Raw genomic sequence first — 71,822 nt, forward strand, 5'->3', positions numbered from 1 at the left:
GCCTAAAGGTGTACCTTTCATCAGTCCAGTTGCAATGGATGGACTGTGATGAACTGCCCTACTTGTGATTGTTTAGATATTTTAAAGGTTTTATAACAATGCTACAAATTTTTTGGCAAGTGCTACAAATCTATTCACCTTTGCAGCGCCAGTAGGCCACTTTGTGTGCGGCCCGCAAACACACATTCCAAACAAGCATACACAAAAGTTTCAAGAGTGGGGGATGGAAGATGGAGACAAATTCATTTATATGATTTATTTTCGCGGAATGGATGTACAGGACTGAGCGGCGGTCATATTTTGTTATAAAAGTATTATGGTTAGTAATAACTTCAGTGTATTACTTGATTATGATTAAGGTTATATGAATACATGCTTTAGTTTCAAACTCGTTCTCTCATCATGATGCCTACAACCCATAGGATAATTTTATACAACAAATGTAGATGAGTTGGGGTTGAGTGTAGCTAGCTGGTACATAGTTGTGCAGTAGACCTACAGTATGTGTGTTAGGTAGACCTCCCTCCTGATACCTTAAAGGAAAACTCTGGCCATTATTCACAGATCTCTGTTTCTCAAAGTCACATGAGTACCGTCAGTACGAGAAAAAAACAAAAACAAAAAACAATCAGTGCTACCTAGTTGCTCGAGTTGCAGTTTCTTGATAACTAACAGGTCATTCTTACCAAGAAAAAAAGGGGGATTTTAAGTGTTTGTGGTTGAGGAGTGTGAAGTCCGTCTACTTAAAGAAACATGCCACTGTTTTATGAAATTATTCACCGTCTCTCCCTAGAGTTAGAGATCAGCAAGAAGCTTCAAAGATTAGTCACACAGCATGTCATGTAAATGAGTTTGGATAATGAATGGATTTTTTAAATGGATATACACCGATTTCTGAAGCGTCATTCTGATCTTCTGAAGTTAACAATGAACTTATATTACAGTAATAGGAATTGAATAGTGATCGTGTGGTCTATGAGGGAACACCCAGTGATATCCTTGGTACCACCAAATGGTAGCCTAAAGTGATGTGGTCAGGATACACAGCGTGATCACAGAATATAGTATACCCACCTCTTTTTTTACCACTACACCCCTGAAGGGAATGAAATGAATTCCCATGTTACAGTATGCAAAATGTTAATGACATTCCAGCAGGATCTGATCGCATGTCATGACTAATTATTATAGAAAATTAGGTAATTCCAAAGGGCTCAGATATTTTACTTGCCATTGTATATGCCTTGCAGCATGCAAGAGAGAGAGAGATGGAGATGGAGAGAAAGAAAAAAGAGGGTCTTCCACCAATCCCGTCAGCCACAGACGCCCATTCAGAGTTTCATTCTGTAGTTACCGTTCTCCATGGCAACTGAGACCCAGTTGTCCATGTGCTCTACCCGGTGACTCGTATAAAAAGCTGTGCAAAGGGGGAGGAAGACAGCCGACCACAGATGCCTCGTTAAGCCCTACAAGTTGGATCTGACGCCTCGCCGCGCCATCTTCTGAACTTGGCATTCAAAACCATGCCCCTGCACACCAATGCTTTTGGACACAACACTGTTTCTCAACAAACAAACATACATAGAGAATAGAGTGATATAGACAAACAGACAACAATTCTTCTGCAAGAACAGACAACAGAAAGTAACAGACCCAGAACATGATGTTCAGAAGGTCCTCATCACTATGAGCAGTGGTTAACTGCAGCCCGAGCCGCAGAAATCCAAAGTGTGTTGTAGAACAATCGTAGAGGTTATGGACCACACAGAAGCATGTTTGGAGGCTGACACTGTCTAGAATCGGCTCACAGTAATCACAGAGAGCTAGCTGGGGACGGTGAGGGCCCTTGACACAGAGAGTGTTTACAAGGGCTTTACACAGATCCACAGACACCATCACACCCTCTCACCTCACCTGAAGTATCTGCAGTCGGGCCAGCAGCCGGGGAAAACACACACACACAAACACGCACAAGTCTCTCGATTATTATTTATACATTTCTCTAGTTTCCACTCAGTTCTGTACATCCTCTCTGCGAATATAAATCACGTTTGTCAATTTGTCTCCATCTCCTACTCTTCTCTACTCTTGCAACTTTTGTGTATGCTTGTATGCGCGTGTCTGTGTGTGCGTGCGTGTGAGTGTGTGTGTGTTAATTTGTGTGTGAGTGTGTGTGTATGTCAATTTGTCTCCTATAGAGCCTGACCGATATGGGATTTTGAAGTCCGATACCGATTTTTTAAAAACCGATAACTGATATATCGGCCGATAGCATTTTTAATAAACACAGTGTAAAAATCTCCCATAACAAAGTTCTAATCAAGCTCACCGGGGCATTATGTATTTGAATAGGGCTCTTCATATACACCTTGCATTTTAACACCTTTGTTAAAATACAAGAAATTGAAGACTGAAAACTAGGGAATAGTCTAGTGTGTTAGCTCAGATGCTCACATTTATTTTGTGTAGACTTTTTGTGGTCTTAATGCAACATTTCACAAAGCACTGACAGGGCCACCAAGGACTGGGAGCCTATCTATGCCCTGCTGACACATTAGCAAACGTTAGCATTGTGGCTAACTAACCTAGCTCCTGTTAAATATGGTCAGAAAATAATGGGATGACAGTCGAAAAAGACAATTACAGCACTGTTATCAATTTGCTGGGTATAACCGCGTTTATGTATCACAAATGCATCAACAATCAAACTAGCCTCTATCACTCAACCAATGCTAACGTTAACAGTAACATTATTTTTCCTATGGACATAATTAAGCTGGTGTAAGATTAACGTTTTCCTGCAGTAAAATCCAAGCATGTCTGATAGACCAATTTCACAGTGTCCAGGTGTCCGGCCTCATTGATGTTATTGATACCTTAAAGAGGCCCTATGCAACAATTTTAGCAAAAATGACCTTAATTATGCAGGTTGAGAGTCGTTCTGATGGTTCTACAACACTTTTTGGGTCGTTTGGTGGGTGCTTCGTCTCCCCCTAGTGCTTCTCCGTGGAAAAACCGAATATGCAACTTTCTGGTCTCGGACCGAAGAAATCCGGATGTGACTCGGCGGAAGGCCTCGGAAATGTAGTAAGATTGTAGTTTCTAAGAAGACTGCAAAACGGACTCCGACTTGGCTTTGTTGCTGCTGAAATTATAAGTAGCCTACCCTTGGGTGAACTTCGTTTTTGTAATGTGGTTTGATAGACTCTTGAACAATGTGTTTGCTCGACCGTTATTGTGAGCCCTGTATGTGTTTAGCTTGGTTTCTTGATGGCTAGCTCGCTAGCTAGTGGGGGTTTAGTGTAGCAGTCACTTGCTACCAAAGCTGCAGGGGGAGCTATGTCGTGAAAAATGCGAGCCAAAATCAGCGAAAACCCAGAAACAGCGAAGGAATAACCAGACTTACACAAGCCACAAAGCAGTGAAATTGTAAGCTACTGTTGCGTTGTAGGAAGTCACATTGAAGTGGAACCAAGTCAAGTAATGCATGTTCGTCTTGCAGCAAGACGCTGTGCCATCTGGTGGACAAACTGCATAATGCCAATACTTGAAGCCTAAATGAAGAATCAATATTCGGTTTTCCTTTACTGAATTTAAAATTATTTATCGGCTGTTATAATTGCCGATACTGATAGTTTGGAAAATGCCTAACATCGGCCAATAATATTGGAGTGGCCCCCGGGGACCAAACAAAAAATTTCTGTTGGGTCTAGTGGGGCTACATGTCCGCCAAGTTTCATGTGCCCTGGTGTCCCAGGAATCGTTAACCAAAAATGTGGAAGTTGATGACCGCTACGCTAGGTACACTAACAGCGGTCATAATAATAATAATAATAATCTTCTTCTTCTTCTTCTTCTTCTTTTTCTTCTCCTTCTTTTTCTTCTTCTTCTTCTTCATATCCATGTCTGTGTGTAGCCTAATATCAGCAAAGAAATCAAAATTGTATTGATAGACCTTAATTTGATGTCATGCCAAATGGCATTTCATATGTGCTATTCATGCCATGTCCATTAAGCCTTGTGGTCCTGTTTGTGAGACATTGTTCAGATAGAATAGCACAAGCTGCACAAATAATTTGGTTGCTACTTTACAGTAGTGAATAGGAGTGCATGTGAGGGTGCCGACCACATTAAGATGCAGAGTGCATGTTTCAGTGTGTGTGTGTGTGTGTGTGTGTGTGTGTGTGTGTGTGTTGGCTTTAGCTATTCTGCCCAGAATCCCTGGATGTTTGGCACATCTCTGCAAATTGACATTATTTTGAAAGTCAGCCTTGTGTGTTGCTCTGCTGTATTTTTTCTCCCTGTTGTCAAAGGGAGAAAGCTTCAGAAAGCTCTTGAAGAGGCCTCCACTTTTTCATTAAATTTGTCAATAAACGATTTTGGGTGAAATTCAAACCCCCTCCACACACACACACACACACACACACACACAAACACAAACATCCTTTTGTATTGTCAACTGTTCTCTCTCTTTCTCTCGCTCTCTCTGTCATTTCCATTCCTTCCCTGTGAATCTTTGCTACCTTTCCCCCCACTATATATGTGACAAGCAGCAGGAGAGAAGACCCTTCTTAACATTTTCACAGATGATTTTTATTTTGATGTGTAATGTATCCAGATACACTTGGTTTCAGTTAGGGTACTGAGTGAATATGTTGTCTGTTCAGGGTGGAATATTTGTTGTGTCGTCACTGTCGTGACACGCATGAAACAGAAAGCCTTAGGGCCCAAATTTAATTTTTAAGTCTATCAACAAGCAAAGTTCTCATACATGAACTATAGCTATCATGTGGTATGTTGGAACATTGAGCTGACTCATCAATGTTTTCACGTCAGTATCTTGCCCATGCTATTGAATGAGCAAATTGATTTGGTCTAGATGTCAAATTAGCTTTAGTTACACTTAAGACGTTGCACTTGGCTCATCATAATTTAAATTAGGGCCATTATAGGGTTTGTTCAAGGAATCAAGAAAATTATTGGAATGATTTTAACCAAATGAACAACAACACAACACATATGTCCTGTCCAAACTGTCAACAATATAGCCCTACTACAATTGCACATAACGTTACATCACACTACCCTACTCAGAAAGTACAGTTACAAGCAAGTAGTTATACATACTGTGAAATATTTAAAGTATATTTTATTTACATCACATTTATTTGGACCTACAAGGTGAAAACAAAAATGATGCCACAGGGTTACTTATCCTGGTACATCTGGAGACATTTTTATTTAGGGCAATTATTTAGAACAATAAAATGTAATCTTAATGAAAAGAGTTTTTAAAAGTCAAGCAGTGACTTTCTCCCTCTCTGCTTGCTGCCCTCTACTCCCTCTCTCTCTCTCTCCCCTCTGCCCTCTTCTCTCTTCTCTCACTCCTCCCTGGCCTCTCTTCACTCCTCTCTGCTTCCTGTCTCTTCATCTGACACCCCAGCTGGTGGAGACGCTGTGATGGATGTCAGATAGAGAGTACATGGGCACAGAGGAGAAACAACACAGAGAGTGAGAGAGAGATATGGATATGAATATAGATATGAATTTTCAACCTGGGACAAACACCCAATTGAAGCCCTGCATGCAGAGTTCTGCAAAAGTATCCTCTGGGTACAGAGGAAGACGCCGAACAATGCATAAGAGAGAGAGAGACTTTTGACTTTTAAAATTCCTTTTATTGAACCATACTATGGATCAATTACTCAATCCCCATTAATACACACGGCAAACCAGAGAAAGAGAGAGAGAGAGAGAGAGAAGAGTATGGAGAGGAAGGGGGTGGCAGAGAAACTGGAGGGAGAGAAAAGGAGAGAGAGAAGTGAAAGAGATGTGGAGTAGACAGAAAAAGTAAAGAAAGACAGAGAGACAGAGTACAGGTGGAGGGTGGAAGAAGGTAAAGAGGGAGAGAGGGAATGAAACAGAGGAACAAGAAAGACAGGTGGGCTGAGAGACAGGGCAGAGGTGGAGGGTGCAAAAAAGAAAAAAACAGAGATGGAGTGTGTGAAGCAGGAGAGAGAGAGAGGGAGAATGAGAGAGGAGAGGAAGAGAGAGAGGAAAGGGTAGGAGAGAAAGAGAGAGGAGAGGGTGGGAGGGACACAGGCAGATGAATAAAAGATCAGAGACTTGGTATGCAAGTCTCTCAGTCTGCCCTCTAATGAAGCGATTCCTACCTAAGAGACGCGTGAAGTGCTGCAGCACACTATCAGCGCTGCTGAGCACTGAGGCCCTGATGAATCTATTCTATTCAATTCAATTCAGCTCAATTCAATTCAATTCAATTCAATAAGCTTTATTGGCATGACCATTCAAGTAAACATTTCTAGAACACACTAGTGTGTTCTACTGATTTCTGATTAACTGAGTGGCAGCCACTACAACGGTGTCACTACACCGTGTCATGACGTCGACAGGAAAACAAATAAATAAATAAATTATTCTAGCCCAAATGCTAAAGAGATGTATCTGAAATCATGTGACAGCCTCTACAGCTGCTAGAAAGTGACAGTTAAAAGCTTAGGCAGCACCCAGGGCTCTACCACTATATTTTATCTCTCCTGCTGCCACAGAAGGTTTTAAGGTTGCAATTAGCCAGGTTAATCTCTCTACAATTTCTCAATTAAATCTTTTAACTCCACTTTGGCTGGCATGAGCGGTGCACCTGTTACCGCAAATTAACCATTCAGGCTGTAAGCTAGGCGAAACATGACATGAGTGTGTGAGAAGGAGGCGATGGTGAGGTATGCATGTGTGTGTGCATGTGTGTGTGTGTGTGTGTGTGTGTGTGTGCGTGTGTGTGTGTGTGTGTGTGTGTTGGGACTATTGTGGAATGGATTTCATGGTTGAACACTCCTGTAAAATACTGTTTGTACAGGAAAATACAGTAGATGGCCCTTTCTCTGTATGTTTCTAGTTGTTTCATGGACATGGTTAAAATGCCTCATCATAAATCTCCCCAGTTCACGTGTACCTACAAATATCTGTCTGTTTCTAGTAGGCCTACTCTCAAAAGCAAAACACGCAAGCCAGAGGACTCTCTCTCTCTCTCTCTCTCTCTCTCTCTCTCTCTCTCTCTCTCTGTGTGTGCGTGTGTGTGTGAGTGTGTGTGTATATTTACAGTATACATTCAAGCATGTGCTCAGGCCAATTAGTGTGGCACCAAGGGATTGTTGTGAGTCTCGGAATGGAGTCCCGGCAAGTCTCAGGAGACATCAGAAGGAATCCAACATGTGCGGCAGTTGACCTTAACTTCTGTTAAATATTACATTTCTCTTTTGCCCAGAGTTTTAACAAGTCATCAATATTGAAATGAGCTATAGGGTAGTAAACATTTACATAAGTGACTCTTGGAATAATTTAATTTAAATGTAAAAACAATCAATCAAACAATTTTTTTTACATTTATATAGCCTACTACAAAAATCATGTTTTTTCTTCTGCAAGGAGTGAAAAGTCAACTTCATGTGTATCTCAAATCACTGTCATCACTGACGTCCAATTATCTTTTGTGACATACTGCCAAGCTGTGGTTCGCTGCCATTCTCTTCTTCATGTCACAGCTGAATGAATGAATGACTACCGTCATGCTGATCATGCCTCAAACAAACCCTTAGGTGCAGGCAGCGGGGTAAGATAATGAGGACTGCTTCATCTAGAATGAATAGTAAAGATCCATAATGTAACAATAACAAACAATGCTTTGCTAGCACACATAAGTTAGGACCCATAGTCATCCATTTGACTGATATCTCTAAGTAAGCACCATTGGGTGTCCAGGTAACAGTTCCTTAAATTCTTATGTGTGTTTGTGTGTGTGTGTGTATGTGTGTGTGTCCATGTAAATACACACAGAAGCAAGGCAGTCACTCGTGGGGACCCACTCTGAATTATACTACACTCTAGTGGACAAACAGTACACTGGACTACTTCATCTCTCTGCGTCCTCGCACGGAGCAGGAGGATAGCACACACAGTGGGATGCTGTACCTTAAGTACTGTTTCTCTTTTTGTCACACTTTAGAAGTTTCCATCACTCTTGGACTTCCCTAGATGGTGTATGTTCTGAGTGACAGGATGGTGTCATTTCAAGACTCGGGTGTCATTCCTGCCCCACCCCACTTCAACAGTTATTAAGAGGATTAGTTCAACATCTTTCAAGTCCAAAGCCTGATGGTTCCTCAAAAATGAAAAGTAATGTATTTCAAAGGGGTCATTTCAAAATGAATCTCATTTTCTCATGAATCTCGTGCTGAAGTCACGATGAGCCAAGTTGCTGAAGAGAAGTCTAAGCCTCCCTACTATAATCTGGTTAATGCCCCTCCTCGCTAGTGTCTAAGAGAACATGCTGCCTAATGGAAGTCTACAGTGGGAGTTATAGTGTGCGTGTGTGTGTGTGTGTGTGTGTGTGTGGGGGGGGGGGGGGGGTGAGAGACCTAGGCCGAGTATCCATGGAAACCGGTATTGGTGAGCATGTCCGTTGCAGGAAGCTGTGTGTTGTAATTGCACAGCCATTTATGCTGACATCAGAAAACACACAAATCACAGTAATCAGGAGGCAAGAGTGAACACCTCCTCCGCTCCCAGAAAGGAGACATCTGCCTGAGCGGCGACACATGACATCCGTGTCAATGCATGCAGAACACAACACAGCTTTTTACAAACGTTTCAGGCAGGTCAGTTACTGGCCTGCCAGATGTTTTGCGCTTTTGCAGGCAAGGCACTCTTAGTGTGCTTCACATTCAGTCCTGCATATACTCTTCAGGGCATTTATAAGCACGTCGAAACGTAAACCAGTCACATAGTCACTACAAAGACCCTACTGCACATCTCCGCTCAATGAGAAATCCATTTCAGAGGCTCTTCTCAAGAGGTAGAGGATAGAGGGAGAGATATGGACGACTTTATAGGTGATTTACCGCCATCTCCGCTCCCCCCTATTCCTCCCTCTTCGCCTTCCAATCAGATGCAGCACATCACTATCCAGTGGCTGAGGAGGGGAGGGGGGCAAGATCACATGTCTGAGCTGGTTGATTAGAGAGGGATAGAGATTTACGGACTCTTTATTACAATATTTCATTAGATCTTTAAATCTACAACCAACAAAAAATAACCTCTTAAGATAAACGAAGAAAGGTGTAAGGACTAGTTCTCCATTAATGACTAAACACAATTTCCTTTTTTCCCATTATATCACCAAACATGAGCACCAAGGTTACTTCTAGACTTGGAGAAATTCAACTTAACCCACACAATAACTCCCATGTCTCTGCTGAATTCCATCCAGGCATCAGAATAAACCCTTTGGCAGTGATGTGGTTGTGTTATTATTCATACAGGGATGTGTGTGTGTGTGTGTGTGTGTGTGTGGGAGAGGTTGGGGGTTAGCATAGGAGATTTAAAAAAAAATCCTTGGTGGGCTTTGAATGTGTTGCCTTGGCATCTTTCTTCATCACTTCTGGTCTACCCACCTCATTCCTCTCCCTTCCCAGAAGCGTCCACGATGAATCCACTTGCCTCGCAAACATTGCTGATGTTTTGAAATTGTATAGCAGAGCTAGGTTGTAAGACTGCAGGTTGCCATGGAAACAACAGATATAATACAGCACTAGCGAAGTGGTAGGAACTAAATGAAGTGGTTTTCTTTCTATCTGATTTTAAGGCCAGAAACGGACCTGGTTTGACAAACAACCAGCCAAAGAGATTCGCTGCTTAAGACCATTTTTTTTATCAGGTACAGGATGTGGAGTGTGGTAGCCTGAATTGGGTCTAAGGGTAAATAGAAAAGGTAAATACAAAAGAATATGGAATACAGTATGTGAGATGAAATTTACATAAAAGCTATACCAATATGTCAATCATTGTACTGCAGAATATTTGACAGTCCATTAATGTGTGTAAAAGCCGTGGCCCACTGGTTAGCACTCTGAACTTGTAACCGGAGGGTTTCCGGTTCGAGCCCCGACCAGTGGGCCGCGGCTGAAGTGCCCTTGAGCAAGGCACCTAACCCCTCACTGCTCCCCGAGCGCCGCCATTGTAGCAGGCAGCTCACTGCGCCGGGATTAGTGTGTGCTTCACCTCACTGTGTTCACTGTGTGCTGTTTGTGTTTCACTAATTCACCGATTGGGTTAAATGCAGAGACCAAATTTCCCTCACGGGATCAAAAAAGTATATATACTTATACTTATATTCTTAAAATAAAAGAAGGCATCTATGTGTATTATCTTCATTGAAATGATTGAGAGAATACAGTAGAGAACCCCCCCCCCAGCTGTGTGCATGTGTATGCCACAGAAGAATGTATCCAGCATAGATATAGCACAGAAGCCATCACATCCCCAGCAGCAGAATAATTTAAAGAACCCCCCCCCCCCTTTTTCTCCCCCCTCTCTCTGTCTCTCTCTCTTCTGTGTGATGGGTAGCAGAAATCTCCAAGCATAGCAGTGCCTACCCTCTCACTCATTCATCATCAGAGCTCTTAGAGAGAAGCCAACTCCTGACTGAACTGAGCGCTCCGGGAAGGTACCGGGCCTCACTGAGCAGACAAATTAAACTCTACAAGAAAGTGAGAGAGAGAGACACACAGAGACAGAGCTAGAGAGAGAAAAATGTGATCCACTCTGATGGATCAGAGGAAGTGGAAGGTGCCTCATGGGTCAAGCAAGGAAAATAAAAAGGTAAAAAGTCCTGGATGGCTTTGGGATCCCCTGAGGTCAACAGTCTTTGTGTTATGGCTGTCATTTCCTCTGTGCTCCTCCAATGTGTAGCATCCAAAGAGACAGAGAGAGAGAGAGCGAAAGAGAGAGAGAGAGTTAAATAAAGCTCATTGAATTGAATTGAATTGAATTGAATTGAGAGTTGCTTTGGTGATATGGTCAAGCGGCATGATTGGGTCTATTATGAGACAGCAGGTTGTGATTGGATAAAGAAACAACTATGAGAAAAGCAGAGACAACAGCAGCAATAATATGCACGTGAAGAGGATGGGAACATGGAGAGACACTGTGAAACAGCAAAGGGAATAAGAAGGAGGAAGAGCGACAGATGAAAATAATGAGAGAGAAAGAGGGAAAGCAAGACGGCAGGGTGCCTCTCGTCTTGTCATCTGCAGGGCCTGTACTGTAGTTTGTGTGAGGGGGTTAACAAAACACACAACTCTCCACAGACTCCAGGAGAAACACTGGTAAAGAAATTGTGTTTGACACAGACAAACTCTGCATTCATTAACCAACCTGGTAACACACACACACACACACACACACACTTAGAAGAAGCCACAGAGGATTACAGAAGCACCCCCCCACACACACACACTGGGATATGAATGATACAACAAGAGAGGCTTGCAAACTCATGCATTTGTGTGTGTGTGTGTAATGAGTCAGAGTGTAAAACTGGGACCAGCCACACTCTTTTCTCCCAGGCAGGGGTGTGCAATGACACTGTTTTATTCAATTATGGTAATAAAAAACAGCCTCAGGGAAGCAAACAGGTTTCAGGGGAAATGCTTTAAAGCCCAGCCGCACTCCATATTATTCCCAATAATGAATGTAGCATGAACTGTATGTATTATTCACGCCAGAGCCCAATTAGCAGTAGGGGGCTCACATGTGGCTCCATAAAACATAGCTAGAGGGAAGGTTTCATGTTTAAGTCTGTTCTCTGGTCAAGTGGGAGTCCTCTGATAACGTTTCAGCCCTCATGAATTACTTTGATTTTTTCAAGTAATGACCATACAATTTGAGTTATATATTGTAAACGTACTAATTACCAACCATTTCCTTCGAAAATTCTAAAACAACAACTTTTTTTTAATACTTCAAAATAACATTTGATAAATTAACCTTATATTCTTTAGTAGCCATAGGTGTGTAGTGTATGTAGATTTGAACAAAATCTAGTTTGGTTCTTACCAGGGCTTTTACTGCCTGAAATATCCGATTTTGTGTACCAGATGTGACATATATATTGCGACCTGATTGTTTCTTTGTTTCTAAGCAGAGGAAGACGAATGAGGAACTGCTATGATGGGAAAGTGTCAGTTACAGAAAATCTCACAGCACCTGCGGGTTTGCCACACTGGTGTTTAAGATCGCCACCCAGTGGTCTCAGCTTGCAAACGCCCACACCCAAACCATTCATGCATTTCTTTCTGTCTTTATTCATGTTTGTCTTCTGTAAATATAACTGTGGTCACCAGAGACGTGTGTGACTCCAATCCATTTGACAGTGACATGGCTGTCACTTACAGAGGAGCATATCTTAAGCTTTTAATATGGTATCACTGCACCTACTTAATGAGAGTAAGGAGGTGAGGTTGTTTTTTGAAATGCAAACACAAAGGCCACGGCTGTCGTCTGTCCGCATGGCTCTCGAGGCGGACTGGCTGGCTAAAGTGCACTAGCCCTGATAAAAGAGGTGCAGGGAAGAATGAGTGGTTCCTCAGAGCCAGCCACAGATGAATCATACCCAGCTCATCCCCTCAGCCTTTCATTCACCCAGCCCCTCCCCCCCCACACACACACACACATACACACACTCCCAATCTTGATTTCTCTCTTCCTGCATCAGCCACGCAACACACCACGCCATGCCCAGTGCAGAGGTGGACAGTGGGTAGAGAGACATGGTAAACAGAGGAGGATGCCATGGGTCCTGTTTGCTGCAGTATTCTGATGCACCGGATGCCTGCTTCCTGAGGGCAATACATTTGAAGGAGGATGCTATCAATGCTGAGTAGTGTGATTTTTGAACTACTATATCTGTGTCCCCTAAAAGAAACAGCAGTGCTTGGCCTGCAGCTGAAAGACAGTGTTCAGACAGTGTGTAAAATTAGTTATAGTCTGAAATGTGAACACCACACGCTTGACAATGTACAGTCAACCTTGTGTGCTAGTGTGTTTGTGTGAGTGTGTGTGTTGGGAGGCTGGTGTGTATTCCCATAGTGACGGATGGCCTGGAGTGTGTGACGGGCAGGAAAGTTCCGGTAGTAAAACAAAACGTCAGTGTACTGTTTTATGGGCTGAGTCACGACCAACTCTCCAGTCGGAGATCATTAAGAACAAGAAAAAGGGAAAAGGCATACACACACACACACACACACACACACACACACACACACACGTACACACACACACATACACACACACACACGTACACACACACACATACACACACACACACATACACACACACACATACACACACACACGTACACAGATACTGAGATACACACACAAAAACACACTCAGACACTCTCATCTGTTTCCTTACAGGGATCCTTACAAAGCGTCTGTCTCTCTCTCTCTGTGTGCTGGGGGGAGTGCACACTGCTGCTTCTCTGAGACACCCTCATCTATTTCCATTACTGCTACTTGAACAGTGGAAATTGCTTTTAGCATTGTGTGCAAATGTGTGTTTGTGTGTGTGTGTGTAGAGACACAAAACCATGGGCTGTGTGTGTTTAACTAATAATGCATCTCTGTGCCATGGTGTGTGTGCTTGTGTCTGTGCAGAGAGACAAAAGTGTTGGCTGTGTGAATGTGTAACCATTATATGCTTTCTTGTACTGTCTGTGTGTTTGTGTGAGTGCATTAGAGAGAGTGTGTGTTAGAGAGAGAAAGTGTGCATTAGAGAGAGAGTGCATTAGAGAGAGAGAGAGAGAGAGAGAGAGAGAGAGAGAGAGTTAGTGCATGTGCTTATGTGTGTATCAGTTTGTGTACATATGCATTAGTGTACTGTATGTGTCCCTGTATATGTGCATATGTGTAAGTGTGTGTATGTGTGTGTGTGTGTGCCTCCACCTCCCTGTGATATGACGGGGTATCTCTCTCTCTCCCTGGCTGTTGGCCACAGGACAGCGTTGGCATGCGCTGCACGTCGCCTTCTCCTCCACAAGCAAGCACCCCCCACAATCACCCCCCCCCCCCCTCCTCCTCCTGCCACTGCCCCCACCCCCAGCTCAGCCTGAGTATAAATCAGTGAGCCGTGGGGGCATGCCGTCTTGGCCAGCCAGGGGTGGATGTGATGGGATTTACAATGAGATCATTAACCTTGGGAAATAGCCGGGCCCGGCTACCATATAAACACAGAGCCTTCAGATGGACTCCACCCCCTAACACACACACACACACACACACACAGCATGTGGACAGCCATCTACAACAGAGGGGAGGTGGGTGGTGATGAGGGGGTTGCTGTTACCACGGGCAACCACAGATCCCGAACTAGCATTATGGAGTAAAACAGAGCCATGGCCAACATCTTTCGGACGAAAATGTCTCGTGGAGAGAGCACTGAGGTCAGATGAACGTGTGATGGTGACATTTAAAAGAGCAGTCCATGATTCTATTCCAATACACTACGTTTGTCAAATTAAACAATTTTCTCCTCGTGTTCCTATGGCTGTCTGTTCTGTGTGTGAGCTCAAATTAAACTCTGGTGTTTGAACTGTCCTGACCCTGTAAATGTGAATCAAACCGCGATCTCAGCCAATCAACATATTGCTTCAGTACAGAGGGGAGGGTACATTGACTCAACCAATCAACCACCTTTTTTGTCAACATTTCTTTGGTGGTAATGTGTGAAGCAGAGAGCACAGAGCTTACATGTAGGTGAATGTGTGAACATGACATTTAGAGATAAAAAAAGACACTGGAGGAAGAGTGGTACATACAGGACAGTCCATTCATTGAAGATTCACACAGTACGTCACAGTACAGTACATTCAGTTCTCACAGCAAAAAAAGTCAAATGAAAAATGAAAACAGAAAAAAAAGAAAAAAGTACCACACCATACTACTGATGTAATCAGTCCATTCATTGAAGATTCACACCGTACGTCACAGTACAGTACATTCAGTTCTCACAGCAAAAAAAGTCAAATGAAAAATGAAAACAGAAAAAAAAGAAAAAAGTACCACACCATACTACTGATGTAATCACATTCACAAGGTTCACTTGAAATCTTCCAGAGTAGTGGCTGACAGATAGGGTTCTTCTTGTTTTGAAGTTTACATCGAAACAGCCATAGGCAACAATCTGGAGCAATCAACTCAGTGCAGCTGATGGTAATGCCTGCGGTCAGTTTGGAAAAATGGACATTCAAAAAGTGCATGATTACTAAAGGCTCCAGGACTCTTTCTCTTCTACAGAAAAAAAAGTCATAATAAAAGACATTCATCATTTGCACTGAGATGAATCTGCACTGAGAATTTCAGCAGCTGAGAGAAATAAAAGTTGTTGTATTTCAATGGAATACAAAAAATGTGTTCAATGTAAAAATGATATTAGAGGTCTGGAAAACCACCTGCATTTGATTATGGAGAACCAGCCAGCAATGCCACGGCCAAGTCTGTGAGTGTTTCCTATTGGCCAACAATGTATCTCCAAAGAGCACTGTGCAATGGCCATCTGTAAGCGACAAAGTGCTATTCCTGTGAACACTCTCTCTTTTAGTTAGGATGGTCATGTTTCAAGGGAGTACGGAACACAGCCATCAGTCTCCATCAGCTACGTGAGAGCCACCAGAACGGAGATGTGTGGTCACCTGGCGCAGGTCTGGCGGAGTCCAGTCCAATCTGAGAGAAGGCTTCTGTCAGCTCTCTGAGAGGGTAATAAGGGTACTGATACATACACTCACTCTTCTAACCTTGCTTAGCCTATTAAAATGATTTATCAGTACAGAATAATTTACCTTTAACTGACCTTTATGTTATTACACAATACCGTTTGAGAGATGACAGCCACAATGCATACATGCATTATTTCCAGTCACCACAAGGAATAGCTTATCTTGTTTACATAGTTTTGACATGCTATGCAATTCAAGCGTTCAGTTGAAACAGTCCTTCACATTGGTTTCCTAAACTTTCGCCATCAAGTATGAAAGTTAAGAGTTGGCATTTCATAAGTCAGTATAAATATTTGACAGTCAAGGCTGACTTGGTAAGAATCAATCTTGAAACATTCCTACAATAAGACAAAAATTGTGTTCTCTGCAAAAGGCTTCAAGCTGTCAGTGGAAATTAAAAAAAAAATTCAACTTTTTTGTTTTTAGAAAAACAGTTTTGTGCAATATCATATCATAGATAAGTTTATCTATTATGTTGTGTACTTCAGTTCCTTTATATATCTTTTGACACAACCTGACCTTTAAAAACAAACTATTTCACCAAAAATACAAACTATGTAACACATCATTCCAAACTTAGCAGATTTCCTATGAAACAGACTCTCGAAAAGAGATAAATATAGGAGAGCTTTCTATAGTAATAATGATCATCTGTCAAGACTACACCTTTTCCCCCAAGTACCGTATGCACATGTGGCTTTGGGTTACTGCTCTATTCTTTGGGTTCTAGACAGGGAGGTTCCACAGGAGAACATTCTGCTGTTCTGGAGAGTTCTACCCTGAAAGCCATCCTCTGGCCACTACTGAATTCGCTACAGTAACACACATTCTTCTTCTTCTTTGTCTTGGCAGGTGCCACACAAACCCGAAGGCAGCAGCTCCCAGACCCGCTGCCATCTGTCTGTCTGTATGACTGTCGTACACGCACAAACATGCATACGGACACATCTGGAGGTTGAGGGTTCTGTGTGCGTGTTTAAGGACAGTCGCTGCCGTCGTACACCACTGGTTTCTCCACAGACAGGCGATAAAGCACTTTCTTTGAGATGAACCTGTCAGATCATTACACCAGCACAAAAGAGAGAGAGAGAGAGAGACAGATACAGAGACAGAGAGAGAAAGAGAGAGAGGGGGAGAGAGGAAAAGAGGGAGAGTCACAGGTGAGCTGTGTCAAGGGGAGAATTGCACATGAGAGGTGTGGGGCAGCGGGGAGCCTCTTACCTAGAGAAGGAGTTGTCAAAGATCAGGGTGTACTCGCCAGGACTTCGCACCTTCAGCTGCCCCTGGATGGTCTCCTTGTGAGAGTTGCATCTCGTCAAAGGGATCATCACCTTTCATGTAAAAAAATAAAATAAAATAATTATTTGTGGCTCTGAAATGTGCAAAATTGAGCTTTGGATGTATACAGTATCATCCACAAAATGTGTATGGACTCCACAGTATTACACAGTAGTGAAATTAATATACTTTTTTGGTATATTGATACTGTCAATGTAATAAACATATCTCTCTGTGTGTGTGTGTGTGTGTGTGTTACCTTGCCCTGCTCCAGGGGGATGTCAGTGTTGTCTCTGTACACCATGCTGAAAGAGATTCTCTTGGGCTCGGAGGAGAACACCCAGCTGATAGTGGGACCGGCACTACCCACAGCAATGGGGATGATACTGTAGCAGCTGGACTTCACGAACAGCTCCCGAAACTCGTCTCCAAACTGGGCGATCTCATCCACACCAAAGGGCACTGACAGTCTGGGAAACAACAAACATCAAACAAACATCAGATGTTTTTGTCTTATTTTCAAACCATCACAAGAAACACAAAAAACAGATTCCACATGAGGTATTCGTCATCCATCCCTCCCACCCAGCCAGAACACTTTCTGAACTGTAGGTCATATTGCACATACACATTTAGCAAAGGGAGAGAGCAGGCACCCCACCCAGCCTCGAACCCAGGTCTCTGGGGCACTAAACCTGCAGCTGCAGCTTGACCTCAATGCCAGAGGGCAAGCCTGGTTGGTATGGCAGTCAGAGTGCATACTCAACCGTAATGGCGGCATTCTGTCTCTTTCACACACACACACGCACACACACACACGGTGTGAGTGGTGGTGAGTACTTACGTGAGCTCTCCAGACTTGAGCAGGCACAGCTCAGCGTCCTGCACAGTGGCGATAATCTCTTCTGGTTCCTCAGTTGTGGCGTCATCGGCACTGGTGCTGCTGTTCCTGAGACATACACACACACACACACACACACACACACACACACACAGAAAAGGAGAGAGACACACAGGCGATCAACTCTGCTGAAGATGTGCTTAAACAACCCCCACACACAGTACCAGCTGGCCCAAAGGAAATAAAGCTCCTTGGCGCCAATGCGGCCATAAAGATGTGTGGAGGGCGGCTTAATAAATGCTTTTTGGAGAGTGTGTGTGTGTGTGTGTGTGTGTGTGTGTGTGTGTGTGTGTGTGTGTTTAAGTGTGTACAGAATGGAATTGTTTATGCTTGAGAAAACAGAGGGACCCAAACAGAGTGTGTGTGTGTGAGAGAGAGAGAGCAAAACCTGGCACAGACATTGAGGTGAAGGAGAGATAAACAGAGGGGGTTGAGAAAAAGGAATGTGAGAGAGAGCGGAAGAGAGAGAGTGAGAGAGAGAGGAAGAGAGAGAGGAAGAGAGAGAGGAAGAGAGAGAGTGAGAAGGGAAAATAGAAGAGAAAATGCAGACAGGGTAAGGGACTGAGAAAAGGTGATGTGATAGAGGTAGAGAAGGAGGGATATAGAAGGGACAGAAATAGATAGAAAGACCGAAGGAGGCAAGACGATGATCTAAATAGTGCTCGGGCTGTGTGTGTGTGTGTGCGTATATGTGCGTATGTGTATGTGTGCGTACGTGTGTGTAAACGTTTGAGTGGGTGTGTGATGACTCACAACTTTTCTGCCTCCTGTCGTCCAGTCCCGGGAGAGCAGGCAGTGGTGTAGGAGAGTGAGTCGCCATCATAGATGCAGTTCACCTCCTCCTCCGTGATAATGTCAAACACACCGTCATCGGGTGCCCTGGGGGGCGGCTCGGCCACTGCAGGAGGGGGGAGAGGGGCCAACGTGACACAATATCAGGGCCCTGGGCACCTCACAGGCGCCTCCTGCAGCACCAGGGATGGCTCACAGCACTTAGAGCCGTCACAGCACTACACTATAACACTACGCAGGCTAAATGGGCTGCACACGATGCTATCACAGAGACGCAGTCTACTGTCTCAGAAACTTAATCATTTATGAAAAATACAAACTCAAGCATGAAGCAATATATGGGGTAAATATGAACCCTAACATAAAGAAGATATACATATATATATATATATACTGTATATAACATGCTGAGGTACCTAAGGTAATTTCCAAGCTGTTCCCAAAGTAAGTGATATGTTCTTCCAAAATGTACTTTCTGTAGTATTTGAAATGTTTGTTTTGACACAAGGTGAACAAAGTGAGATAGATAGATAGAAGTGCAGCCTCATCATATCTGTCTCATTCTCTCCCCATCTCGACTACCAAAGTTGGCAAGGATGCCAGTGTGTGAAATGGGACGAGGGTGCTAGCACCAATCACACAAGGAGTGTGGTCAGGCAGTGGAAGTGGCCACTCCTCCTGCGCCTACCTCTGACACTGGGCCCGGCGGAGCTGGGGGGCGTGAGGGGGTTGAAGGGCGGGTAGGGCGGCGTGCCCAGCTCCTCCTGCGGGTGGCGCTCCACCACGGCGCTGTGCTGCGTGTAGCAGTCCTTGCAGCAGCGCTCGCGCGTCCCTCCCTGCTGCGTGCTCACCGTGTTGCTGCAGCAGTAGTAGCAGAAGGCCCGTCCACACAGCCTGCCAAACAGGAAGTCACTCGTTAACCCTTCCTAGTCTCGTCGTCACGGGGTTGGTCAGGAGGTTGGGCGGATGTGGGCAAGCTTATCAGATCACATTGCACATTGTGGGCGGATGCGGGTCCCGTTCACGTGTCCTTACTGTCAATCATCTGCATTACCAAACTATAACACCCGCACTACACTCAATAAGCTTTTGCAATAGCCTTTAGGCTAATTCATTTGGTTTATACCGTATTTTCCGGACTATAAGTCGCACCTGAGTATAAGTCGCACCAGTGAAAAAATGTGTCATGAAGAGGAAAAAAACATATATATAAATATATATATGTTGCACCTGAGTCGCAGGACCAGCCAAACTATGAAAAAAAAGTGCGACTTATAGTCCGGAAAATACGGTAATTACATCCTAGTCTAACATTTTACAGCCATATCAGCAGTCTTCTTGTCAATTTGTGATTCATGAGTGTTTCCCTTAAGTAGTAGGCCATAGGCCATATACATCCTCTTGTTTAGATTGCAACACCTAGACTTTTTGATGGTCATCAAGAGGCGGTTATCAGTACTATACCAGTTGGGATACTATTGGTCAATACTTTGTTCTCTGTCAAAAGAAGTAAAAGATGTAAAGGATATGCATGTTTGTGTGCATATCATGTGCATACATGTGTGTGCACATGTGTGTGAGGGAGGGATAGAGTCTGGATGAAAGGTTGCTTATTTTTCTTGGTAGGGTGGGTCTACAACACTTTCTAGAATAACTACTAGTTACGCCCCTGCTGGAAGTCATAAGTCAATTAACCTTTTCCAGACCCACTCTCAATTACTTCTAATTCTCATAATGGAGAAGGTCTGTGTGCTAAAAAGACTAGGTTATCTGGTCTGGATGCATTTATATAGAGAATATTAAGAGATGCTAATGATACTATGAAACCTTTTTGCAAACCGGTTGCTGGTCTCTGTGTCTGACCCCATCTCACCTGCAGTTGTGCTTGCGGAGCCACCAGCTGAACTGGCTGTGGCAGCCCAGGCAGTGGCTCTGCTCACGGTCCGTCTGCTCCTCCTCACGCAGCTTCTGCTCAAACTCCAACGCATCCGACTTCTGCCACAGTGCATCTTTATCCCTGCAGGGGGCGCCCAAGAGTTTCAGAATAAGGGTTACTTATAAGGGTTACAAAATGTTGTTCATGGCTGTTTTGTTTGCTTTGTCGTATGACTATAATGATTATAGACAGAGGCATATCATCTTTAGCATTCTCTTTTTTAGCTACAATAATGTTGTCCCACTTTGAAATATTATGTATAACAAATACTCATTTACCTCATACTGACTGAATTTATGGCAAGAAAGTGTATGCAAATGGAGGCATTTGCACAAGTGATAAAACAATCACGAGTAGAGCCTGCGCCATGAGAAGGCGTTGTGATCACCTGATGAGCTCGATGAGCCTCTCCTCCAGGTTCCTCTTGGTGCGGTACAGGTCGTCGATCTCGGCCGACGTCTTCAGATCGCTCGTCTGCTTCTCCACGGTAGTGCGGCGCAGGCTCTCACTCAGGTCCTGACAGGCCTTCTGGGCCAACGCCAGCTGCTCCTCCGCTCTGATAGAGGGAGGGAGGGGGAGAGAGAGCAAAGGAGAGATGGAGAGGGAAAGATGGGGTGGGAGGAGAAAGAGGTGAAAAGAGAAGCACACTGAAAACACCAACTGAAAGAGGAATCATGTGGTGTCAGACGTCATGACCCAGCCATGGCAGGCCGACAGTTCTGAGAACAGTAGTGATTTCCATTGTGGAGTCATAGATGCGTAAAAAAGCTAAATACACAGAATTTTCAGTCCCAGTTGTGTGGGCACTTCTCCACTTACTTGGATACATCTCCTTTCAGTTTCCTCACTTCTTCCTCTTTCTGAAGAACAACACTGTTGGCAACGTGGGTGTTTGCGACCTCAAATGACTGGCCGCTGTTCAGAGATACGGTCTGCGATCCAAAAAAAACAAACATTTATTGCATGTTGTTTAGTGATAGTAAGTTATTTGTTTTAAAGCATTGTGTATGAGGTAACAATGACAGTCCAGAGACATCTTGTGTACAGTATGCGTGCTCTGAACTTGCTGCTGTAGTGCCTTGTGTACTTCCAATGTAGTGTAAAAAATAACCTACTACTACTGTACATAACAAAGCGGAAACAATCCAAACCGAGCAGTGGCAAAGACAAAAAACTCTAGGTTTATTAATCCGGGAGTTGATATCTCCACTTTGTTATGTAGTTGGTTATTTTTTACACTACACCAACATCCAGTGTGCACACCTCCACTTCCTTCAGCTTAGTTTGGAGAACTGAAATCTGCTGTTGCGCGGCCACCAGTTGTGTCCTCACACCCTCAAGCTCCTCTGTGGCGCACTGCAAATGGCAAAACATGATCAGCCACAAATAATGCTCCAGACACCTCATCTCACTGACACTATTATCACCTTTATTATGGAAACTGAAATTTGATATTTTGATGGCATGTGGTATGGGAATTCTGAGGCAGTTCTGACAAAATGAGGCTTCCATGTATACCAGTACACCGTGTATTCTAAAGCATGTATCAGAGTTTGTTTGTCTTTGGTTATTATTAAATGGATATAATTATTATTAGCTATGGATATGTTTCCTAATGCATTTCTCACATTCTAGACCATATTCAATAACTATTGAACACAAGACAAGTGAGAATCTTACACCTATCCCAGTGCATTTCCATGCATATTTTGATCTATGACATGCCTTCTGGAAACTGCTTGAGAGCATTTGTCGTCTGGAAACGGCCTTTGACAATTTCTATGCATGCTTTAGCTTTAGGTATCTCTGAGGCCTTTGTTTTGACATCTCTAATGTTCTTCCTCTGAGTGGGTGTGTGCAGCAGGTTCAGGTCAGGCAGGCGTGTCTCACCTGGAGCCTGGCTTCGTGCTGCACGCCGCTGCTGCTCAGTTGGAGCTTGAGGTCCTGGATCTCCCGCTGACTCTCCTCCTGCAGACTCCGGAGCCTCCCCCGCGTCTCCTCCAGGCTGCCCTGCGCCTCCTGCAGACTGGCGGGGAGCGGCTGAGCCTGCCTGAGCTCCTCCTGCAGCCTGCTGTTCTCCTCCCGGAGGGTCTTCAGGCTCGTGTTGAGTCTGCACGCCTCTGCGGCCGCCTCCTCCTCCATCTGCCGGAGACGTTCGGAGAGCGCCTCCCAGCGCCGGCGCGCCTCCTCGTTCTGTCCAGTCAGCGCGCACACGTGCACGCCCAGCTCGGCCGTCTCGGTGTTGGCGCGGTGCAGGGCCTCGCGCGCCTCCGCGTTCTCCACGGCCAGCGCGTCGAGTCGCCGTTTGAGCACGCCGTGCTCCTCGCGCAGCGCCGCCGCCTCCGAAGTTGCCGCTGCCCGTTCGCGCGCCTCGCGGTCCCTCTCGCCGGCCAGGGCCTCCTCGCGCTCGCGGCCCCGCAGCAGCTCGTCCACGTGCCGGCGGTTCATCTCCTCCACCTGCGCCTTGAGCTGCTGGGCCTGGGCACGCAGGTCCTCGCGCGAGGCCTCGGTCACCTCCTGCAGCGCCTGCGTCTTGAGCCGCTCCTCGGTGCTCTGCTGCAGCTGGGCGCGCAGCCCCGAGGCCTCCTCCTGCAGACGCAGCACCTCCCGCGACTGCAGCTCCCGCTGGGCCTCCGCCAGGGCCAGCCTGGACACCACCGCATGGCCGGACGCTCCTAGCTCTCCCTCCCCCTCCTCGCCGCTCCTGCTCCTGCTCTCGGCCTCCTCCAGCTGCCTCCGCAGCTCCTCCTGCTTCTCCTCGGAGGTGGCCCGTCTCTCCTCCAGCTTGGCGGTCCGAGCTGTGAGCGCGCTCAGCTCCTCTCGCGCCGACGCCAGCCGCTCCCTAGCCTCGGCATGCTCCTCCCTCCGCTCCTCCCGCTCCCTCTCCAGCTTCCGCGCCTCCTCCTCGGCCTCCTCCGCCCGGGCCAGGGCCTGCTGGGCGCTCTCCTCCAGCCGCCGGTTCTCCTCCAGCAGCCTCCTCTCGCACTCCTCCAGGGGCAGCTGGGCCTCCTCCAGCCGAGTGCGGAGCTGCGCCTCGGAGACGCGCAGCGCGGCCAGCTCGCGCTCTGCCGCCTGCCGGGCCTGGGCCAGCTCGCGCGTGCTCTCCTCGTTCCGCTTGACCGTCTGCAGCAGCTTGGCGTTGAGCTCCATCAGCGTGGTGCACTGGGCCTTGTAGTCCTCCACTTTCTTAGCCGTCGGGTCCTTTTTGGGCCCCGCGCTGGCCGTCTCCGTCTGGGCATCGCGACTTTTGACCTGCTCCTCCTTCAGGCTCTGGTTCCTCTGCTGCAGTGCCTCGCGGTCCTCGGCCTGCCGCTCGCGCGTCTCCAGCGCCCCCTGCAGGTCCTGCAGCTGCGTGCGCAGGTTCCCTGTCTCGCGCTCCTTCAGCGACAGCGCCCCCTGGAGGCGGCCCACTGCCGCCCGCAGCTCCTCGGCCTGCCGCAGCAAGCCGGCGCGCTCCTCCTCAGCCGCCGCCAGCCGCTCGCCGCTCTCGCGCAGGCTCTGCTCGCGCAGGCGCAGCTCCTGGGCCAGGAGCTCGGCACGCTGCCCCAGCTCCTCGTGCCGCTGGCGGGCCTCCAGCCGCTCGGCCTCGGCCTCCTTCAGCTTGGCCAGCAGCTCCTGGATCTTCCAGGCCGAGTCGCAGTAGCTGGCCGCCTGCTGGCTCTTCTCGGTCAGCGCCCCGTCCAGTTTGGCCAGGAGTTCCATGTTTCTCTTCTCGGCGACGCTCAGCTTGGCCTGCAAGTCGCTCTCGGACGCCTCCCTGACGCCGAGGACCTCTGGTGGCGCGTCGGCCTGGACGACGTGGTTCACAAACTCCCCGTTGGCCTTCGTCTCCTCCGCTTGCTGGTTGTGTGCGACCTCCTGCCGACCGCTGACCACGCCTGCTGCACACTGCTGCTGCTTCTTCTTCTGCCCGGCGCTCTCTGTGGAAGACAACTGGCCCTCGAGGTTGCAGATGACCAATCGCAGGTCGCCGGCCTCCTTGGTGAGCAGGCGCACACGCTCGAGGAGCTCCTGCTGCCGCAGCTCCGACTGGTCGAGCTCCACGCGCAGGTCGTCGGCTGCGCTGCAACTGGAGAGGTTACCCAGCTCGCTAAGCTCACCCAGCAGACACGGACTGAAGTCGGGCCCAGGGAGGAACTCAGCAGGCTGCTGTAGGGACTGAACAAGACACCGGCAATCACTCAATATCAGTTAATATGGTATACATTTCATATATACTGTATACTGACCACATCTTTTCATTTACTTTCATTTATGTTGATATGTTTTATCTATGCAATTGAGATAATTATGGTCCATTTCAAGTCATGAAAGTATATACACGGGAAGGACCAGTTACTATTGCAGTAAACTACTGGAGGTTGTTTACACTTGTATTTAGAACTGACCACTTGTAATTTCATCGTCTCAGTGAGCGTACAGATAGTGAGACACACCTGTGAGTAGTTGCTGACCAGGCTGTTGACACTGGAGCAGCGACTGGGTGGTCTCCACAGGTGAGAAGTGGAGACACCTGTCCCGAGTGTCCTCCTGGAACAGTGCAGAAACACACACCTGCAGTTAGAACTAGCAGACCAATTAACAAAGGCTATGCTCACACTACCTGGCTGAGGTGACTCAAATCAGATTGTTTCTCGAAGTGACACATATCTGATTTTTTCAGTGCTCTAAGAACGTCACATTTTTTACAATGAGATTTGAGTCACTCCCGTATGTGGTTCTTGATCAGATATACATCTGATTTGTGGCCATGGGACATAAATGAAAATGCACAGATTCATAAATTCATGCGTCTTTTTTGCATATATATATATATGGATGCTTCTTTACCAAAGGCTACCGACATCTCCTGCAGCAACAACAAATTGCAAAAATGGCAAAAGTTCTTTGCTTGTGTCAGTTGTAGATTACATGATCACACCAGTTTCTCATCCTCCAGAGTGAAAAGTGATACATAGATTAGCTACTTTTTAAAGATGTTTTCTTGTCGGTTTTAATGATGTATTTTAGACAACCTCAGAGGTTGAGATTTCCCCAGAAAAGTTATAGAGTAGCATCACTCAAAGTCGCAGTTCCTTTGTCACTTAGAGAAAACATTAAGATTGGAACTTAGGTTCTCATTTCCCTGTTGACTCATGCCAAAACAAATCAATGTGCACATGCGTGGCGTTTTGGAAGATAGATGCATTCTCATTTAACTAGAGTTATAATACAAGGACTCTTTTAAGGTAATTCCAAATGTGAATCGTCAAGATAGGCAAATCTGATCTGAGCATTAGGCTTGTGATGTGAATGTAGCCAAAGTGATTTAAAATGCTTTTCATGGTGGTTGTTAGGTAATAGGGGCTCAAGGCCATGACCCCCCGCCCCCCGCACCGCCCCGCCCCAGTGGCTTGAATAGAATAAATTGTAAAATACATAAATTAATGAAACTAAACAAGCAAAGATCCTTCAAGAAAACACGCTTCGTGACATTCCTACTGGGCTTGTACACAACCAGACATTCCAAAGAAATCTTGAAGGAAGTCATGATGTTCTTGCTACATGCCAAGGTTCAGTGGACAGTTAATATAGAACAGATATGGTAACATGAAACTGCTCACAGTGAATACAGTTTAGGAAAAACATCACATGGTTACTGGTGCTATGTGTCTTGGTATTGTGAAAACAAATACAAATCTGAGTGGAATACCCATACTGTGAAGATGTTCCCAAACTTTTCTGGCTCACGGCACCCCTAAGCATATCTCTCTCCATCCACGACACCCCTATTTTTTTACTTCCTCCTTTGTGCATTATTTGTACTTCATGCCATTTTATTTAACCTTCTGATATGTTGGATAAGCCATAACTGATTTTATTATAAGCATTACTACGAGAAGGTGAGGTTTATATAATTTTTGTTTTATTCAAATGAACCACTTTCTTTAATTCAACTCATTTCACTCAACTCAATTCATTTTGAAAAATTGTGAACAGAATATGAGCAGAAATATCAGGAACAGGCCTTCTATCACAACTGTAATTTGAAATTGATATTATGGCTAATTTCTTCGGGGGGAAAAAATGTACCACTGCAGATTAAGTTAGTTGGTTCAAATTGAATATGTTTTGTATGATCAGGCTTGAAAAACAAGGCATATGGTCAGATTCTGTCATAGTAAGGATTTATCAAGTTCACCATTGGCAGGAGTACATGAACAGGGATTTCAAAGGGTTACCTGGCAAATGTGGGCCAATCAGAGTCTAGATCGTGACCTCTGGAAGCCACATCAAACTGGATCTCATTCAGCTCGTACAGGTGGTTGATGATGTCAATGCTTAGGTGAGATTTCAGGAACGGGCTGCGGGCATAGTACCACTCACTGTGCAGAATTACAGACACAAAGACAGACAGACAGACAGAGAGAGAGAGAGAGAGACACAGACAGACAGAGAGAGAGAGAGAGAGAGAGAGAGAGAGAGAGAGAGAGAGATGCACAAACAGAGGTGGGGTAGAGAGAGAGAGAGAATGACTGATCAAATCAATAACTGGGACAAATCTGGACAGGACACTGCAGGTGGTCTGTGTGATCCCAGACTGTAGATCTGATGGCACGCTGTCTGCTGCATGCCAAGTATGCCAATAAACACACTCGCCAAGCACTACTTTTCTATATCCTCACAGGGAATGTAGTCTGGACATCCATTTGGCCCTGCTCATACAACACTTGCTATCTGTGCACCCAAGTGTACATCAACCACAGGCTGGCATGTTTTGTTTAACACCTAAAAAAAATGTGCTGACATTTGTAAAATGAAATGCTTATTTCAAACAAAACAGAAATGGTTAAACTACGAATGCGGAACCAAGAGTAAATTAAGGAAGAGACATCACTTTCAGACACAGATCTTAGTTTACAGCTCACAGGTTTAGGGAAGGCTCAAAGTGAAGCTTCAAGAAATCTTTAAACTTCAGTCCAGACATAGCATCTATTTTAGCTCATGTCACAACAAACACAAGACCACACATAACTACCTCTCTATTAGCAGTCTAAAGTAGGCTAATCTAGGTCAAAAGTGGGGTTTCGGAGATGAATGGCTTCTCTTTATCGACTCTAAGGCTGACCTAAGTGATGGTCAGGCTAACTGTCTCAGTTCCTCTCTCATAGTGCGTCTCCATCCCACTCCAGGTACCGAGGAGGTGAGGAAATGAGAAAACTGTTTCCTGTTCATGTGAGGATAATGTTATGCTCCTGTGCGAGTCTGTATGAAACTGGAGATATTTGGTACATGTCTAGATGTACTTGGAGAGTGGCACTAACTGTGGACACAGGTTTGGATGCATATGTGGCTGGACACACTGTGCTGTAAGCAGGAATAGCCAGAAAGCCACACCTTTGCATTTGTGTATCTATGTGACCACATGGTACTGCATGTCTATCTCAATGTATCTGGGGCCATATCTGGTAATTGTTTGTGTGCATGTTGTATGCGTGCGTTCTCCTTTGGCTGCATACCTGGTGACTTTGTGGTTCATCAGACATTGCTGCAGGGTATCAGCCAACCTCTGGTGCACCAACGAGTAGCGGATGAAGGCTCGACCCTTTCCCAGCGAAGTTTTGAGCTACAACACAGACGGACACAGAGGTCAAAGGTCAAATATGTCATGTATACAGTATGTGCATCCAGGATGTGACTTGATGTGACCCCATGAACCTTAAGCGCTGACAGTACAACCACTGTCGCTCACCAAGAGAGAGAACCATTAGAGTGTGGTCTCGGTGTCAGCAGATATGTGTGACATGCGAGGCCTGAAAAGTGTCCTCCTGAGGAGAAAACACCATGTCTCATCTTCACAGGTCTGTGCATCAGCTAAGCTGTCTCACAGGCCACTACAGCTGACTACAGCCGAAAGGTTACTCTCTGTGGTTTGGCTTTGCATCTCATACACTTGAAGACGGAAACACAAACACACCACAGAAACACACACACACACACACACACACACGCAACATATTTGTCAGGAAGGGCTTTTTGCTCAGAACTGTACATTTCTAAGTGACCAAATATGTCAAATCCTGTTAGCCCCACAACTCCCATTGCCCACTGATGTGATGTGTTCTGATGTGTCCCTTTGGTTCTGAGGTTCAAAAGCTGACCTGATGTTATCCCGTAGATTATCGGTCAGGAATACCTTGTGTCCCCTGACTGGGACAAACCGCCACAGAAGCACAGATGGACAGGATTAAAGGCATGGGTCCAAATTCAACACAACACCAGATGGGGACTTTTCACTCCAAAATAAACAACTAATGACATGTCTTTAAGGTCCTGTGGCATATACTTCAAAGGGCTCAAATTAGCATCAATTAACACAATGCAACAATCTGTCACTTTCTGAGGCATGCTTTTTTTCTACAGGCAACTACTTCTGTTACCATCTTGAAATTCATGTTGATGGAATATGGTCATGTGAAGGTCAGATAAATCCACTGTATGCACCAACCATCCAAGCCATGCTGTATGTGGCCAGCGATGGAACATCACACCAAAATGTAAGACAAGCATATATCCAACCATGTTAGCAAGCTTATAACCACCTTGACTGTCAGTGGTGTTTCCAACATGTTTGCATGCTGTTAAGGTAGCTTTAAACCATAATTCCGAAATGTTGATTTATTGTCAGTTGCTGATCAGTCACACTTGGTCACTTACAGACGACCCTGACAGACAGTTCAATTGCAATGTTCAATGTTGTTTATTTCTTCCTGTCAATGTCATTTCCTTATAATAAGCATCATTCTCAACTCCCATTCAGCTGTTTCTGCAGCCGTACTGGAGATAGCGGTCTCAAATAATAACCTCAATGACTCAAACAACATCAGCAGTCACATATCACCTGACCCAGAGATTTCCAGAGAGTTCCTGTGCATTGCTATTGGTTTCTTGCTTAAAAGACAATAAAATCTTTCTTTTTCTAAATTATAGCCAAGAGTGACTGTGTGGAAAACACACTACGTGCATGCTTCTATGTACTATAGAGCATCATTCAAGCATCTTTGGCATACAAAAAATATATCTTTCATACACTACATACAACTTCAAATAAACTAATACTTTTGTGAAAGATCAGCACAAAACTAACATACAGCATATGTCTAGACTCATATCATTCCAAACACAGGCAGAGTTTCAAGCAGCACCCTACAATAAGCTCTTTAAGCAACAGTTCAACACCAACCTCATCTCACAGTCCTCTTTATGTCTGTTCCTCCATGACTCACCTCCAATGGATGACAGCCCAACAGACCTCAATGCATTGGCATACTCAAGTCATTGGTCACTAATAATAAAGTAACTTCATTACATGCAAGGCAGTAAAAAAAAAACATGGTTAGACTACAGCCTGAGACGTTATAGTCCTGTAGATCTCAGGGATGGGTGTTCCAGTGACCCGGTAGCTCAGACTGCGAGTTTAATTGTTTGTCACACTTGTGCACTTGTGCAGGATTACCTCAGGGATAGACTTGACAAAGCGAATGCCGTCATTAGCTCCTTTTAACTTTGCCAAACAGTCACAGAAATAATCCCAGTAGTCTTTCCTGATGCCGAGAAAAGTTGTCTTCTCTTTCTGGTCAAACTAACAAAAGACAAAGAGCACACATAAATCAAAATTATTTTACACACCGTATGTTTACATACAATCAACCATTAATATACTGCATATCTGAACCACCACTGATCCATCACCACCAGACGTGCACAAAAAACAAAAATATTTTTTTTTGGAAGAATACATTGTAGCTCTATCTTTTTGATTGACTTGTAATTTAATATATACTGTGTGTGTGTATATATATATATATATATATATATATATATATATATATATATATATATATATATATATATATATATATATATATATATATATACACACACACACATTATTTGAATTAACTATTATGCCACTGTGCAATGGAGGGAATAAGGGCATTTACCGGTAAGTACTTTGAACAGTATCAGTTTGAGAGGCTCTTGCGTCTATTTCTAACACATTTAGTACAGCGTCAGGAGGGATGTTTACGCACTTCATGCACAACTATGGTACCAGCTGGCTACTAGAGGTGTAACGGATAGAAAAATCACGGATCAGTGTATACCTCGGTTTTGAAGTCACGGTTTCGGTAAGCCTGTAGGTAATGCTAGCCTAAAATTCACTGACATTTGGTCCACCACAATTTGAAACATGGTCCATACCCAAAAAAAGCCTAGTGTTGATTACTGCATTCGGTACACATATCTATATGGAACCTAATGTCCTATACCTAAACAGTTCGGTACAAATATGTGTACCTTTACCCACATACTGGCTACAGTAAGTACAATAGAGTTTCAGAGGGTGAAGAAGCCTTAGTATCTGCAATCAAACACGTAAAAGCTTTGGACTACTCACCTACTGTACCACCAACAAAACTAGAACTAAGGCGTGAGAACAGCATCACGATAGCCTATATACTCTTTATAGGTCTATAATGGTGACAATATAATAGCACTGCATTTTAAACACAACTGCAAGTGCCTTGCACAAAACATAAGATGTACACCAAATTCATAAAGATATCCTAACTGGTAAGTAACTGTCATCTGTCTAAGTTTGCTCATTTGTAAACTTCACTGAATTCACCATGTTGGTTTCATTACCTAACCCGATTAGACTTGCTGCAGGTATAGTTGACAGGTTGTTGAGCTACATTTTACCACAAAGTTAAAGTTTTAACCCAAAACTGAACATTTGTGGTGCTTCCTTACCGATATGACAGCCTTATTGGTCAGAACCTGCATTAACACCACTATTTTTTTTAAACTGAAGTGAAATTGTGTTTCACACACATTATGATTGAAAATGTCTTCAGAATAAGGTAGGGGTTCCCTGATCTTATTAGCTTATTAACCAGCCATTTTATCACTGTGTGTAATTAAGAGTTGACTCAAATAATCACTTCCAAGTCAAACAAAATAGACATAGGTACAATGTATGGACCCAAAGCATCCATAACATCTTATTTGTCGATGTCTGGTTGTGGTGGTGGGTGGGAGTATAAAGGGTATCAGACTGGGACACTTGGGAGGCATTCATTCATAAAAAGTTGAGAACCACTGTTCGGTCTATGATATATAATTGGTTAATTCTTAGGTATTCACTGAAAGACATGTCATCGGGATAAAGTAAATATAAGAAGAAATATATAACATGATGATGATTAAACAAACTTAGGGCTTGATGAAACATTGCGGTGGGTTTTCGTGCAGTATACCTCTGGGATATATTCAAGTTTGTGTGTGTTTGTTTGTATACCTGCAGCAGGTACTCCAGTTTGTAGGAGAACTTGTGTAGGCTGGAGTTGTCGTCTGTGACGGGCTCTCCTGTCTCCCTGTGCTCCTTACTAAGCTCAGCCACAGCATCTGCATGCCAGATATAACACACACACACACACACACACACACACACACACACACACACACACACACACAGTGGAAGATGTACACACCAGCCCTGGGTCATGTCTGTCTCTGAGTGAGAGAACACTACCCTGTTGTTCATAGTCTGACCTTCATTTACCCAACTAATTTCTGCATTTTTAACTAATATGTGTTAATACACACACTTTCAATATTACATATTATGACAATGACACTTTTTAAAATACTTTACACATCTGGGAGGGTTACCAATGCAAAAACACAGAAATAACAAAACCCTGTTGTTTGTTTATCGGCTGCCTAGGTCTGGAAATGTGATTCAGTCAGATTCAATCTCAATAATAGCCAACCTATGTGGACATTACGATAGTTTGCTTTTATCCAGTAATCTTGGGACCTGTCACCAAAACGTTGAAACAAAGCCATTGTGCAATATGTGTTTGTAAGAACAGGCACAAAAAAGGGCCACTTTGAACAGGGCTCTTCAGACAGGGTTGAAAGTGGTTTTGTAGTGCTTCTTCTAGTATTTTTCTGGCGTTTTGGTATTTTTGACCAAAGTATGACACAGATGTTTTATTAAGACCACATCTTATTTAAATTGTGAGAAAAGGGGTAAAACATGTGACCTTTAATACCACTTCAAATACTTCCACTTTCTTTTGGCAAAATTAAGTTCCAAGCTGTCAAATTGAGTGTTGTCAGTCAATGAGCTACATCCTTTCCTACTTTATTTTTCACATCATCAGAAACATTGGTAAGCTACAGTGACTATCTCCCTCCGGTAGGCCTACCATGAAGATCTCTGATGATCCTCTGCAGCTGATTTTCCCCAACGGAAACAGATGCCATGGCGGATTGATGGGGAATAGTAGGGCTTCAAACAGTCAGCATGGTATCTGAGAAGTCACAAGTAGACAAAATGTGAGGTGTTACATTACAACTATGGATTTCATGGAGCTAACCAACAGAAAAGGTTAGCTAAAAAAAAAATCAGTCTTAACATAAGGACATGTCAAAATATGTATGTACAATCAACGTAATCAACATGTGGAAATGCTTTTCGATGTCCATGACATCATCTCTTCCCTCAGCTCTTCTAATCACTAGAACATCCTAAGCAAATGTGTCCGACACCACCAGTTACGTGTCTCAAAACCATGAAGTCCACTGACGTTAAGTAGCCTAGGCCTAGCATATATCATTGTCCTTCACAACTGACTCAAATATTGTCGAACATAGCCTGCATCATTGCACAACACCACTGGGCTCTCCAATAGCTTACTCATATGACTACTTTAATAACGTTTACAACAAACAGGCCACACAGCAATGAAGACAGATTTCAGACTAGGCATCATCATAACAACGTGAAAACAGGCAAGCATACGTTTGACTTTTTTAAGCTTTCCCCACCACGTCTAACCATTTTCACTTCAGAGTCCTACTTTCTTCTTACAGGAAACAAACAGATTTAAATAATCAGACAGATCGTATGCGACATGGTATCGTGAATTACACCTGCTGTTCCACCACTCACTTTCATTCGTGAGAAGTGACAGAGAACTCAACAGTCATAGACATTATACACTGGCTAATAAATCCACGTATTTCCCATCATTTGAAGCACACACATCTCGAAATATACCATACTTTGGTTAAGGGATAGATGATCCAGCAGATCGATAGGTTTACAGTGAATTCCTGCTAGTAGGCAGTAAGGAGGGGATTGGCTATGATTGACATCGCCGTGAATCAATGGAAACGCCTCTTGTTTGCCAGAGCGCAGGCTCTTGCGTGACAAAAGCCTAGTGCGGTTGCACTGTATAAGCAAGGTAAATAAACCGCAGGGCACGTGACGCACCATGAGGTGATGAGTGGACACCATGTGGACTGGCCTTTTTGGATGGAGCACCAGCAGTCTGTTGACTGATGCCTTTGGCGCACCATTGGCTACAGTGTTAGAAATATCAATTCACCATTCATTTACTTTTGCCCTATAGCTCATTGCAACTATAAATAACACAAATATGGCTAATAATACCGGTAATTATATTATACATAGGCTTATGCTCAGATTGAAATTGAATTAAAATGAGCAGTTTCACAAGATTTTCTAGCTAGTACTTGCCGGTTGTTTGCTGTCAACAAATTGATTGAATAAGGCGTTTTTTCCCGCTTCAAATTTTCTTTGTCAAGTTTGCTGAGGTTTGGTTTAGAAGATGTAGCCTAAACTGAGTCATAGAGCCACAAGATGTTTTAACCTGCCAATTAAGGTATCATTAACCTGAGCGAGGCCGGACACCTAGACACTTATATTTGTTATTTCATGAACTAGTGCAGTGCCCATTCAAACATGCCATTCCTGTAGAAAACCTGTAGCCCAATAACATCCCCGCAGGTAGGCTGTGTTGGGTCAGATTACTTTGAAATGTAATCCATTACTGAGTACAGACTACACACCATTTTTTTGTAATCCGTACGTAATCCATTGGATTACAAAAATAATGTAATGTAATCTGAATGCCTTGTGGTGATTTGCACGCTCAGTCATGCACTCGCCCCACAAACAGCAACACCTTGGATTCGGGAGTCGAGCGTGCTAACAATCGAGCTAAAAGCCCAGGCTGCTGCAACTAGCACATCTCTTAAGGTGTTGGGAAGGAAGCTAACGTACACAACATAGGCCTACATGCACATATGTACCAGCTAGCTACAGTTACACAACTAATAAGCCTATAAGCAGACATTAGGGGGTGTCCTCATTTTGACATCACGCTGCCACTCTTTGTCTGTAGCTGATCGAAATAGCATAACCCTAAAGCTTTGATGTAAGGCTATATGTTTGGCCTATTGAATAATAAGTGACATGTCGCTCGGTCACTGCCACTCGTTGTCTAGCTGTGTGGCATTCTGAAACATTGTTAAATTCGGGACCATTATGGCTCGTTTCAATTTGGGATTTTGCAGTCGGAATTGTCGTTTGTTTATTCAAAGTCTCAAGTCCAAAGTAGCCTTTGCTCCTCAAACTGTCAGTTTATTGCACATCATTTTTACGTCATTTTGAATAGCCACATACCCTTATTTGTTGGGGTGTTGTAGCAAAATCATTTTATGCAAGCAAACTGCATACAGGGAATCTTTATCAGTGTTCCCCCTAGAAATTGAAATGGACAAATTGAGTTACAAATTATGACATAACCATCAACACAAGCATTTACAAAGCATGATTATTCCAGAACTTGAACAGGATTATTCATGTTTTTCTTTCACCTTTTTCATTTACATTATTAGTAATTAGCCACTGTACAACTGTACACTGTAGGCCACTGTACAAACTATTACTATTTAGAATATACAGTGCTGTGCATAAGTTAAGACATTTATTTATATAATAACATTTATTATTTACGATACATGATACATTAAAAAATAATTGATGTCCTATTTTTTTAAATTAAGGCATTAAGACAAAAGGAAAAATATGTTTTTTATTCCTCCCTTTAGTCAATTTCAGCATGGGTGTCTTAACTTTTAGCCATTACAGTGTAATGACATGAAAGAGAAGTCTATATAGTTTATACAGTGCTGTGCAAATCGTATTGAGTGCCTGTCACTTTAATGCCGTGACGACCCGTGAGGCTTGCTTGATTCTCACGGTTTTAAGCTAATTTAGCGTTGTTGTGCATTGTGCATAAGAATATGTGAATGAAATTAATTATGTTTCCCATGTCATTTGGTAAAATAAATTCTCAAAGACTCGAAGAAAATCTATCTTGGATTATAGCAGATAAGTGTCTTGTATCATATCTATAATTTTGGTGAGCTCTACAGGAATTAGAAAACTATCTCAGATACAAGGATACAAGGAAGTTTATTGTCACATGCATATAGTTACTGGAAGTAAGAAATGCAGTGAAATTATGTCTGGTGTCAGCCTATTTGTGCATTTATTGGGGGGGGGGGGGGGGGGGGGTGCCTCGAGTGTCCTTTGGAGTAGGTAAGACTGTTTTTAGTGGCAGGCTAGCACATACCGTTGACTTGCGCTAGCCTAGCACCTGCGAACTCTGCAATTAGAACGACTGGATGAAACGTGTTGAAAACGGTCTCCACTGATAAATATCACACTTGCTTACTTGGAAATGAGGTCCTATGTCCAAAATCCTGAACCACCCCTTTAAGTGGCAAGGGCTGCATAAGAAAGGTGGGGGAGGATTGGGATTGGGGGGGCACCAACAAGGAGCACCCAAGAGCAACAGGGGTAAGGAAAAACTCCCTTACCAAGGAAGAAACCTTGGGCAGATCCACGGCTCAAGGGGCTAACCCAACTGCTAGGGGTCTTGGTGTGTGTGTTGGGTGGATGACAAGGGAGATGGGATAGTGTGCTGTAGGCTATATGTGGGGAGAGGGCAGTGTGCAATATGTGTGTTGGAGAAGCTTCCTCATGAGACAATGTGCTGTGTATTGGGGGGGGGGCAGTGTGCTGTAAGTATGTTGGGGATGTGTGTTGGAGAAGCTTCCTGATGAAATAATGTGCTGTGTATGTAGGGGAAAAGGGGGGGCAGTGTACTGCAAGTATGGTGAAGGGACTTACTATTGCAAGCAGAGTAGTGTATGTATGATGTATGTGAGTGATGACAGTGAAGATGTGTGTGTGGGTGGGAGGGGAGTGGAGCAGTGACTGTGTGTGTCTGTGTGATGTGTGTGTGGGTAGGTGGGGGCAGTGTGCTGTAAGTATGTAGAGGATGTGTGTTGGAGAAGATCCTGAAGACAATGTGCTGTGTATGTAGGGGGGGAGGGGGTGCAGTGTGCTGCAAGTATGTAGAGGAGGCTTATTGTAGCAAGCAGTGTGCTGTATGTATGTTAGGTGATGACAGTGATGATGTAAGTATGTGTGTGTTTTGTGTGTGTGTAGGGGATGGGGGTGGGGGTGGGGCTTGTATCCTTGTATCCTTGTATCATATCTATAATTTTGGTGAGCTCTACAGGAATTAGAAAACTATCTCAGATGTAAATGATTGCATATCCTATTACTCAAATTCAATTAAACCCACCAATAGGCTAGCTAGACCTTAGTTTCACAGCCTAGGTATGTTAGCAACACAGGGCTTGAAAGCATTGCCTGTATCACAAACAAAAACGAAACAATGTGTGGAATTTATCTGGGAATAGGCTACTGAAGGTAGGGGCGAGCTATCTCACTGGAGTGTTTAATTTGGTTCCAACATAATGTAGGCTATGTTATTTTGCACAAAATTGCGTCTGCTAATAAACTTAAACATAAACACAAACAAGCGTGATCTCCTGTGGAATCCCTGACTGCGCCTTCATTCAAAGTTAGCCTACTATTATTTGTTGACATGAAACCTGAACGAACGGTAGCTGTTCCTGAAGTTCACTTGCGTCTATTTTTTTTTTTAATTAGGCAACTTTTTTCAAGCATTTCTCATTCAAGCATTGCAACATACAAAAGTTGTAAAAATGTTGTAGGCCTGCAGGAGCGCCTATAGGTACAGTATGTGGCACATCATGTGGCTGTTTTTGGTTGTATCAGTTGTGTTATATTGATTAAGCTAAGTTGTTGATTGGTTATGGACAAGGTACATAGTCTGAGATGAAGGGCCTTTCTGAATTCCAGGTACAGCATGTGTGCAGCACGTGTTGCGACTGTCTCTTTGAGCATTGCTGTTCTGTGTCATGTTATAGAATATATATTTGGCTTAGTTGTTCATTGGTCAACACAAAAAGTAATATAAAACATACACACACACACCAACAAAAAACATCTGGTTGCAGTTCCTTGTTCCTTGTTAAAAACCACATACAATTTCGGTACCTGCACGTAAATTTCAGTACTAGTAAAGGTCACTTTCACTACAGAACCCACCCATATGATGAGATTCACTTAAATAATCCTTTGGTCTTTGAGGGCATCAGTCTTACTGTACAGTAAGACATCACCTGTAGTCACGTTGCATCTGTATTTGCACCAGAGAAGGTCAGTAAACAGGTGACATCAGTTAAAATTCAAATGCTTTTCCATCCTTCCATGTATTTTCACAAAGTTGCGGTGGAGATTTTTGTATATGCTAGTTATACATGAATTTCTTGTTGGTTTCGATGGGATGTGTACTTTGATATGCGATATGAAGAGGTAGAGGTAGTAAGGGAAGAGTTTAAGTTTGAGTATTCTAGACAGGTCATCTATTAGAAAAAATATGCTTTTTTCCCCTATCAAATTTTTCTCTTCGAATTCCTTGCTAGAAAGCATATTAGAACAGATTGACTTGGGGGACATGTTGAACATGTCATGGGTCATTCAGTTCAACCTCTGATATTCATAGTCCCCTTGATATAGCATGTGCAGCTTTGAAACATGGTGTTTAGGGCACATTTCAAGAAATGATTCTGACATTCTTATTACAGTAAAACAGTTTAACCTACTGCATACGTTCGGCATGTCAATTAATAGGACCGAAATTGGTGCTTTGTCTATCACACTGTTTGCAAAGCTCTCAGGGGAGCATCATTGTCAAGTTTAAAAGCAGCACATGCCATATCAAATGAGCTATGAATGGTGGAAGTTGGAATGACAAAATGGAAAATTACATTTTCAACATGCCACAAGTCTTCATCTGTTCATGCTTTCTAGAAAGGAATCTAAAGAGAAAACATTGACATTGACTAAGTTTGCTATTTGGCGCTAGTGACCAGACTAGTGACTTATCTATTCGGCAGAGACTTCCAAAGGAATTTACAAAACATTTGATAAAAAACAAGCAATAATATATATTTTTTAATTGATTTATTTGTCCTACTTTTAACAGAGATGAGTGATCTGATAGCTACATCTGATCTGGTAACTGCAGATTATGAGCAGAATTCCTCAGATTACTACAATGAAGATTATGAAGATGAAATGTGCGTAAAGACAGAGGTTCGGAAGTTTGGAGCGATAGTCACAACGGTGTTCTTCTCTGTGGTGATCGTTTTCAGCGTGGTTGGGAACCTATTGGTCCTTGTGATCCTGGGGAAGTATGAGAACCTGAAGTCTATGACCAATGCCTTCCTGCTGAACCTAGCCTTGTCCGACCTCATATTCACCTTGGGGTTGCCGTTTTGGGCCTCTTATGACATCCACAACTGGATTTTCGGCAAAACCGCCTGCAAAGCTGTGAGCTTCATCTTTGATGTGGGCTACTACAGCAGCATCATCTTCTTGACCACCATGACCATCCACCGCTATATGGCTGTGGTCCACCCTATGTCCGTGGTCATTTCCAGAAAGAGCTTCTATTGTGTGGTGACATCTTCCATCGTGTGGGTGGCCAGCTGCTTGGCCGCCACCCCGGCCCTTCTCTTCAAGACCAGCTATGTCAATAATAATGACAACTCCTTGCATTGCGAGTACGAAAGCACCAGATGGAAACTGGTGGGCACTTATCAGCGAAATGTTTTTTTCCTCATTTCTTTTGCTGTTATCATTTTTTGCTACACTCAGATCCTTCTACGCCTTTTTCGGCCCAATTCCCATACCAGGCACAAGACTGTGCGGCTCATCCTCATTATTGTTGTGGTCTTCTTCCTGGGCTGGGCGCCCTATAATGTGACCCTGTTCCTGCAGTCTCTGGCTTACTGGCAGCTGAAGCCTTTCGACAGCTGTAAGATCAACATCACAGTGGACTATGTGTTTTATGTGGGTCGCCTGCTGGCTTTCTCCCACTGCTGCCTCAACCCCATCTTTTACATGTTTATGGGCATCAAGTTCCGCAACCATCTGAAGCAGCTGCTGTGGTACTGCGGGGATACGACCAACATCCACCGACGCCACAGTCGCCTCATATACTCAAATGGTGAGGAGTGCTCAATGTACTGAGCAGGGCTTGATTGCAGGTTGTTTGGCTCTGGGGCCCTCTATATTCTTCCCTCATACTACTCACAAAGCATTATACTCTTTTTTTTATATTCTATTTTATATTATATATATATATATATATATATATATATACATACACACACAATTACTGCATTTACATGGAATTATCCCAGTTATTATTGGGTGTTGAATTTTTCTGACTTTGTGTTTGCGCATACAAACATCTCGAGTAGGAGTAAGAATAAAGGGCTGTTCACATCAATAACCATAATGATAACGATTATGACAAAAAGGTATAGTCCTAGCTAATATAAATGACTATGTCCACACATAAACTATAACAATAATGACATAAAGAACGATATCATTGGGGATCACTTTCAGGAGTGATTCTGAGAACGATAAAAAGCTGACAGCCAATCAGAATCCATCAAATTTTAGCCATCATGTTCATCAACATGAGGAGAAACTTTTCTTACCGTTAGTCAGTGTGGATTGGATGCTTTTATCATTATAGTTATCTTTATAGCTATTGTTCCTGATGTGAATGGCCCTTAAACCCTTATCCTGGTTTATATAGGGTTATGCTAACTGGAATACTGGACACTGTGTACACCCTACAAGTGGCCCTAATAACCAAGTGTCTCTGTGTTCATGTAAACACCATATCATGAATATGATCAAAATCAGGATTAACCATATGACTGGAATTCTGAAAAACATGTAAAGGCAGTCAATGAGACTTTCAGTAATGTTACTACTGGCTGTTCAATAATTCTGATGTGAGCTGGTGAGCTTTTGCAGTGATGTCTCCTTTGCTAAAGACACAGTGTTAAATGAAACCTTCAAAACATGTATTTTACATAGTTCAAAATTGATAAAATGTTTTTTTTTTTTTTTTCATTTCAGCAAGTATGCCAACTGTTACCTCCTTCCAAGACCAGTTTTGAAAAAGCCTCTAAGACGAAGTGAGTGACAGATTAGGACCTTACTCATTTTAATCAGAACTCTCATTTTGATTAAGAGGCACGGGAGAGTAGATGTGACTTTGAGGCTTTCCTATTTTTTTTCCCTTTCATTTCCAGTTCTTTCTCCACTTGAATTTGGTAATCTTTAATAAAACATTCACATATAGAGTAGAGTATGTCTTGCATGGTATGGTTCACACTGTATGCTATGTCTGTCTGATGTGTACTTGTATTTGTGTCTGAGTAAATTTTGTCATGAGATAAAAGTTAAATGAAACCTTCAAAACATGTATTTTACATAGTTCAAAATTGATAAAATGTTTTTTTTTTTTTTTTCATTTCAGCAAGTATGCCAACTGTTACCTCCTTCCAAGACCAGTTTTGAAAAAGCCTCTAAGACGAAGTGAGTGACAGATTAGGACCTTACTCATTTTAATCAGAACTCTCATTTTGATTAAGAGGCACGGGAGAGTAGATGTGACTTTGAGGCTTTCCTATTTTTTTTCCCTTTCATTTCCAGCTCTTTCTCCACTTGAATTTGGTAATCTTTAATAAAACATTCACATATAGAGTAGAGTATGTCTTGCATGGTATGGTTCACACTGTATGCTATGTCTGTCTGATGTGTACTTGTATTTGTGTCTGAGTAAATTTTGTCATGAGATAAAAGTTCAAAAACGTTTTTGTCTTTTACAGTGTTTTACCATTTTGCTAACATGGACCCTCCTCTTGCCGTTTTAGGAATGGATCTCATTCTGACATTCTGTAAAACCCCCAAAATGTGTCAGCTGCAGTTACTCAAAGCACAAGTCTATGCTATATTTGCTAACATGGACCTTCTTTTTGCCATCCAGGAGTGCATCTCATTCTAGTAGTAGTAGTATAACTTTATTTAATTCTCGGAAAGTTCAGTTACAATGAAGCTGAGATTACATGGCCATAAATAAAGTTATACTACATAGTTAGGAAGAGGAGTTCTGAATCATGACATTGCATGTAAAACCCCTGAAATGAGTCAGCTGTTATCCAAAGCACAAGGGTACTATAAGGCACAGGAAAGTTAGGATGATTCAAGGGCCACACACCCACAGGGGGCCCTCAGTATGTAAGGAATAATGTATAGAATGCCGCTGGCGCGTCGGGGTCCGGTTCGCCCTGTCGGGACTGATTTTCCCATAATGACCGGCCCGCTTATTATACGGCTACTTGCCAAAACGAAAAAATAAACTCCACGATATGTCTCGTTATTTGTTACCGTTTCGTCATGGCTTTTGCTGAGAAACAAATAGTTCGCAACACACACTGAACTTGAATCAAACATTCTTTAGAACACAGCTGATCAACCGTCTGCTTTCACTTTTGAACAAAGTTCCAATGCAAGAAGTGACCGGAATACTTGCGGAGTGATATGATCAGCAGCACAAAACCCAATGCCATTGACAGCGGTAATTACATGTTTGAAGAGCCGTGTAATAAAACCTAATATATATTACTAACATATAATGACCACCATGTGTATTATTTATGTTGTTTGTATGTGTGGCTGGGGGATTATATTATTTTATTGGGCCCAAAATGTCTTGTGGCACATCTGACAAAGTGACTTGAAAGTGAGTAACAACATTTAAGGCCTACATACGGTACTGTACATGGCTGGTGATGCGACACTGATTTATGGCAGGTGAGTGGCAAAATTGAATAGAATCTATTGAAGCAAATGGTGCAATGCACAAAGCAAGTGGAACGACGGGGTGACCATTGCCATCACATCGCTCTAATCAACCCCTTTCTATTTTTTGAGGTGATATTTGATACATCATAATATAAACCAGCTGTCTGGTCAGTGTCTTCACTGAATAAATGGATGGCCACCTGTTCATGAGCTGGCAATTCTTATATATTCCAATATTTTCTTCGCAGCACGCTACCATTATTTGCAATGAGCTAGTTCACTGCTTTCATAATGTATTTAATATAAATCGTAAAAATACAATCGGTCAAGTAGTGTGTGTAATAAAACAAACAGAATTCCACCGTTGTGTTCTACTGTCGTATCGCAGGCTGTGTGTCATCCAGGTGCACACTTTTCATCCCCCTCTCCACATTACACATAGGGAGAACGAGAGATGACAAGCCTATTACTGGTGCTATGAGTGATGCATGCAGGCAGACTCTCCTCTCCTTTAGTCCGACTCAGGGGCTCCTCAGCCTGGATTTCAATTATGTGCACTTGTGGCCAGAATAAATATGTAAGTACAACAAATAATGTGTATTGTTATAGTATTAACTATACTGAGTACATTTCCAATACGGCTTTGTTGTATTTGGGTTTTGATGCAGAAAAGGTGTTACAGAGGTGTTAGAAATGGTTAAGTGAGCAGAAAAGTGTGGGACTGCAGTGGCTTAGTGGGAGAGAGTAATGTAGTGCTGGAGAAGTCAACTGTTTCAGGTCCCAAATTTGTTTGACTTTGATGTTGTGAACTCATCGACTTCACTACATTGTTAGCCCCTCCCAAGAATCTGCTGCTTGACTAAGGGAAGATTTTAAAGGAAAACTCCAATCTAAAAACAACCTAGGGTCTATTTTATAGATAGATGATAATGGGTGTACACTTTTGTTGGGGGACCAAAACGACATCCCTCTGAGTAGTTCTGAGTAAGACTGCAATATGATTTTACAACGAAATAACATACAGCTTGCTGTAAGTGCAGGGGGCCCTGGTTGGCCTGGCTCCTGGGATCGCGAGACGGGATGGGATCTGGAAATGAACCCGGTCAGACTCGAACCCAGGTCCCTGTGGGCACGCAGACCCAAATGTGACACGGGTGATGCAGCCAGCCCCACCACAGCGCCCCCCAAGAACATGTAGTCTTTGTCTCAACAAGATCATATATCTTTGGCCAGTCTAATTAGCATCCAAGAGATAGTGTGAAAGCCAGACATCTTGGGTGCACCATGAAACTGCTGCACATGCTGACTGCAGACACCTTGCTCTAGTGAGATTTTTGTTTCCTGACTGCTAATTCGGTTCATTATGTAAAGGATAATGTATAGAACGCCGGTCATTATTGGGAAAACTAGATGTACCGCATAGCGGTACAAATATGACCGCCGCTCAGTCCTGTACATCCGTTCGGACATAAATCACACTAATCAATTTGTATCCATCTTCTACTCAGCCCCCACTCTTGAAACTTTTGTGTATGCTTGTTTGGCATGCCTGTGTGTGTGTGCGTGTGTGTGTGTGTGCGGACCGCACAGCAAGTAGCCTACTGGCGCTGCGAAGGTGAATAGATTTGTAGCACTAGCCAAAAAAATTTGTAGCATTGTTATAAAAACTTTAAAATCTCTAAACAATCACAAGTAGGGCAGTTAATCACAGTTCATCCATTGCAACTGGACTGATGAAAGGTCATGTACACCTGTAGGCTACATTGTATTTGGGGAAAGCAGAAGGTATCAGTTTTACATTTATGTATTTATTTATTTATTAACAAACAAAACAATACCTGTCATTCCCATGCAGTTTTCAACTGCTATCAAGAAGAGAGGTCATGCCATGGATTTTTGTGAATGTTTCTTCTTCTACATATGCACAATTTTAGTCATCTTTAGTTCATATGATATTCAACTTTATTGTCAATGCACAAATTAAATACCAATAGTCTAAAACGAAATGCAGTTTTACATCTAACCAGTGGTACAAATAACTGACATGTTAAGGGCCTTCATGAAATGCGTTGCTAGATTGTTCACATTTTAACGGGCCAAGTTCAGAGCTGCGTCTGTTATTGTTTGTGGGAAAAATACTGATTTCCACATTGCAACTACTGAATCCATGGTCAGGGACCAGCAGCAATGTCCTCACGGACCACGAGTGTGCCGCGGACCACTGGTTAAAAACACTTGGCTTACAGTATCAAGCGGACTTAAGCTGCCACCTCTTGGCGAAAAGTTGTAATACATTTCACCCAGCTGCGTGAATCACAGAAAGCGCGAATGAAGTGGCCACTTCTAAATGGGACCCGCTGTACAGTAGCTGAAGGTCTGTGGCTAAAGCAGCCATAATGAAAGTATTATCATTGTTTGGATACTTCCCACACACACGTGCTTTTTAATCGCATAGACACGCAACTACCAAGCTGGAATCAAAGCACATCGATTCACCTCTCACAGTCACACCCTAAACAAGCACTTCAAACAAACAAACAAGCGTCTCAGTCTCACACATGTATAGCCATAGGCAAAACTGTATCAGACGTAACGTTAGTAAATCATCCATCGCACAGAATGATTTTTGTAGCACGTGCAATAGGTAGGCTACAGCCCTGCCCTGGATACATCTCTCAAAGTGCGCTCTAAAACATTACAACTTTTCGCCAAGAGGTGGCAGCTTAAGTCCGCTTGATACTGTAAGCCAAGTGAAACTTGGCATACCCCCAGAGAATGTCAGGTTAATCATACACATACAATTTGGTGCAGTTCTGAACATCTTAACTGAAGAGAGGGGCGATTAAAGGTCTCATCTCATCGTTTTTTCATTAATTTTGCCGTGGTCTCTAGTATTAATGAATGCCCTGTGAGTCAGTTTTGGTGAAAAAATGCTCTCCTGCGTCTATTTCATGCTCTTCTAGTTTGGTGGGGAAGGTGGGAGGGGAGGAACGTCAGGATTTGCCTCTTGCTCATGAATATTCATGACATGTTAATGACCTCACCTCTTATTGGTTTACAGTACTGTGACGCTCCTTCCAGTGCGTCCTCATCCGATTCTGCCTGTGCTATGCTCCATATTCAACTTTACAGTGCTAAAACCTGGCTAAAACTCGAGTCAAAACTGTCGGTGAACGTTGGTTTAATAGAATGGTAACAATTGCATGTCAGCTTAAAATTTCTCCTAGGTAAACGTTTGTGGCAATCGTCATCTTGCATTCAAGTAATAAACAGTTGGAAACGTTTTAAAATAAAGACCTATTTCTTTACACAGTCAAAAGTCTTTGCAATCTTCCTAGTAGATATTTTACTTCACAACACAGGTTATAAGCACCCTAAATGCAGTTCAGCCACTGACCTAGCCTGCTAGTTGTATGCTATCGGAATAGATAGTTATGGTTTAAATTCCATGATACTATCATTGAAAGACCACTTGGTCATAGCCCAATATAGATCTAAATGCAAACACACTTACCTACTCCTAGCTATATTTCGCTGGAATTGCACCAGAATGCCAACAGAAGCAGAGAACGTGTGCTGCAAGACTTCTCTGGTAATGAGAACTATGGCTTTGATAGCCTTGGCAGAGGTTAGCCTACTCAAGTTGTTTTCTGTCACGTATGACCCTTAGGAAAATGTACTATAGGAATCTTATAGTATAAGACTACTATAGAAAAACTATAGCAGTTATAGGATATCATGGAGTTATTAGTAGTACTTCTACAGTATGTCCCAAAATACGTATTCCTATAAGATTATTATAATATTTTGTCCCAAAATTCCTATACTACTTTTTCGTAAGGGGACTGCTCATGTGGTTAGAAAAATTGGCAACACCAGTACCCCTGTTGTCTGTATGACCCTGTACCCAGGATTAGAACCAGTCTGCCTTAACATAACTCCCTTCAAAATGCACTAAACATTCGACTATGACGACTATGGCCCCCTGTGAGACAGAAGATATGAAAGGTAAGATAAACCTTTAGCCTAAAAGGGACAAAAACTGATGCAACTCCTAAAACGAATATACAAAACAGGTCAATTTTCAATAAATAGCTTTATTATATTTACATACAGCAGTGGTACTCAAAGCGTTCCACAAGTAGATGTGGTAAAATATAATAGATGAGTTGTTTGCAATATTGAGCCAACTTGTATGTAAATCCAAACAGTTCTGCAACACTGATGTAACCTACAGTATGCCAGTTTAAATCATATGAATCCTCTGACACCATAAGCAAGGTGCAAAGACAATAAGCAAGGTGGTTCAGTGAGAAGGCTTATTGTGTAATATACTGTTGAAGTAGGTCTACTGGTTTTTTTTTTGCAGTCTATTAAAATAATGCAAACACAAAACAAGAACATCCAAACTATGCACAGAATTAACAATGTCCTCTTTTTGCCAGACAATGCAGACATCTGGCCTACAGATCCTTTGTAAGATGGTGCTGAGATTATTTAGAGAAAAAGGTCTGAGTTGTTGTTTCGGCTTGTGTTGTCCTGAATATCCGAAGGGAGTACACACAAAACACATTCGTTGGCTGTGATGATTCTATTACATTGCTCATTGATTCATGCTAACTGTGTGTGTGTGTGTGTGTGTGTGTGTGTGTGTGTCATACTACAGAGAGGACAAGGGTACTCTGAGGCAAACGTGAAGAATATGAACATGCTATTTTGTAACAGTCGTTAGGGGGAAAAGTTTGTTTGTACTTACAGCCTGTGAGCTGGTGGTCGATCGTCGTGACGGTACAGGTCCAGGTTTTCAGAACATCGATGCAAAACCACTTTCTAACTGTAGGCAGGCACAGTGAGTGTGGTCGAAATGATTGGAACACAGAACTAATGTTGCACTATACTTCGGTGGTGGTGTTCCAACGATAAATTCCAATCATTTCTTCCTCAACTCTTCTTTCTAAGACAAGACATGCAACATTGATGTGTTATTGCCACAAATAACACAGGCACGAATTTGCTCCGCCATGTTAGCAACTTGCTGTTAGCTCCAGCTAGCTGCAGAGAGACAATCTCCTGGCCAAAATCTTCCTGTGGGCGGTCACAAGCCAAGGTGGGCGAGGCCATGAATAATTGTTTTCCCTGCGGCGTCACAGGGAAGGGCTTTTTTTGATTCGCTTGTTTTTCCGTGTATTTTCTTTCATTGGCTAATGCGGGCAATGGGGGTAGAAGATCATTTTCACGTGCAGCATGCATATGCAACTTGGAGTGAGCTATAGTATTTCGAAAGGAACAAGTACAGTATTAAACGGTTTCTCGGTGAATGAGATCAAGCCCTGATTTCTTTAGCAATGGGCTCAAACTTGCAGTTTTAAAGTAATCAGGGACAATAAGTAAATGACAGGGAAAAAAAAAACTTTGACAATCCCTATATGACCGCTTCGCTAGTTTCGCTAGCGACGGTCATAATAAGTCCCGACAGGGCCTTATTTGGTCATTATTGGGACTTATATTCCCAATAATGACCAGCGTTCTATACATTATGCCGCTTATTATACGGCTACTTGCCAAAACGAAAAAATAAACTCCACGATATGTCTCTACACTTATTTGTTACCGTTTCGTCGTGGCTTTTGCTGAGAAACAAATAGTTCGCAACACACGCTGAACTTGAATCCATCATTCTTTAGAACACAGCTGATCAACTGTCTGCTTTCACTTTTGAATAAGGTTCCAATGCAAGAAGTGACCAGACTACTTGCAGAGTGATATGAAAAACTTAAATCAGCAGCACAAAACCCGTTGCCATTGACAGCGGTAATTATATGTTTGCAGCGGTAATTACATGAAAATATTTTACCGTATAACGTTGGGAAATCCCATTCAAGTTAATGGAGCGTTCTACTAGCATTGGGAAGAGCCGTATAATAAGAGTTTGAAAGGTTAGGTGAAGTAGGAAGTAACGTTACAACTAGGGTGACCACCGCCATGACACTGAAAATGAGGACACTTGTGCCCAAAAGTTAGGACAAAGGTCCAAAAGTGAGGACACATACGGAATCGGAGTAACATATGGGGAATAACATTTAAAAATAAACCATTTCTATAGAAGGCACCTATTTATTATTATAACATAATTTATTATAGTAACATTTGTTGTTTTTTTCACATTAGTCAGCTATTTCCAGCATTCCCATTCCCATTATAATAACATAGTAACATTAGTTTTTGTGTGTGTTTGTGTGTGTTTTTTTTCCCACATTAGTCAACAGCCACCTTTTTAACCCAATAACTTTTTAGTGACTTAATAACTTAGTGAGCTCTGCAGCTGTGGTTGTTGCTGGAGAAAAAATGATGCCACAGAAGATTTCCCGGCAGATCTGGGTTTCTCTTTGTGTACCTCTCTATGGCACTCTTACCCCTGGAGCTGACATCAATATCTTTTTCACTGTTTACAAAATGCATGGTATGCATCTGTCCTGCTTTTGGTAGCAAAGTGGTGTTCAGAATACCACGCAGATCATTCAATCACAAGGGAGGTTGTTGCATTGACTGCTTCGCGAAAAGGAAAAAGTGTGCATGAAATGCGGACAGATGGCCACTCATGAAAGTAATTGTGGTGAACAATTACTTAATATTAACTTAGACTGGCAAACTTCAGGAACACTCAGGAATCAGGTTTATTCTGTTACAAGCAGAGAGGGTAAAAATGGTCTATGGTCTATGTAGGCCATGGCCTCTGTTGGATCCATCTCTCTCTCTCTTCTTCAGTTCTCCATCTAGTTCTTCTAACAAACAATGCAAGTTAGTCACTTTTGTATGGGTTAAACAAAGAAAGAATTGGCGGCAAAACAAGCCCACGTGGTTGGTTCTCCAGATGGCATCAGACACACCTACTTCACACCTAACCCATTCTTATCTGATCAGCATGAGGAGAGATATCCTATACATCAGAAATATCACTTATAGAATGTTCCAAACATTCTAATAATTAATTCAGTAACAATTTACTGAGACTATTACAATGATACCAAACATGAATATATTTACATTTCATGACATGGATACAGTATAGCAAGGTAACAACCTTTGTCTCGTGGATCTGATAGCCCTTGGAACCAGTACATTAGCATTTCATTAGGGGAGGGGAGGGTGTCTTTGTTTAATACCAAGAGGGGCCACATGGCTAACTAAAAGTAGTCTTAAAACCCTAAAATTATTGCTATCACTCATGACAAAAATCCGGACAAATGTTCAAAAAGGAAGACACACTCTCTCTGTCCGGACAGAGAGCTCAAAATCCGGACGGATGGGCACTCTAGTTACAACGTTACAAAGTAACAAATGGTTAGGTTGGACCAATGATTTCAAAGTTACTGACATTAAGTCTATGACTGTTACTATGCTAGAGTTGAAAACATGTCCCAATCATTAGAGGCGAGACTCTCTTCACAAAGTGAAACAAAGTACTGATTCTGATTACCAGGCTTGTGACTGTCCTGCTAGGGTGATTTGGACAGCAATTTTAACCAGCATGCATTGTGTTCAACCTACCATGCATCATGTTAAGCCAGAACTGTGCAGCGCTGCATGAAGATGAATGAACCTGTTTTCCTTTTTGGGGAGCCGTTTCTCTGTGCAACACGCTTAGATGGTGAATACTGAAATAAACTCCACAATCATGACTTTGCCTCTCCTAGTCCTTTATACAAATTGGTGTTATTCAGCCATTCCATTAGCTTATACGCACCCCTTGGTATGGCTTTAGACTTTAAAATGTGCATCCTCCAATTTCTCTATCTGTTTTGTCTGCACCAGTACATATACATCTTACTTTCTTGCTTCATCTTTATTATTTCTCTATCTTAATAAAATAACTCTCCACATCTGAAAATGAATGATTGCTGTATTAAGTTATGTTTTAAAAAATGTGGTTTTCTACTCAATGTTTTATAAATTGCTTTCAGAAGAAGCGTCGGCCAAATACCAACTACACATACAACTTGTTTTTTATCCACATCTGAAAATGAAAGAACAGCCAGGACTAATACTGATCATCACAGTCTTTTTCTTCTAGTCAGGAGTTTAGTCACACTGAAGTCTCCAAATCATCACTATTTTTTACAACATCCTCACTTTTGTATTGGTGGGTCTGCAAGAATGTGATCAGAGGGACATACTGTATGTGCCATTAGGTCAGGTTTTTTTCAACCCTTGGTTAGAGCTATGAACTTGACAGCGTCTCAGAATGTGGTTAACAGTGAAAATTAGCACACGTGATGTTTAAAACAGCTATGTTTGCACACTGTGGTCAACATTTTTACTGTAATTGCACCGTTTTCATTTCACAGCCTTAAACCTAATATAATGTATGACATTGGCCATAATTTCATTTAAAAAAAAAGTTAGTGCTCTGAAGTACATTTTTCTTATAATAGAAAAAAAGGAAATTTATCTGTGTGTGTGATGTCTGCATGTGCGCCTGTGCTTGCGTGCATGCTTAAGTATGCCTGCATGTCTACAGTGTGTGTAGCCTATGTGTGTATGTGTGTGCATGTGTCTTTATGTGTGTGTGTGTGTGTTTGTGTGTGTGCATGCATGAGTGTTTTTACTCTGTAAACACTGTATGTGTGTGTGTGTGTGTGTGTGTGCATGCATGAGTTTTTTACACTAAAAAAACACGATCTCTGTGGACAGCCCAGGCTCCAAAAACGGCAACAAAAACAACCTGGGCAAACCTACAGTAGCCCATAAAAACTTAACAAACTGTTCCAGCAAATCACAGACGAGATGCGCGTTTAGGAGAGTTTCAATTGCACGCAGGAGCAGCACGGGAGGGAGGGGGAGGAAGTATAGCTAGCTCTCTGTTTTGTTTGAAAGTCAACAGAAGTGACGTTACCCAGCATTGCCTAGAGCACCTTTCAAATTCATTTTTTAAAATGGGGGGTAGGCTGCTTTAAAGCTTCTTTCACGTAATGAATGTGCACTCTAGAAAGTGAAAGTAGGATGTGCGCTCTGTGTCTGGAGCTGTCTGTTCACGTCCGCAATCGATTATAACGTTCCTCAAATGGCCACTCTAGGCTAGGCTATGTCATGCTTCTGTGTTTGCAAAATTCCTGACAGTTCCTGATCGCTAAACTTTTGTTTTCCTTTCCTGTCGGTTAGCAGATGTAGAAGCACCTATAATAATTTAATTTGACTTCAGCGCTGACAAATCCTGCTGAGAGAGAGACAGAGAGAAAGGCCCCCGCAAAGTGGTCTGAGCGCGTGTGTGTATCTCTGCATGGGGCTACGTTCGATTGAAGTCAGAAGTTGGTCCGTCCAGTCAATAGTTCCGCATTCCCGCCGCCGCATTTTTTCAAACAGCACTATAAAATGTGGGCGGGAATTTCTCGCATTATTACTGTTATGATGGCTAGAGTTGCAGGACAGTTACGCAGGGTGCGATTTGTGAAAAAAAAGAATGAAAAAAAAAAATGTTAGTTTGGACCCCCCCCACTTTTGCCGTGCGAAATACCAGTGCTGTTTTCAGCATCTGTTTAGTGCTTCATTGTCATTTTCATTGGATTCTCCCATTTGTGCGTAAATCGCTCGTAAGCTTTTTTTTTTACACGCATTCTCCCATTCCGCTTCCGTCACACACGCAGCGACAAGTGCCAAATCCCCCGCAGTGTTGAAGAGATCAGTCGTCCCCCTCACTTTTGATAAGGAAAAAAGCCTTATACGGTACGTCAAATAAATAATAACCTATTTACGCTAGGCTATGTAAAACTCCCCCATTAACAGCATCATGTCACTAACCACAGCTAAGACTGCACAATCTCGTATTCACTCTGTTGGATATCTGAAGCCAGTTTGTCTACTTAGATACTGTAAATCGTCAAATTATGGCCGGGGACAAAGTACAGGCCTTTATGGGCAGGATTGTATTCGAGACAGCCCTTTATTTCTTATGCGAGTTTTATTTTGAGACATGCGTTTCTTGGAGGGCATACTGGTAGGCCTTCAAAAGCATGACATTTTCGGTTTAGTTTGATATTTAATTTACTTTTGGACTGTTTAATTATATTGTTAAATGTTGGGACTGATGGGTACTGAAATCTGGGGAGGTATTTGATGATCACTATTAGCCTACGTTCCATGTAGTTGAAAGAGTGTCGGGATTTCAAACAAACCATCCACTTTCATGCGTTCATTGAACGTCCACGGTGCTGTAATGGAAACCTTATTATGTAGCCAAGTAGCCTATTGAGTTATTTTTAAATTATGCATAATTTACTTTTTATTAATTTCGTAGGCTGGAATGCCTCGAGTCGCGGCAACAATTGTGTTTAAATGTAGTAGCGTGTTTCAGCCTCTGGCAAGCTCTGGCAAGGCGGCAAGCGACTGAGCTTGAGAGCGACATGTTGGAGACCCAGCTGGAAAGTCAGTGGCCGAATGCACGCAAGAGTTGTATACATAAGAAACGTAAGTTACGCATGTAACTATGGATCTGTGAGACCGAGGGATGACCGTCACTACGGTCTAAAAAAGGAATGATCACCTTCGTTCTGCCTATCACCGAGACCATATGTCAACAAAGTCATGCCCATGACCTCTGGAAGCAGAACGACTCGAGCTTGTAAATAGCGGAGATTGCTCCCGGTTCAGTCTCCTACCTTGAGTGCCTCAGGATGGTCCGAGCATGGGCGTAGATTTAGGGTGGGACGCTAAGGACTAGTCCTAATCAAAATTTTAAAATGACAAAATTGTCCCCACCAATATTTTAGCAAACTTATTTGTACTGCTGATCATTCCGACAGCCAGCACGACAATACAAGAAACGTCAGGGTTATCTGACACGCAGGCTACACGCATGGAGAATTAGCACAGGTTACTTTGCAGTGGCAGTCAAGCGAGCAGGTGTGTCAACGACAACGGTAAGTTACCAGGGCTGTCTGCCAATACATACCCCATAAAAGGCCAAAGTAAAACATTTTGATATTGACAGAGCTTTCAATTCGGCAGCCGTGGCCTACTGGTTAGCGCTTCGGACTTGTAACCGGAGGGTTGCCGATTCGAACCCCGACCCCTCACTGCTCCCTGAGCGCCCCTGTTGTTGCAGGCAGCTCACTGCGCCGTCATTAGTGGGTACCTCACTGTGTGTTCACTGTGTGCTGAGTGTTTCACTAATTCACAGATTGGGATGAATGCAGAGACCAAATTTCAGAAGAGTATTTATACTTATACTTCAGACCAGAGCTGATGCTTCAGCAAAGGCCGTCACTGAAAAGCTATGAATGTCGTTGAACACAGCTGTTCTCACATTAACTGATTGCGATAAACATTAACCATTGTTGCCTAATTACCAATTATTCATAGTATCTACTTTTTTTAGTGTTTTTCACATAGTATTTTGCAGTATTTTTAAAATACAAAAATACACACCAATAAAGTATTTTGATACAAAATACAGAGCCATTTCCTTCAACCCAATAAAATAAAAATAACAAAATACTATTTTGTATTTGAAATACATATTACATGTTTCAGAAATCTTGACATGTCTAAGTTTTGGGTTGCAATATACAGGTAGTGGGCTCTCTGTTAATTTTAATGAGTAGGCCTAAGCCTAAAGTTACAGCATTTCTATCACAATTGACCAGACTTTGACCTTTGGTCTGCTTTTAACAAAATTCTGGCTATGATTGTTCCTTGTATTGCATCATGAGCCATCACTGTGCCTATTGCATTCTAATGTTGTTAGCCTTAAGCCTAGCTCAGTCATTATGTTATACCACATCACCCTCCATTTGAAGTGCAATGAGCTGCATTGAGCATAATAAACTGCATTTAGAATTCTAAATTCATATTTCTAGATATTTTGGTGAAAGTAACTCAAAAGTAATACAATAGTAGTGTAATGCCTTACAATTCAGATACATATTATAATGTAACAAATTACTTTGAAAGTACAGTAATGAGTAATACATAATACGATTTTGAAGTAACTTGCCCAACACTGATGACAACCATCACTTTCTATGTATGTCTGTTTGTGTTTGTGTGTGAGTGTGTGTGTGTGTGTGTGTGGAGGGTCAATCAATTTCTATGATTGCCACTGATGTGAATGATCTCACAAATCACACAAACCAAATCAAGTTTTAAAAAATCGCAAAAGTATCGAAATTGAGATTCTTCACTTAGTATTGGTATTGAAACACTAATGTTGGTATTGTGACAACAGGAATTGGGGATGTGTCCCCACCAAAGCTGAGACCAAACCTACGCCCTTGGGTCCGAGCGACAAGGATAGTGACGGTCATCCCTCGGTCTCACAGATCCATAGTTACATGCGTAACTTACGATCTGTTTTGACCTCACTCTGACCGTCACTACGGTCTAAAAAAGGGATGACACATACCAAAAAAGTCGCGAGGAGCTCGAAGCTAACCATTAAAATCTCGCTCGGTCACGGACATGAGGGCAGCGTCGCCAACCGGAGCTGGGAGAGTGACGTCCACCCTATAAAACCTGGTAAAAGTGCAAGGCGTCGCCCATGAAGCCGCTGCACAGATATCGCTTGCTGGTACCCCCTTAAGGGCAGCCCAAGACGCAGCCATACTCCTGGTGGAGTGAGCCCTTCTACCCGAAGGGACCGGCATTCCCAGAGCCCGGTAGGCATGGGAAATAACCTCAACCAGCCAATGCGACAGCTGCTGTTTGGAAAGCGGTAGTCCCTGCTTCGCCGCCCCATAACAGACAAAAAGTTGAGTGTGTTCCCTCCTCAACGCCTGCGTATGGGCCAGATAAGCTCTCAAAGCCCTGACTGGGCACAGAGTGAGCAACTTGTCGCGCTCTGCCTGTGAGGCAGCAGACGGCTGGAATTGGGTCAGCTCCAGAACCTGGTTGATAGACTGCTGACTTAGAACCTTAGGCAGGAAGGCTGGATTAGGCCAAAGTGACATGCCAGTGCCCCCTGCCTGCCACCTCAGGCAGTCTTCGCTGACGGAGAGGGCGCACAGCTCCCCGACGCGCCTGGCCGAACAAAGAGCCAGGAGAAAGCTAGTTTTCAGAGACAAAGATCGCAGATCTGCATCTAAAATGGGCTCATACGGGCCTTCAGTAAGTGACATTAAAACAGTGGGCAAATCCCAGTTTGGTGCCCGCAAAGTGCGAACTGGACGCAACCGGCGGGCCCCTTTTAAAAACTGACCAATCAGTGGATACCCAAGGGCCTGTTATCCGCACCCTGGTGAAAGGCTGAAATGGCCGAGGCATAAACCTTCACAGTACTGACCGCCTTGCCTTGATCCAAATAGGACTGCAAGAAGCGCAAAACTTGTGGCACAGGGCAAACCGCTGGCTCAAGACCCAAGCTGGCACACCAATCCGAAAAGATCCTCCACCTGAGTGCATAGCAAGCTCTAGTAGAAGGAGCCCTGGTGTTGTTCAGAGTCTCCTGCACAGACTCAGCTAGCTGTTCAATGACGGACTCTGCAGGGGCCAAACCCACAGGCGCAGGGCACCTGGGTTTGGATGCCAGATCTGCCCGTCTGCTTGTGACAGAAGATCCGCCCGGCAGGGTAACTGCCATGGCTGACCCTGCAGGAGCTGGAGAAGGTCTGGGAACCAAGGCCTCGCCGGCCACCGTGGAGCAACCAGCAGAACTGTGTGTTGGCCCTCCCTGATCCTCCGCAGGACCTGAGGTACAAGAGGGGATGGAGGAAAAGCGTACAACAAGCCGGTCGGCCAGTCTTGTGACAGAGCATCCAGGCCCAAACTGCCTCCCACAAGAGAGTACCACTCTGGGCAGTGAGTCGTTTCCGCCGACGCAAACAGGTCCACTTGTGCAGTACCATACTGAGCCCAGACCTGGCTGACCACCTCTGGGTTCAATCTCCATTCCCCCGGGAGTGGCCCGGTCCTGGAGAGAATGTCGGCCGCCCTGTTCTCCACGCTTGGAACGTGCACTGCCCTCACTGAAGCCAGACGCGGCCATGCCCATGACAGCAACGCCATCTGGAGGCACCGCCAGGACCTTGTGCCGCCTTGGTGATTGACATGATACACCGCCGAGGTGCTGTCTGACCTCACCAGAACATGTTGGCTTTGCAACCCTGGCAGGAACCTCTGCAGGGCGAGATGGATGGCCTTCAGCTCGGGGACGTTGATGTGCTCTGACGTCCAGGAGGGAGGCCACACGCCCCTCGCTGACAGCCCTTCCCAGACAGCTCCCCAGCCTGTCAGAGAAGCGTCTGTCGAGATGACTTGCCTCTTGTGAGGAAGGCTCCCCAGTGGAACACCCTGGAGTAAGAACCTCCTGTCCCTCCAAGGACGCAGGGCTCGGATGCAAGCAGGAGACACCCGCAACTTCACATGCCTGTCGTCTCTCGGGTGGAGCTGAAAGGCATTGAACCAACACTGCAGGGGCGTGCCTTCAGCAGGCCCAATGGCAGTACCGCAGCTGCCGCGGCCATTAAGCCCAACAGCCTCTGGACTTTGTGGGCGGTGACCAGTCTGCCCAGCCGAAAGCCTGTCAGAGCCTCGGTCAAGCTGTCTGCCCTCCGTGGAGTGAGGGACGCCGTCATGCTGACTGAGTCGAGGAGGACACTAAGGAAATCCGCCTGCTGGCGGGGCTGCAAGTTGCTCTTTTTCCAGTTGACCGTGAAACCAAGGGCCTGGATATGGGTCAGAACCATGTCGGTGTCGTGCACCACCTGCACCTGAGATGGGGCACAAATTAGCCAGTCGTCCAGGTACGGTAGGATCTTTAGGCCCTGGACCTGGAGGGGGGCTAGCACGGCTGCCACCACGCGAGTAAAAATTCTGGGGGCCAGTGAAAGGCCAAATGGGAGGACCTGAAACTGGAACACCCTGCCTTGGAAGGCGAAGCGGAGGAAGGACCTGTGTGCTGGGCAGTACGCGTCTTTTAGATCCAGAGACATAAACCACTCCCCTTCCTGGATGGAACGAATCACTATTCCAACGTGGACCATTTTGAATGGCAGCACCTTGAGGTACTGGTTCAAGGGCCTGAAGTCGAGGACCGGCCGGTAACCTCCGTCTTTTTTGGGCACAATAAAATACTTGGAATAAAACCCAGTGTGCCGTGCGTGCAGCGGTACTTCTGAGATGGCCCCTTTCAGAAGCAACTCCTGGACCTCCTTGACAAGCACGGAATTTAAAAGGGGGTCTTTCACAGTCATCTTGACCCCTGAAAACGTAGGGGGCCGCCGTCGAAACTGTAGGCGGTAACCGTGAGTCACCGTAGCCACAACCCAAGAGTCTGGCACAATCCCTTCCCAGGAGGTCCTGGACAGCTGGGAAGGGCAATCGACGGGCAGCCCCGGATCCCTAGGCAGGACCGCCACCGCGGCCTGCACCTCTGCCTGCGCCCCGTCGAGGTCTTCGCTGTCCTCTGGGCCAGGGAGTTGGGGCTGAGCTCTGGTCTGGTGCACGAAAGCACCGGTCCCGTGGGGCAGCATAGTTGATACTTACCTGTGGTGTTCGGGCGGGCTGCCACCGCCCATACTTACCTGATGCTGCCCTGTGGGGAACCGGAGCCCGCCTGTGGCACACACGCTGACCAGTTTCTCTAGAAGCGCCAGCCTGTTCCACTCTGTCCAGCACCCCCTGGGAGTCTGGATGGAACACATGCCCAGGCACCACGGGGAGACCTAACAGGTCTGTCCTGATGGCATCAGGGAGAGAGGTTTGGGCAAGCCACACCTGTCTACGGCACAGCACCGCAGAGGCCATAGCACTCCCCACATCACGCGTCAGCTGGGAGTGGGCTGACAGTGCGGCATCCACCAGGGCCCTTGCATCATTGTCCTCCGGGCTCATCGTTTTTCGCAGAGTCGCCAGAGTGATAGCCAGGGCGTTGCCCATACGGGCTGCCGTGCTGATGCGTCAAAGCAGTGACTGATGAGACGGTCCGTCTTGGCACACTCCTTACGCAGGCAGCGTGGATTGGGAGATGCATTGGCAGGCCCCAGGGAAGTCCAGGCGGCGATAGACTGCTCGACCGGTGGCATATCCCCTAGCCCTGAGTCGGCCAGATAGGCAGCCTTTGCCAGCTGACGGCAACCTGGATTGAATTGGGGGCGCTGTAGCGACTTCTCGAATCTTCGACTTCTAGAATCTCCGGTTCTCGAATCTTCGACTTCTAGAATCTCCGGTTCTGCTCTCTCCTGGTTTGAATCCTACCTCACAGGACGCTCGTTTAACGTATCATGGCTTGGTCAGCTATCTGCACCTCACCATCTCACCACAGGGGTCCCCCAGGGCTCAGTGCTGGGCCCCCTCCTCTTTGCTATCTACACCACCTCCTTGGGACAGATTATCCGTTCGCACGGCTTCTCATACCACTGCTATGCAGACGACACACAGCTCTATCTGTCCTTTCCACCTGACGACCCCCTGGTTTCAGCACGGATCTCGGATTGCCTTTCAGACATAGCTACATGGATGAAGGCACACCACCTCCAGCTGAACCTCTCAAAGACTGAACTGCTGGTCATCCCAGCTAAACCTACCATACACCACGACATCAACATCAAATTTGACTCCCTGTCTGTTTCACCAACCAGGACTGCAAGAAATCTAGGAGTTGTTCTCGACAACCAACTAAACTTCTCAGATCATGTTGCCTCAGTCGCCCGGTCATGCCGTTTCGCACTCTACAACATACGGAAAATCAGGACTTACTTGACTCAAGATGCTACCCAACTTCTGGTTCAGGCAATAGTCATCTCACGACTCGACTACTGCAATGCCCTCCTGACAGGTCTCCCAGCCTGCGCAGTGAAACCACTTCAGATGATCCAGAACGCGGCGGCGCGCCTGGTCTACAACCAACCTAAAAGGGCACATGTTACCCCGCTGCTCATCCAGCTACACTGGCTACCTATGGCGGCCCGCATCAAATTCAAGTCTCTAACGCTTGCCTACAAAGTAGTCTCCGGTTCTGCTCCCACCTACTTGAATGCCCTCATACAGACTTACACTACCTCCAGACCGCTGCGCTCCTCTGACGAACGACGTCTAGCTCTACCACCGGTACGCTCAAGCCAATCCAAACTTTTCTCATCTGTTGTTCCTCGCTGGTGGAACACACTGCCAGTTCCTACAAGGGCAGGGACATCCTTTTCCACTTTCAAAAAACTCCTGAAGACCCAGCTCTTTAGAGAACATCTACTCTCATAGCAACACTTACAACAAGTCTTACTGATCCTAGCACTCACCAGCCGTTTTAAACTGACAAGTAACTGTTAAAAACAGCACTCACCGACGCACTTATTCTTACTGTACTCTAATGTTTTTTTAAACTGTCCTAAAATTGTGAGAATTGTTCTAAAACTTACTGTTTACCATGTTGTTAGTCGCTTTGGTTAAAAAAGCGTCAGCCAAATGTAATGTAATGTAATGTAATGTAATGACTTACCCCATGCCGTCCGCAGCACCTTCGTGTAATCCTCTGCCACGGGTATACAGGGTGGTGGGCTGCTGTGCGAGACGCCTTCCCAGATGCCCCCAAGGGAAGCCATGTCTGGCATAGGGGCCTGAAGACCCAGGATCTTGGAGGCACTCAACACCCGTGACATCAAGGAGCCGACGGGGACCTCCCCTGGCACCGTGGATTCATCAGTTGGCTCCACCATGTCTGAATGTAGCTCATCCAGGAGGCCGTCCCCGCTTACGTCATCGATCGTAGAGCGAGGGGCATGGAGCGACAGCACATCCACAAGGGGATGACGTGCTCTGGAGACCCTCCAGCCTGTCCATCCTCCTAGCCAGAGCCTGGAGAGCTGAGAGAATCTGAAGCGACTCCGTGCCATTACCCTCGGTCACGGCAGCTGGAGCCGAGCGCTTAGCAGGTCCAGGGACCTCCACCTGATCATGCCTGGAAGGTGACTCATGTTGCCGTTTACGCTTGTGCGTATGCTTACGGCCATGCCTATGAGAGTGGGATGGTCGGTCGGGTGAGCGCCGCCTGTCCCGTCCACGCACGTGGCCACATGCCTGGTCAGCCCGGCGGAGCCGTTCCTCCCTAGGAAGGTCACAGGCTGCGCTGCAGGGGCTGTCGACATCCTCCAGGAGGTGGGCGGCCCCAAGGCAAGCGGGACACTCTCTATGCCCATCATTGGGGGCCATCGTGGCCCTACAGACTCTGCAGTAGTGTGCCGCCATAGCCTACCACAGAAAAACACAATGCAATACAATACAACACAATACAATACAATAAGGCACTTACCTTGGCCGTACAACGCACTGGGTCTGCAAGCAGCAGCCCGTAAAGAGATACAGCAGTGGTGTAATACAGTACACGGGTGGCCTGAAGCAGCGTGCGGACACGCTTAGCAGGCTCACACTGGCCCAGCTAGCTGCGGACAGCAGCGACGGGGTACACAACAGATACACAAAGAAGGCGGCCACCAGTGCGCGAACGCACGCGCCGACGTACATCAGTGGACAACTGGAGAAAAGACACACAGCAGCCCGCACCTCGTGCAAGACTGCACCTAGCAGACACAAACAGCTAAACTTACCTTTTGCAAGTAGCCTAGCACACAACAACAAAGCTAACAAGAAGCACACAGTAACATTAGCGCCTAAGCGGCCGAGCACATACGTGCTGATCAGGCCCACACAGGTTCCGGCTGCCAGAGCAGTAAACAGAAATAATAATGGTGGCCCACGCCGGTGCGCGAACACACCCAGCAGGCTCACACCAAGCCCAACTAGCCGCGAACAGCCAGATAAGGTACACAGTAGTTAACAAACAACAACCCGGAAATCTGGCACACACAAAAGGAAAATAACACTGAAACGGCGGCCCGCAGCAGTGCGCGAACGCAGGCAGCAGGCTCACACTAGCCCCTCCGCCGTGCGGTATGGGGTGAACTCAGGAAAGGCGTCAACAAGTTAAACAAAGTTAAACAAAGTTAAACGAAGTTTCCTGAAAAAAACACAGGTTACTGCCACATGCAGACTAACAAACACAGTCAAGCAAGAAAGCAGTGAAAGTAAGTACTCACGTATCACAGGTCTCAGATGAGGCGATCAAGGTGAGAGACTGAACCGGGAGCAATCTCCGCTATTTACAAGCTCGAGTCGTTCTGCTTCCGGAGGTCATGGGCATGACTTTGTTGACATATGGTCTCGGTGATAGGCAGAACGAAGGTGATCATTCCTTTTTTAGACCGTAGTGACGGTCAGAGTGAGGTCGAAACAGATCACCCAGAGTTTGGGGGTGCCAAAACGCGTAACTCCCTCTATCGCGGGGAAATGACACGGGAGAATTCTGGCAGGGTGAAATATGCGTAGTTACGCGTTTTTTGACTTTACGCGCGCACTTGGGTTAATTCCCTGCTTAGTGTTTTGTTGTGCCTATACAGTGTTGGGAGTAACGCGTTATAAAAATGGCATAATGTAGGCCTAATGGGCCTAATTTGCTGTAACGTGGTAGGCTAATGTAAGGCATTACAAAAAAATTGGTACATATTTTACTCGGGAGTCGGGACAAACTTCAGTAACGCGCGTTAATGCATTTTAACCCGAAATGAAGTGGTATTTTGCTTTTATAAGCATATACAAATTAGCCAACAACGTCGCGAGATCAACAGAGGAGAAAAAATCTGTGTAAATTGTAGAATGTTATCTCCTGTCAGGCCTAGGCTAGGCTACTTTCAAGATGATTGTGGCTGCAGCAAGTGGGACATTTGCGACATGGACAGGCCTGCTTGAGCATATGAAGGCAGAACATTCATTCATATCACAGAGGGTAGGCCTCTGACTCTGGGTGGACTGGGTGGAATGCCGCCTAGATTAAAAAAGTTAAAGCAGATAGGCTACACACCTTCCAAAATCGCCTGTTTTCCATTGTTGCACAGCTGCTGGACTGGACGGTGGAAGAATAACGATTTCTTTTAACTCTCAATTACTGTAACTGTGTGTCACCCTGGCGTTCGTTAGGACCGTACCACTGGAGGAGGGACCGCTCATAAACTCCCCTTAATTGTTGCAAATATAAACTAGGTATTTAAGCTCACGACATTCAGAATGGCATAAAAAGTTAACGGCCCACCGGGAATCCTCCTGAAGCTCCCGATAGCCCCTCCGGGGTTGCATTCAAAGCATTAAATAACTTAATTTAACAGATATTGCAACTGCATGGTTAACTATACCATGAGGTTAATAAAGCTGGTTCTGAATTAGTCATTGAATTAATAGCTTTATTTTGTTATATAGAAGTATCTAAATAACCTGTTAAAATGTACCAGAATTCAGAAAATTGCATCTAGTCCAAAAAAAAATTCTGGGGGAGGACCCCCATACCCCCCGCTGAAATGTCCCACCCACTTTCAGAATGCCTCCGACGCCCATGGACGGTGTGTTTCTTATGTCAGATTATTACCTGACTGTTCTCACGTTGCAGCGCCAGTATGAGGGGCGAGGGTGAATAAATGTTTGAAATGTTATCCCCCGGCGATAAAAAATAATTAATCAAGAATAGAAGAGGGGAACCCCCCCCCCCCCCCCCCCAATCCCATTTTCCCTATCGGTTTTAACTTTCCCAGTCCCAGGAAATAAATACATCTTACTTTCTTTATTCATCTTTATTATTTCTCTACATCTATAGCCTAAATAACAAACTCCACATCTGAAAATGAAAGAACAACCAGGGCTAAGATTGTGACTTAGTGGTCTGCTGTGGCTATTGCAGTCCTTCTCTTTAGTCTGGAGTTCACACTGAAGACTCTACATCAACATTTTTACATCATCACAATATTTTTTACATCCTCACTTTTGTATTGGTGGCTCTACAAGAACGTCACCAGAGGTACATATGTCCTATTAGGTCAGGTTTGTTTTCAACCCTTTTCACAACATTTCACAGCCCTAAACGTAATGCACAAAATTGACTTTTAATATTAGCACTCCAAAAAAATTTTTTTTATATATAAAAAGGAAATGTATCTATTTCTTGAGAACAGTCATCCAAAAAACAAAAAACACCTTCTCTGAACCGCCTATAATCCAATGACAAGAATGAAAGGAAAAACTAAATGGTCACTCACTAAGAGGAAGTATTTATTACTGACAGATGAAAACAAAACAGCTAGATGCCAAATTTGCATTAACTAATGAAACAGGTCCCTCTGTTTCAGCCCAAGTGTATCGATAATGTAGCCTAAAAATCTAGACGCGCCCCTAGCGGCAACAAATTACATTTGCTGCCAGGGCTAGTCTAGCAACTCTCCGTTGGCTTGTGAGCTCCAGAAATTGAAACTCAATCAGGCCAATGAAATCGTGTATAGAGTCGTTAGGTGGGCTTAACATAATGATTGATGGCAGAGTTGCAATGGTTTGGCTTGAATTCCCTGCTACTTGAAAACAAATAAGATGGATGTTGCTGTTGGCGAACAGTGTGACACGAGTTAAGCTTTTATTAAGTTGGCAAACGTTTGAACTAGCCTCCGCTGGTGGGAAACGCATGGGACTCATAGCGCTGCCGCTGTCCTATTGCGTGCAGAGGGAATTTGAAAGACAACTGATTATCCCGCCCCTCGGACTGAGCACTGAACGGTGAGTGCCCAGACCCTACATTTTAATGTGGGTCTGGCTCGTCAGGCTATCGATAATTTTGTTCTTATATCTGGTAGGATGTCATTAGGTCTCATACCAATACTGGGAATCTCAGCTCTTATCAATATTTTGATATAAACTTTAGGGATATAAACTTTATCAGCCTTACGGAATGATATCAGCTATCTGCAAATTGATGTGACATTTATCGATGACAGTGGCTGATGTTTAGCTGTTATGTTGCATCAATTCTAGATCAATTCTATGTTATGAAGGCCTGAAAGACTTAAAAATGGTTCAGTTATTTTTTGTGAATATTTTTGCTTCCACTCTATTAAAGGGTACAATGAACAACACAAACTAAGTAAACAAATAAATATCAGTATCAGCATTGGATGATCTACCAAATTGTTATTTTATACATTGTAGTGGCCGTTTGTCAACAAAAGAAAATTAAACTTAAATCAAACATTCAAACGACAACTTCTGGCACCCTGGGCAGGTGATGTACGCAGGCAAGAAATAAAGTCAATTCCAGGTTTGTTGTTGTGGCTGGTTTATTTTCTTCCAGCTGCAGCAAACAATACACGGCATCTCTTGCGCTGGTAAAAAAACATGTGCCCACCGCCCAGGTGCATACAGGCCTCCTCCTACTTCCTACCTATTCACCTTTACCTGTGCCCACTACTGCCCCCAGGTGTCTAAACCAAATATTTTAGTAAACTAACCAAAAATAAAGACTACACATATAAATCAAAACAATTAACTAAACAAATAACGAGCAAAATAATATCACCAAAATATATATTACTAATGTGAGCACAATCATAATAAACAAATTAACTAACACATTTACCACTACTGAAAGCAAACTAATGTAGCTCCAACATACATCCATATCAATATCGGCCCAGAATTTGACAATCACTTCATCCCTGATAAACAATGAAAACAAGAATTCATATTTTATATGGTCATGGCCTAAATATTTTGTCTTAGTGAAACGTAATTTTCATTATGTTATGAATATGAAAGAACTAATACATTATATCAAACTCACAGCCTTCATATGATATTGTGCAGAATACAGAAATATAGAAAGAAATACAATGTTTGAATAACATCGAAATTAGTTGCAAAGTACAATGTGAAAAAAGAAAACCCTGAAGAAATGTCCATCCCTGTCTTGCAGACATATCTGAATAATCTGGGAAGGGTTTAGACGATCTGTGAAGAAACAGATGTAATTGTTCCTCATTCTTGTAAATGCCCCTCAGACACGCATTCTCTCAAGACATACTCTACCAGAAGGCTTTTGAAATGTCTGGTAAGTTTTTGTCTCTTTCACCAAAGTAAATAAATAAAAACAAACCCTCTGTTAATGTCTTTACTTGACTATCTGATACTTTGTGAGAGGGAGAGTTTAGTGAAATGTCAATAGGCTACAGTAGTTCTTAATTGTTTTATGTGTGACTGAAGAGCCCAGGGTGTACAAAAGAGCTCAGTTCTTCTTTGTGTTTGTCTCTTACATGACTCTTGGACAGGAGAAACAAATTTCAGTTTATCAAACACTACTCTTGATGTTGGGGATTATCCCATTGAGCTTGAAAGCCCATTCGATGGACACGATGGAATCACCGGTGTGTGCCTCCTAATTGTCTTCGTCCTCAGCATGGTGGGCAATGGCCTGGTGGTGAGTGCCCTTGTCTGCCTGGAGGACTTGCGGCGCGTCTCCAACCTCTTCTTCCTCTGCCTTGCCTCATTCGATCTCCTCTTCACACTCACACTGCCGTTCTGGGCTGTCTACTTTCTGTACCACTGGGTATTCGGCGACATTGCCTGTAAGCTCTTCACTGGAGCCTACTTTGTTGGACAGTACGGGAGTCTCATGCTTCTGACGTCCATAACGCTGGACCGCTTCTGTACTGTGGTGCTGAAGGGACGGTACACAGCCCAACCAGGCCGGAGGCTGCGCTATGCGCGTGTGGTCTGTGTAGCTACGTGGGTCATCAGTGTGATCATGAGCCTCAGAGAGGTCCTCATCTCCGTCCATTCTTCCACAAATGGAACATACTCATGTGAAATTGAAGAGGTGGAAGACAAGTTTTGGACCTACATGCAGATAGTTTTTCTCTTTCTGCTTCCTCTTGTCATCATTGTGTGTTGCTATAGCTGTATTTTCAGGACAGTGCTATCTGTCCCAAATATGAGAGGCAGGTATGGGACAGTTGTGCTACTGTTTAGTATTGTCACTGCTTTCTTCATCTGCTGGGGACCCTACAATCTTGTGTTGTACCTATTCACAGTTCTTGATCTATCAGTCTGGGAAACAAATGAGCACATATACCTTGCATACGTCATTTGTCGGATCCTTGCTTATTCTCACTGCTGCATCAATCCGCTGCTTTACATGCTAAGGCCAAGGTTCAGGAGCCTGTTCTGCAGACTCGCCCATTGTTCGGAGAATGCTAATCAGCCAATCAGTCATTCTGCTATTGAAAAGTGTGTGGAGATGACGCTGATGGAGTAAGGCTAATACATGTATATGAATATTTGCAAGATATATTTTAACTGGTCTGATCAAAGACTGTCACTATTTAACTATTTAAGAGTGCTTTTATTCTGCTTTTGTGTCTCTTCAATATACAGCAACAGACAGAATCAAATCAAAACAAATCAAATATTAAATCAATAGTATTTTTGTCTGTGTACTAGCTACTTCTGTTTGTATTAATGGTTACTTCTAAAGCAGTGATGGATTTGTAAAAAATGTTAGCCTTGTCATGGAGTTGAAGCATCAAAAATGGGCGTACCCTTCTGCAGACGTCTTTAAACACAGAGCTTCAAGTCATCCAGCTTAGACTCGTCTTTAGCATACTAGCAGCAGTCACAAAAAATGCTCCTAAAATCCTGCACTTGATGGTAATGTAAAATGCATTCACATTTTTTATGACTATTATACCATTATGTACAATTAGCCTACTGTTATTTAATATAAGTCTACTGTTGTTTTTCTTATATTTTTTGAAGTTGAGTGAATAATAATTAAAACATTTTAAAAGTGTTTTATATGTATCTGCTCATCAAAAAAAAAAAAATACTTATAATATATATTATTTTATAAGTATATATTAATACAGACTGTTATATGCTATGTGTCATTAATATTATTATTGTTATTATTATAGACTCAAGACCTTTTATTGTCAGCCTGTCTATGGGGGCACACAAGTAAACATAGACGCATGTTAAAGTTAAAGTTGTTTCTCCAAGAGTTGTGCTTTTCATTTTTAACTTTTTTGCTTTCTCACTGGTAAGGGGCTGTGGTGTCGGTGTGACGTGAGACTTATGCCCTGTGAAAGTGAACTTTAACTTGGGTTGCCACCAATGTTCCCTCTAATTTTTTTGAGCACTGAGCAAATATTTTGTTTTCTGAGCGCACATTTCAGCACTGTGTCTGTGAGCAATTTGCAACCACACGACCTGCTGAAAATAACGAGCCTGCGTTAGCCATAGGGAATTTAAAGAGATAACAGCAAATGCATCAATATGTCTAAGAAGGTTGATATTTATTCAGTATCCTTTATAATGGTAACCTGACTCTCGCCAGATGAATTTCGTTCCGCCTAGCTCCACTCATCCAGCTGGGACCAATCCATTGGAGTGTTGCTTCAGAAGGCTGGGCCTAATCACAGACATCCCGACCTGCAAAAAGCCATTTCAGGGAGGTACCCCCCCCCCCCCCCCCCAAAAAAAATAAATAAATAAATAAATAAATAAGTAAATAAATAAAACATAAAATAAATATCAAAAATTACTTTAGCCTTCTTAGATACTGAAATAGTGATGAATAGCCTATGTTTGTTAATTAATTGTCTCTACTCAGCACACCAAATAAGGAAGGCCTATAGTTAGAAATTGTGATGATAAAATATGTAGATTTTGGTAGTTTGGTCTTTATGTAGCCTTGGCAAATAGCCAGTAGGCTAGTCTGGAATAATATGCAGATGAAATGACACTTGTTAAACTCACCTCAGCATGTCTTTTGCAATCATTTAACCCACTAGGGGCAATGTTAAAGTCACTGTTAGCCTACAAACAGTGCAGCATGCAAGACTATCATTATTTTGAACTCTTATGAGACAAGGGTATAACTTTCGTGTAGTCTGATGTGAAATGGGTCCTTTTTGGGGGGCACTCTGCCTCTGCCATGACGCTCCTGTTTCTACTGAACTGAACATAAAAAACAGGCCAATCAGGATGCTGTTTGTCTTGGACAGCCACACACGCACTACCTCTCTCTCTCTCCATCCCCGTCGTGTGCGCGCTACACTCAGATGCATACACGATTTGAAGTTTCGGTCTCGTGTGCGCGCTCTTGCTCGCTCGCTCTAGATTCCGGGAGATTTTATCTAATTTGCGGGCATCAGGGAGCCGTTATCAATATGCGGGAGACTCCCGGAACTTCCGGGAGACTTGGGATGTCTGTAATCAAAAAATGCTTGCATATGATTGAATAAGCCACTTGTCCGTCATCTATTGATGTGCTACTTCAACCACTCACATCGAAGCCAACCCGTGACGCTGATAACAGTCTCACAGTCGCTTCTATGCTATGTCACATCTATGAAACTCCCGCCCTGCGTCCTGATTGGCTGTACCATAAAATCGGGTGCAAAAATCACTCTCAATGGAAGAGGTCCCAGATGGATGTGAGTGAAGCTAGGCGGAGCTAAGCGGAACGAAATTCATCTGGCGAGAGTCAGGTTAGTTGGCAACCCCTCAAAGGCAAAATAAAGTGTTCCAACCAATAACCGACGAGATGCGCGTTTAGGAGAGTTTCAATTGCACAGGAGGGAGTAGCAAGCTAGCTCTCTGTTTTGTTTGAACATCAACAGAAGTGAACCGTAATCGCTGATACAACCTTTAATCACCATCTGAAGTAAACATTACCATTTTGTTCATGTAGCCATGCATTGTGCCATATGATCGTGTATCCTGAACTGATAACATGGACATGTTGGTGTTAATTGCTAGCATCACATTGTCGATTAAGTATAAGTATAAGTAATACTTTTTTGATCCCGTGAGGGAAATTTGGTCTCTGCATTTAACCCAATCGGTGAATTAGTGAAACACAAACAGCACACAGTGAGGTGAAGCACACACTAATCCCGGCGCAGTGAGCTGCCTGCTACAACGGCGGCGCTCGGGGAGCAGTGAGGGGTTAGGTGCTTTGCTCAAGGGCACTTCAGCCACGGCCCACTGGTCGGGGCTCAAACCGGCAACCCTCCGGTTACAAGTCCAGAGTGCTAACCAGTGGGCCACGGCTGCACAACAAAGATTAATAATTTTATTTGTTTAGGGTCGGATCGTGCTCTCAGAATTCGTCTCTCTCGGGATTCGTTCGTTTCGGGGATAATTTGATCGATAGAGTTCCCATGTCTAAGTCTTAATGTTTTCAATGCGTCTACATGGACTTTCTGTGTGTCACATAACGCTTTAGGTAATCAAGCTTCCACTCAGACCAAGTTTTCCCACGAGCAAACTCTCCTTTCGCTTTTGCCTCCGAGCAGAATTTGCAGATCACGCCACTGCTTTCGTAAATATGTCTGAAGGTTTTTTCCTACCTGGACCATCTTGTGTCAATTTGGAGTATTTCATCTAGCCACTCATGTTTAAACGTTACGCAGACCTTTTCTGGGGCATCTGCTCTGCCTTTCTTTTCGCCATAGTAGCCTACTGCATAACTGCTGGAGCAGGGCCTGCCTAATCTGAGTACCCAGAAGTTCGCATAATAGGGCCTGCCTGGAGTAGCCTAAAGGATACTTTGTATGTAAACATTCTAACGTACATCCGGCTTGGTTGTCAGATATGTCAGTATTTTAAATGTTTATTACCTAGCCTACATCGCCTTTGATGTTCAGATTTTTAACCCCTGAAAAAAAAAATCGTTTGCGCGGTCTGAAAAATCTATTGCGAGGCCACTTCGACTGGCCTGTGCGGCCGCGCGCAGCTTATGAGGGAACATTGGTTGCCACCCCTCCTCTAGTGCCGTAATGATGTTATCATTGTTGTTTTGATGCAAATTGCTATTACCACCTAGCCTGACGTTGTTATACTCTATAGCCTACTATATAATTCTAGTCAGTCTGATACTGGTCCATTGGGACGTGATTCAACCGATACAGTGGGGAAAATGGCTCTGCACTCAATTGGATAGACCTAACCAATCAGAGCAACGAAATAGCTTACATTGAGATGTACTGTAGGAAGACCCGAACCATCCTTCTTCTCCACAAATGAAGTTGCTCAAAGTGATATTACTAAGCTAAAACATTTGTTGTTATACAGCAAACATCACCTCACCATCCGCTAGCTGCTTCCTGAACAACATGTCACACTGTAAAACGCTGGTTTCCCTTGATAAAAGTGAAACCGGAGTTTCCCCATTTATCCACTTTGTTTTCAGAACTAATTGTTTTTAGTGATACCACCTACAGTACGTTTTCATGTAAATGAAAGGCCAATCCGCATCTGTAAAGAAAACCTGGTGGAGGTGCATTCTTACAGCATGCATCTTGAACATCTGGCAAGGCTAAATCAATTCTGAATAATGTATAGGTTTTGAGCAACATATACTGCCATCCAGGCAATGCTTGAATAAGGCAGACCTTGAATATTTCAGGAAAACAATGGCAAAATGAATTCTGTACATATTTTTTTGTTTTGTTTTATATATTTTTGGCCTTTTCATGCCTTTAATGAGACAGGACAGTGGAGAATGACAGGAAGTGAGTGGGAGAGACAGTCGGGGTGGGATCCGGAACGGACCAAGGAGCGGCAATCGAACACCGGTTGCCGGCGTATGGTGCATCTATCTATGGTGAAATACTGTTTAAATATGTGCAGAAGGCCCCAGCTGTGGCGCGACTGGCTGGGGCCTTCTGCACATATTTAAACAGTATTTCACCATAGAGGAAGAGTCCAGGTGCTAAAATGCCCTGTCTGCAGTCCAGACCAATTTCTTTTCTTTTTTTTCTTTTTCGTATTCTTTAAAACTACTCATCTTTTTTGTTTCTAAGCTGTAGCACTTTGAGATCTTTTGATGAAAAGTGCATCATAAATAAATGTATTATTATTTATTATTATTACCTGTCAATTTAGGTGCATCATGGAATGGAAAATATTATTAAGAATACCTCACACTGTTGAGCAACTAAAATCCTATCGACAGGAATGGGACAACATAGCAACTGGTCTTCTCCGTACCTAAATATTTACAGAATTTTGTTAAATTAAGAGGTGAAGAAGCAGCACAGCGGTAAACATTCCCTGTCCCAACTTTTTTTGAAACATTGCTGGCATGAAATTCAAAATGATCATATATTTCCCATGAAAGTCAAAAGTTTCATTTTCAGCATTTGATATGTTGTCAATGTCCTTTTTGCTGCTAAATATGGGTTTACAAGACTTGTATATTATCACATTCTACTTGTATTTGCATTTTACACAACGTCCAAACTTCTTTTGATTTGGGGTTGTATTCCATACTTGCATAATTGTAGTTTCCTAGGTTCCAAAATTGCAATTGAAGCTTTAGCTTGACGCTCAGCAAACTCCCTCGTCTCAAAAAACACTTGAAAAGATTCCACGAGTCCACTTCTTATGTTTAACTGTTTACTTAAAACTCAAATCAACATTACAAAAATAAAGAAAGTTATCCATAAAATATAAACA

The 71,822-nt window shown here is 43.8% G+C and overlaps 3 protein-coding genes across 6 annotated transcripts; 2 read left to right on the forward strand and 1 right to left on the reverse strand.

The window, feature by feature from the left end:
* Positions 1-15,453: 15,453 nt before the first annotated feature.
* fyco1b (FYVE and coiled-coil domain autophagy adaptor 1b) lies at positions 15,454-33,738 on the reverse strand. Of its 4 annotated transcripts, none has more exons than XM_042102525.1 (18): positions 33,653-33,738; positions 32,794-32,898; positions 31,878-31,984; positions 30,033-30,158; positions 28,036-28,142; positions 26,758-26,901; positions 24,973-25,066; positions 22,427-24,694; positions 21,800-21,892; positions 21,356-21,468; positions 20,925-21,092; positions 20,474-20,617; positions 19,289-19,494; positions 18,562-18,706; positions 17,752-17,856; positions 17,167-17,377; positions 16,851-16,960; positions 15,454-16,681 (listed from the first exon to the last, which is right to left on the reverse strand). In XM_042102525.1, exons 2-18 carry the CDS (start codon positions 32,849-32,851, stop codon positions 16,606-16,608), a joined length of 4,275 nt encoding a protein of 1,424 aa, XP_041958459.1. In that variant the 5' UTR covers positions 32,852-32,898; positions 33,653-33,738; the 3' UTR covers positions 15,454-16,605. The 4 variants fall into 4 exon arrangements, with proteins under 4 accessions (XP_041958459.1, XP_041958460.1, XP_041958461.1 ...); XM_042102526.1 differs by having other exon boundaries at positions 33,540-33,666; XM_042102527.1 differs by lacking the exon at positions 33,653-33,738 and adding an exon at positions 33,390-33,508.
* Positions 33,739-37,906: 4,168 nt separating this feature from the next.
* On the forward strand, positions 37,907-41,115 carry xcr1b.1 (chemokine (C motif) receptor 1b, duplicate 1). Its single transcript, XM_042108648.1, has 3 exons — positions 37,907-37,997; positions 38,827-39,852; positions 40,785-41,115. Exons 2-3 carry the CDS (start codon positions 38,829-38,831, stop codon positions 40,823-40,825), a joined length of 1,065 nt encoding a protein of 354 aa, XP_041964582.1. The 5' UTR covers positions 37,907-37,997; positions 38,827-38,828; the 3' UTR covers positions 40,826-41,115.
* A 24,187-nt stretch (positions 41,116-65,302) lies between these two features.
* Positions 65,303-67,113, forward strand: xcr1b.2 (chemokine (C motif) receptor 1b, duplicate 2). Its single transcript, XM_042100024.1, has 2 exons — positions 65,303-65,409; positions 65,627-67,113. Exons 1-2 carry the CDS (start codon positions 65,349-65,351, stop codon positions 66,610-66,612), a joined length of 1,047 nt encoding a protein of 348 aa, XP_041955958.1. The 5' UTR covers positions 65,303-65,348; the 3' UTR covers positions 66,613-67,113.
* Positions 67,114-71,822: the final 4,709 nt, after the last annotated feature.

The sequence above is a fragment of the Alosa sapidissima genome, chromosome 1, assembly GCF_018492685.1.
Source record: "Alosa sapidissima isolate fAloSap1 chromosome 1, fAloSap1.pri, whole genome shotgun sequence".
In the NCBI taxonomy this organism is placed as follows: Eukaryota; Metazoa; Chordata; class Actinopteri; order Clupeiformes; family Clupeidae; genus Alosa; species Alosa sapidissima.

What these genes read in the sequence shown, in the direction of transcription:
- xcr1b.2 (XM_042100024.1), top strand. Translation starts at nt 65,349, where the DNA reads ATGCCCCTCAGACACGCATTCTCTCAAGACATACTCTACCAGAAGGCT. An exon ending in GAAGGCTTTTGAAATGTCTG is followed by an intron (nt 65,410 to 65,626) that starts GTAAGTTTTTGT and finishes ACTCTTGGACAG; the next exon opens with GAGAAACAAATTTCAGTTTA.
- fyco1b (XM_042102525.1), bottom strand. Translation starts at nt 32,851, where the DNA reads ATGGCATCTGTTTCCGTTGGGGAAAATCAGCTGCAGAGGATCATCAGA. An exon ending in CTGAAAGGAGATGTATCCAA is followed by an intron (nt 21,093 to 21,355) that starts GTAAGTGGAGAA and finishes TCCCTCTATCAG; the next exon opens with AGCGGAGGAGCAGCTGGCGT. An exon ending in CTCCGCAAGCACAACTGCAG is followed by an intron (nt 19,495 to 20,473) that starts GTGAGATGGGGT and finishes CCTGTTTGGCAG; the next exon opens with GCTGTGTGGACGGGCCTTCT.
- xcr1b.1 (XM_042108648.1), top strand. Translation starts at nt 38,829, where the DNA reads ATGAGTGATCTGATAGCTACATCTGATCTGGTAACTGCAGATTATGAG. An exon ending in TCGCCTCATATACTCAAATG is followed by an intron (nt 39,853 to 40,784) that starts GTGAGGAGTGCT and finishes TTTTCATTTCAG; the next exon opens with CAAGTATGCCAACTGTTACC.